Source organism: Gracilinanus agilis, chromosome 1 (genome assembly GCF_016433145.1).
Source record: "Gracilinanus agilis isolate LMUSP501 chromosome 1, AgileGrace, whole genome shotgun sequence".
In the NCBI taxonomy this organism is placed as follows: domain Eukaryota; kingdom Metazoa; phylum Chordata; class Mammalia; order Didelphimorphia; family Didelphidae; genus Gracilinanus; species Gracilinanus agilis.
Window position 1 is genome coordinate 165,606,856 of NC_058130.1, and position 67,790 is coordinate 165,674,645.

The 67,790-nt window shown below is 40.9% G+C and overlaps 2 protein-coding genes across 7 annotated transcripts; both read right to left on the reverse strand.

Annotated features, from left to right (window-relative positions):
- Positions 1-20,102: 20,102 nt before the first annotated feature.
- RPP25L (ribonuclease P/MRP subunit p25 like) lies at positions 20,103-24,142 on the reverse strand. Of its 4 annotated transcripts, none has more exons than XM_044657252.1 (3): positions 24,067-24,117; positions 22,211-22,372; positions 20,103-21,083 (listed from the first exon to the last, which is right to left on the reverse strand). In XM_044657252.1, exon 3 carries the CDS (start codon positions 21,055-21,057, stop codon positions 20,509-20,511), a length of 549 nt encoding a protein of 182 aa, XP_044513187.1. In that variant the 5' UTR covers positions 21,058-21,083; positions 22,211-22,372; positions 24,067-24,117; the 3' UTR covers positions 20,103-20,508. The 4 variants fall into 4 exon arrangements, with proteins under 4 accessions (XP_044513187.1, XP_044513185.1, XP_044513186.1 ...); XM_044657250.1 differs by lacking the exon at positions 24,067-24,117 and adding an exon at positions 23,466-23,626; XM_044657251.1 differs by lacking the exon at positions 22,211-22,372 and having other exon boundaries at positions 24,067-24,142.
- Positions 24,143-34,778: 10,636 nt separating this feature from the next.
- On the reverse strand, positions 34,779-58,650 carry DCTN3 (dynactin subunit 3). Of its 3 annotated transcripts, XM_044658689.1 has the most exons (7): positions 58,543-58,650; positions 54,165-54,249; positions 40,642-40,728; positions 38,740-38,823; positions 36,951-37,009; positions 36,003-36,062; positions 34,779-35,290 (listed from the first exon to the last, which is right to left on the reverse strand). In XM_044658689.1, the coding sequence occupies exons 1-7, from the start codon at positions 58,636-58,638 to the stop codon at positions 35,201-35,203; spliced, it is 561 nt and encodes a 186-aa protein (XP_044514624.1). In that variant the 5' UTR covers positions 58,639-58,650; the 3' UTR covers positions 34,779-35,200. The 3 variants fall into 3 exon arrangements, with proteins under 3 accessions (XP_044514624.1, XP_044514640.1, XP_044514632.1); XM_044658705.1 differs by lacking the exon at positions 38,740-38,823; XM_044658697.1 differs by lacking the exon at positions 36,003-36,062 and having other exon boundaries at positions 34,779-35,272.
- Positions 58,651-67,790: the final 9,140 nt, after the last annotated feature.

Sequence of the window (67,790 nt, forward strand, 5' to 3'; positions counted from 1 at the left end):
TCTAACAATTAGGGCTCTCCATCAATGACTATGAAAAACTTCTCCAAATCTTTAATAATTAGAGAAATGCAAATTAAAGCAACTCTCAGATTCTACCCCATAACTATCAGATTGGTAAAGATGACAAAAAAAAGGAAAATGAAAATTGTGACAAAATGGCCACTGTGGAAAGACAGACACCTTAATGAACTATTGGTGGAGGTTATAAATTGGCACAACTATTCTGAAACACAATTTGGAACTATGTGCAAAAAAGCCACTAAACTGTGCAACTCCTTTGAGCTGCAATCTCCCTATTAGGTAGGACTATATCCCAAAGAGATCAAAGAGGAAAAGGACCCAAGGTAATTTACATTTTTCTATATATTTCAGATAAAGCTGAAAACTAAAGGGATGCTCATCAACTGGGGAATGGTTGAACAAATTATAATTTATGGATGCAATGAAATATTATTGAATTCTAAGGAACAACAGGAAAGGCCATTTTAGAGAACGTAGGGTAGATTTATATAAACTGATATAGAGTTAAGTACCCAGAACTGAGAGAACAATTTATACAATATTATACAACAAATTATACAATAATGCCAATGGGAAAAATTACTCTGTAAATTTAAGGTCAATGCAATGACCAATCTGCATCCCAGAGAATTAATAACAAAATGTGATACCCATCTTCTGACAGAGAAGTGATAGGGAAGAGATACAGAGTGGACACAACTCAATGTGAGAATTTGTTTTGCTTGACTGCGCATATTTATTACAAAAGCTTTGTTTTTGTTTTTATTTTTCATTTGGGGGAAAGGAAGATAAGAAGAGAGACTAGTGATAGGGCTGCCAAAATAAGAAAAGAAAATGAAAAGAAAAGGTCATCGAAGCATTTTTTAATGTACAGAGAACCATAAGAAAACCAGATGGAAACAGACAACTTTGAAAGTTACATGTTGAATTTATTATATACTTAAAAGAAAAAACTAGCTGTATGTAATAGAGATTCACAGTTTCTTCTGTGATCTTCTTTTTTCTGTCCTGTTTTGTATATGAAATGTTCATTTTGCTTAAGTGGTGTTTAAGTTTGGAATAAAACAACATTTTTAAACAATTAGAGCTATTCCCAAGTGGAATAGGCTGCCACAGGAGGTGGTGGGTATGTATGTGCCTGACTCAGAGTCTGAGCCTAAATTCAAGCCTTAGCATAAATCAAAACCTGGGACTGAATAAAACCCTGAGGCTCTGCCTGAACCACAATTGGAATCCAAGCTTGACTTCTAGCCATCAGCTGAGTGTTTTCTCAGTCTAAGGCTGAACCTCAGTTTGTTGAGGGATAAATTGGAATCTGAGTTTGGATCTGCTTATACATCTGATCCTGGGCCCTTAATCTAAGCCTCAACCTGAGTTGGAGTTCAAATTTCCACTAAGGCTGACCCTGAGCCAAACTGAGTCTAGGCTTGGTCTGAGACTGAGCCTGGGTACGAGACTAAGCCTAAGCCTGGCTTTATTTGAGCCTGACCCTGAACATAAGCCCTGATCTGTGACTGAGTCTGTGCCCAGGTCTAGGCCTGAGTCTAAACCTGTATCTGGGCCTAAATCTAAGCCTGAATTTCAGCCTCTGCCAAGACCTAAGTCTACACCTATGTGAAGGGAGGTAGTTGGTCTTTGACTAAGTGATTCCTTGCCCACCCCTCTAAGTTGGTAGAGTCACAAAAGGCAAAGGACAGATACTAGAGGTAATAAGATATCAATGTGTTAATGATATATTTAATTTTAAAACATGTTTAAGCCCTATGGTCCCCTTAGAAAACCTGAAAAAATTTCTTAGTCAACAAGTACCTATTAAGCTCCTACTATGTGTCAGGGATTGTGCTAAGGGCTAGAAATCTAAAGAAAGGCAAAAAAGCAAACAAAAACTCTTCCATCAGTCCATGCCCTCAAACAGCTTATATTCTTTTTTTTTTAAGTTTAATTAATTAATTAATTTTGACCATTTTCCCATAGTTACATGAATCATGTTCTTTCCCTCCCATCCTGCTCCCCCCCCCCAATAGCTGATACACAATTCCACTGGGTTTTACATATGTCATTGATCAAGACCTATTTCTATATTATTGATGTTTGCACTAGGGTGATTGCTTAGAGTCTACATCCCCAATCACATCCCCACTGACCCATGTGATCAAGCAGTTGTTTTTCTTCTGCATTTCTACTCCCACAGTTCTTTCTCTGGATGTGGATAGCATTCTTTCTTGTAAGTCCTTCAGAAATGTCCTGGATCATTGTATTGCTGCTAGTAGAGAAGTGCATTACATTTGATTGAAGCCGCTTACATTCTAATGGAAGATACAACATATAAATAACCAGGTATATACAAGGTACCTACAGAGCAGATAAAGTTAGTCTGAAAAGGAAAGGCATTAAAAACTGAGAAAGGCTTTTTTCCTGAAGGTGAGTTTTGAGCTGAGTCTTAAAGAAAGTAAGGGAAACTCAAGAGTGAAAGTGAAGAGGGAAAGCATTCCAGATCTGGGGAAAATCAGTGGAGATGGAAGATGGCATGTAGTATTCAAAGACTAACAAGGAGGTTATAAGCTATCAGAATAAGCTAAATTTTAGAGTTTGTGGAAAGGAGTAATGTGAGATATAATAAGACAGGTGATATAGCCAGAGGTCAAGCTATGATAAAATTTTAAATTCCATTTTAAAAAGCCAAACAGAAGACTTTATCCTGGAAGTAAAAGGGAACCACTGGGGTTCATGGAAGTAGTGAGGGGGGAAGTTCGCATGGTCAGATCTATATTTCAGAAGGATAACTTTGATAGCTGATTGGAAGATGAATTAGAGTAAGTGAAGATTTGAAGCAGGTAGACCAGGGGAAGGGTATTATAGTATTCCAGACAAGAGGTAATAGAGGTCTAACTAGAGTTATAGCTGTATGGGTGAAGAGGAGAGGACATATCCATGAGACATTACAAAGGCAGAAATGACAAGATGATTCAAGATGATGCTGAGGTTGGGAAGATGGGTGACTGGGAAGACAGTGATGCCTTCAAAATTAATAGGAAATTTTGGAAGAGAAAAGGATATGTGAAGGAAGGTAACTGTTTTGTTGAATTGGAAAGGAAATTTGGGATAGCTGAAGATTGACCACATTCCTGGAGTCCTCTAGATAGCTAAGCTGACTAGTCCTGCAGTCAGTAGACTCAGTTGAAAAGCTGGAGAGAATCCAGTCCAGGACTATTTCTGTAGAGTTAGACCCATGTACATATATCAGAAGGCAACAGGGAGAAAGGGGGTTTTGTTCTTCCTATCCCAGTGGGCTATGGAGTCCAGCAGCAAAGCTATTTGCCCAGTTAAAGACATCTCACTTATAACAACAGTTCAAGGCAAAGTAAAAGTAAGAAATGGTTTCAATCAGACACAGAGAGGCACTGGCAGCAGAGATGAGAGCTAATCATAGATTGAAGGAAGAGCTAGTTGAATCAAGTTGCAGAAAAAAGTAGACCCTAGGAGCCCAGTGGAGCAACTCACCCAACAAAGACAAATTGCTCTAAAGCATTGTAAGGATTCCATAAGGAGAAAAAGGGCTTTAATCCTGAAGCCTTGCAGCAATTCACCTTGGCCACATATTCCCTACATGTCTACTCACCCCTACATGTATTCAAAGTTTATACACACTCTTCTCACATGGATGCGGTGTGTATTCGTGGGATAATGAGTCCCAGGTTTGAAGGTGGGGATGTTTTATAGCTACTGTTTTTAAGATGCCACTATTACTAAATTCTTTTGCTATATCTACGTGAAGACTATTAAGGGGAAACACATTAATGGGAGCTCTGGATTTACAGCATAAGGATCCCAGACCAATAATACACCCTCAAACCTGGGAAAAGTAACCATTGTCTACTCTAGGGCAAGCAAACTATTGCCAGTGAGCCAGATGCGGCCCCCTGAAATGTTCTATCCAGCTGCGACATTATTCCTAATCTGACAAATACAATGAGTAGGACACTATACAATGAAACTTCAAAAGAGTTGCCTTAGAAACAGACTGACAGATGAGCATTTCCTTTCCTTTGGCCCCCTCTTTAAAAAGTTTGCCCATCAACAACTGCTTGAACGCATGGGTCGGGGTGGACATGATTGAGGGTGTGGACTCGAAACTACCACACCAATGCAACTACCAACAATTTGGAAATAGGTCTTGATCAAGGACACATGACAAAACTAGTGGAAATGTACATCGGCCATGGTTGGGGGGAGTGTGGGGGGGGGTGAAGGGGAAAGGTGGAGCATGAATCAGGTAACCATGTTAAAAATGTATATTAATAAATGTTAAAAAAAAATTAAAAAAAAAGTTTACCCATCACTGATCTAGGGAAGTGCTAAAGAAGCTTGGCTCTAAACCTGCATCTTTATATAAGTCTAGGCCTAATTTTGAGTCTAAATTTGAGTATGAGTCCTCAATGTAGTGCATATCCAGGTTTCTGTTAAAGGATTTTGCTTTCCCTGCCCTCCAATCTAGGATTCTGGGATCACAAAACCAGGACCACAAACTACATGTTTATGTCCAGGATGCAAAGGCACAGGGACCAAAGATGAAGGTCAAGATGGGAGCCTGAGTGGTTGGGAATCAAAGAAGAACGTTTCTTAGACAATATGAAATATTTGGGAATCTGTCTGCCCAGACAAACACAGGTCTTTCCAGCTCATACAGAATCAAGCAGCTTATTGTTCTTTATAGCACAATAGTAGTCCATCGCCATCCATATGCCACAATTTGTTCAGCCATTCCCCAATTGAGGGACATCCCTCATTTTCCAACTTTTGCCACTATAAAGTACAGCTATGAATATTTTTGTACAAGTATTTTTCCTTATGATCTCTTTGGGATATAAACCTAGTAGTGGTATAGCTGGATTAAAGAGTATGTGTTCTTTTAAAGCCCTCTAAACATAATTTCAAATGGCCTTCCAGAATGGTTGGATCAATTCACAACTCCACCAGCACTGTATTAATGCCCCAATTTTGCCACATCTCCTATTTGACTTAGTTCTTTATATATTTGGGAAATTGGACCCTAGTCAGAGAGTTTTGTTATAAAAAAATTTTCCCAGTTGTTGCTTCCCTTCTAATTTTAGTTGCACTGGGGTTTTTTTGTACAAAAACATTTTAATTTAATATAATAAAAATTCTTCATTTTACATTTTGTAATGAAGAACCCACTGTTTGACAAAAACTGCTGGGAAAATTGGAAAACAGTATGACAAAAATTAGGTTTAGATCAATATCTCATGCCTTATAACAGATAAGTTCAAAATGGGCATATGATTTAAACATAAATAGTGATATTATAAATAAATAAATTAGGTGAATGTAGAATAGTATGACTGTAAGATTTAGGGGGAAGGAAAGAATTTAAGACCAAGCAAGAAATAGAGAACATTACAAGATATAAAATGAATAATTTTGATTATATTAAATCAAAAAGGTTTTATACAAACAAAACCAATGCAACCAAAATTAGAAGGGAAGGAACAAACTGGGGGAAATTTTTATAACAAAATCCTCTGACAAAGGTCTAATTTCTCAAATATACAAAGAACTAAGTTAAATTTATAAGAAATCAAATCATCCCCCAATTGACAAATGGTCAAAGGATATGAAAAGTCAATCTTCAGATGAAGAAATCAAAACTATCAGTAATCACATGAAGAAATGTTCTAAATCCTTCCTGATTAGAGAAAAATACAAATGAAAACAACTCTGTGGTACCACCTCACACCTAGAAGATTGGCCAATATGAAAGTAAAGGAAAATAATGAATGTTGGAGGGAATATGGCAAAATTGGGGCGTTAATACACTGTTGGTAGAGTTGTGAATTGATCCAACCATTCTGGAAGGCAATTTGGAATTATGTTCAGAGGGCTTTAAAAGAACGCATACCCTTTGATTCAACCATACCACTGCTAGGTTTGTACCCCAAAGAGATAATAAGGGAAATACTTGCACAAAAATATTCATAGCCACGCTCTTTGTAGTAGCAAAAACTTGGAAAATGAGGAGATGTCCCTCAATTTGGGAATGGCTGAACAAATTGGAGTATATTATGGTGATGGAATACTATTGTGCTATAAGGAATGATGAACTTCTTGATTTCTATATGAACTGGAAAGACCTACACGAACTGATGCAAAGTGAAGTAAGCAGAACCAGGAGAACATTATACACAGGGACTGAAACATTGTGGGATGATCAAATGTAATGAACTTTGCTACTAAAAGTAATGCAATGATCCAGGACAACTCTGAGGGACTTATGAGAAAGAATACTATCCATATCCAGAGAAAGAACTGTGGAAGTAGAAACACAGAAGGAAAATGTATTAATTATCCTTTGTTTATATGACTATATGATTTGGGGTTTTGGTTTTAAAAGATTACTCTCTTACAAAAAGGAATAATAATATGGAAATAGATTTTGAGTGATAATACAGGTACAGTATAATCCAGTGGAATTGCTTGTCAACTTTGGGAGGTGGAAGGGAAGAGGGGAGGGAGACAACAAGAATCATGTAACCATGAAAAAATTTTTTAAAAAGAAAGAAAGAAAAATTTCTTCCTTGGAAGATTCTGTTGATCCTCCCCCCAAAAATACAAATGGCCTGGGAACTTTTCATCTCCTTCATCAAGCCTGAGAATTTTTCATATCCAACTTAAGGAAGTCTGATAGTGTCAACTCTATCCTGCATTACTTCAAGGATAAAACATAAACATTTCTGTTTGGCATTTAAAGCCCTTCACATTTGCCTTCAGCAGGCTTTATTACACTTCACTCTGCCTCACAAACTCTACTGTTCAACCAAACTGCTCTACATGTTCATCCCTATCATAGGACATTTCATCTCCTGATTCTGCCTTTGAATAAGCTATGCAATAGGGGGAAATCTAGGTGGCTAAGTGGATAGAGTGCCAGGCCTGGAATCAGGAGGACCTGAGTTCAAATCTGTCCTCAGATACTTCCTAGCTGTATGACCCTAGGTAAGTCACTTCACCCCAATTGCCTAGTCCTTACCTCTCTTCTGCCTTGGAACCAATACTCAGTATTGATTCTCAGACAGAAGATAAGAGCTTTTTAAAAGTTAAAAAACAAGCTGTCCAGCAGGCCTGGAACTCAATTCTTCCTCATCTCTGCCTTATAAAGAAAAAGACTAGGAGAGCATAACTTGCTAGTAAGCCAAAATAGTCTGCAGAAACACCCAGTTTGATCTGAGACTCTGAGCATTGGCATCAACACAATTATTATAATAGGAAAAGAGGAACAAATCTGGAGTTTTCATTAAAAACACTTTTAACAAGGGAATGAAGGGTAAAAACCAATCTTAGGAGTGAGTGTTCAAGGAAGATTCCCACCCCCCCCCCCCAGGTAGAACATTTTAGAGGGCTGTATCTGGCCCATGGGCTATAGTTTGCCCATCACTGTCCTAGATGATGTTCTCTGTCTCCACAAGTAATTTATGACTTTTCAGTCCTTGTCCTGAATCAACTGAGGAATGGCGGAAGAAATTGTGCTATATATTGTGGTGGAATGCTATTGTTCTATGAGAAATGAATGAGCAGGATGATTTCAGAAAAAGCTGAAAGATCTGTGGGAACTGATGCAGAATGAAATGAGCAGAACTTGGAGAACACTGTACACAGTAACAATGATCAAAGACTTCGCTCCTCTCAGTAATGCAATGATCTGGGACAATTCTGAAGGACTTACAAGAAAGAATGCTTTTCACCTCAAGAGAAAGAACTGTTGGAGACAGATGAAGATCAAAGCATACCATCTTTCACATAAGTTTATTTACAGTCTTATTTTGGGGTTTGGGTTCTATATGAATATTCTCTTACAACAATGATGATATGAAAATATATTTTGCACAATAATACATGTATAAATTGCTTACCAGATCAAATTGCTTGCCACCATTGAGAAGGCAGATGTGAAGGACCAATATGGAAATATATTTTGCATAATAATACATGTATAAATTGCTTACCAGATCAAATTGCTTACCATCATCATGAGGGAAGAGAGGGAGGGAGACAATTTGAATCTTATAATTTCAGAAAATATATGCTGAAAATTGTTTTTACATGAAATTGGGAAAATAAAATATCTTTATATAATAAATAAATAAAATAACTTTTCAATCCTAAGCATTAGGGAAATGGATTGAAGTGTGTCTAAGGTGGGACTATTGACAATTCTAGCATTTGATTAAATCAGAGCATGTGTCTAGCATGTGATTATCCTATTTTGGATGAGTTTGACAGTCTCCCTGAAAAGAGGATCCAGAACCCCCAGGAGGCAGGATATCTCTATTCTCTTGGCTAGTTTGTCCTTGGCCTGTGTCAAACAAATTTCAGAAGGGCAGGGGAAGGGGATTTTGACAGATTGCCACTCATATACATTCTTATATCTAAATGATTCGCATGATTCTCTTCTTCTATGATTATAGCTAAATGATTAGCTTACCATTAATCCTACATTTTAAAGATGACAACTCAGCTATTAAGTCTACTAAAAGCTGGGACCACTTCTTAATACAAAATCAGAGCAATCAATGACAGCTCTTTATCAATATTCAATCACTCATCCTAAATTGAATTTATCAGCCTCTTAGAATTCTTAGCTTCTCCAAGGCTCCCATTCAAATAGCAACTCCTACCGGGAGTTTATCCTAAGCTTCAAAATTCTTCTGCCCTTTCCAAAATTACTTTGTGTTTGTTTTGTAAATACATTCAGTAATACTCAGCTATATATATTGTTCTCCATCCTATTCCCACCTCCACCCACCAACAGAATGAAAGCTCCTTGAGGACAGCACCTGTTTTTTTTGTCTTTACAACTCTAGTGCTGAAGATAGTGCCAGGCACAAATCACTGCTGGTTGAATGAATGAATCTGTAAAATGAAGAGATTGAACAAGATCTCTAAAGTCCCTTCCAGCTAGACAAGTGATGGGCAAATTTTTTAAAGAGGGAGTCAAAGGAAAGGAAATGCTTATCTGTCAGTCTGTTTCTAAGACAACTCTTTCAAAGTTTCATTGTATTGAATCCTACTCATTGTATTTGTCAGATTAGGAATAATGTCCCACCCCCCACCCCCAGGTAGAACATTTTAGAGGGCTGTATCTGGCCCATGGGCTATAGTTTGCCCATCACTGTCCTAGATGATGTTCTCTGTCTCCACAACCTTTCTAGATCCTACCACCTCACAAAAGGTGGTTCCCTCATGCTTCAATTTTTTCCTGGCTTCATGTCTGTAAAGACAAGTCCCAGAGAATTCTTGGAGTAAAAAAGAGGGTCCCCTGAAGTTCTGGAATCCCTTTCCATCCCATTCCATCCCACAGTTATTAAATACTTACAATGTGCAATACACTATAGATGCTGCTATAAATATTAGAATATTTGGGGACTTTCTCCTTATCAATGGTTTCCTTGTGGTTTAAACCTAATAATGGAGTCTGATTCAAAGGGTATGTACATTTTAGTCACATTATTTGCATAATTCAAAATTGCTTTCCAAATTATTGTACCACTTTACAGTAAAACCAATAATGTGTTCATGTGTCTATCTTTTTTCCATAAGCCCTGCAACATTGATGGTTTGCCATTTTTTGTCATTTTTGCCAGTTTGCAGGGCATGAGGTAAAACCTCAGGGTTGTTTTGATTTCTATTTCTTTTATCTGAATCATTCTAGATCTGGAGCATTCTTTCATGTGTCTGTGAATTCTTTGTACTTCTTTGGAGAACTATTTTTTGAATCATTTATCTGTTGGAAAATGGCTATTAGTCATATAAGCATATATGAACATATATGTTTATTGCTTATATATCTTTAGATACCAAACCCTTACCAGAGAAATTTGACACAAATTTGAATCAAAGATTTTTTTCTCCCATTCAATCACTTCCCTTTTTGTACTACATACATTAGCAGAAGCTTTTCCATTCCAAGTAATCAAAGTTGTCTGTTTTATCTTTTGTAATTGCTTTTGACTCTTGTTTGGTTAAGAAGGTATTATGGATGCAAAGGTAGATATAGACCCTCTTCTCAAGGGGTAATTTAATTAATGGGGTAAGGATGTGTGTACCAATAATTATGATACATAGAAGGGAGCTATATAACAGATCTAGGGAAAGAGCTATAAAGATCTGAAGAGGGAGAAATCACTTTTAACTGTTATTATCATGGTGGTTCAGAAAACACAGTACCTATGCCTTGATCATTATGGTCTGAAGTTCCTTGTCTCCAAGGGTATCTACACTAATATGATGAGCTCTCAGAAGAGGACAGCAAGCAGGCTGCCTGTGGAGGGGCCAACTGGCTCAGATCACAAAAACAAAGCATGATAAAACTTCTGTAATGCTCAGGATTGGGAATAAGTCCATGAGTGACTCTTGCACTTCTAGCCTATATGGGATTGGAAGATGAGTAAACATAAGGGAAGGGAAGATAACAGGGAGAGGAGAGGGGAAGGAAAAGGGAGAATGAGACCAGACAAGGGGAAGAAGGTAAAAAGAAAAATAAAAGTGTTTTTTTAATTATTATGTGGGGAGGGGAAAGCTAGATGATTCAATGGAGAGAGAGTCAGAGCTGGGGATGGGAAGTCCTGGGTTCAAATATGATCTCGGATACTTCCTAGCTGTGTGACCCTGGCCAAGTCACTTTACCTCCAGTTGCCTAGCCCTTTCAGCTCTTCTGCCTTGGAATCAATACCTAGTATTGATTGTAAGATGGAAGATAAGGGTTTTGTTTTGATTTGTTTTTTAATTATATGGGGACTCTGACCCTTCCTAGTTGTGTGACCTTGGGTAAGTCATATAACCCCCATTGCCTAGCCTTTACCACTATTCTGCCTTGGAACCAATATACAGTACTGAGGGAAAAGAGCACCAAAGAACAGATAGGGCTGCTTCTGAAAGGGCCTAGGATGATAACAGTGATGGAGAAAAGGTAGAGCTGCTCAATTCTTGTTTTGCATCTGTTTTCTCTGCCAAGCACAGTCTTTGGTCTGGAAAGGAAGGACAAGAATGGTTAATACCTACAATACATAGCTGAGATTCAGAGAGAAAGGAAACATCTATATTTTCCCTTTCTTGACATAAGTGAAGGCCAATTTAAAATAAGCTTCCTTTTCAATTTAGATGACAGTAATAAACAAACCTTTCCTTTTTTCATTTTCTGGTACTCCAGTAATTATGCAAGGCTAGCCAGAAGACAAACACAGTCCACCCTGTCTTGGAACATGAGCCAACTATAGAGCAGATTAAGAAATCTCTGTCCCCTCTCTTAGAAAACAACAAACTGCTCCCAAAACTAGTGGCAGAGCATTTGAGAGTCCAGCATAACCATGTGCCTGCTATGTACCACAAGTGTACAGCAGGCATATGAGAAATGAATGAAAAATCCAAGTGAGAAATGAATTATACTCAGAATCCCACTTGTTCCATACAAACTTCCCTTCTGGGTAGGTCAGTCAATGTTTCCCCATGCCATGACTTGCAACTATGGACAAGATTAAGTGTTTTACTGATTTGTACCCTAAATTGTTTTCCATAACAAAATCCAAGACAAGGAGTGAGATAATAAGAAAGAACCCTGCTACACTTGATAAGCTCAAGTCACCAAGCCCAGATGTACTACATTTCAGGGTACTGAGTCAGGATCCAAAAATATCTTGACAGGCTAGAATGTTGGGCTGGATCTAATAAGATGAAATTTAATCAGGACAAATGCAAAGCCTTACACTTGAGTTTAGAAAAACTGACTTCTCAAAAGGGGAAGGTATAGCTAGAAAGAATTTGGTCTGAAAAAAACTCTGGGGGGTTTAGTGGACAAAAGTGGGTTAAGCTCACTATGAGTCAAGACTCATATTGCAGCCAAGAAAGTTAATTCCATTTTAGTCTGCATTAAGAAGTGTTTTGTGGACTGAGGAGATCATAATTGCTCTGTAATCTACCTTAGTGGCCCCACACTTGGAATATTGTGATAGATTTTGGCCAATGCATTTTTAGGAAGAGGCATTGATAGGCTGGGCAGTATTTAGAGAAGGGCAAGGATGGTAAAAGGCTGAGCACATGCCCTATGAATATTGTGTAAAGAAACTGCTAATGCTTAGACTAGAAAAAACTAATGAGGGCCATGGTAACTGACTTCAAAAATATGAAGTCCCATTGCTTAGAAGAGGGATGAGACTTGCTTTCTTGGACCCTGGGAGCAGAACTAGAACTATTAAGTGCAGGGTGAACAAAAGCAGATTTAGATTTATTTGAGGACATCTTCCTGACAATTAGAGCTTTCCCAAAGTGGAATGGACTACTTATAGAGATAATGGGGTCTTCAAGCAAAGCCTAATGACCACTTTTGAGGATGTGGTAAAAGGGATTCATGTCCAGGACTGGGCTGGACAAGATGGCATCCAAGATTCTATGACTTGGTGTTGCCTAGTTACTTCAAATTTGACAGTCATCTTAGCAACAAAGAGATGACTTGTTTGAATTAAACTGCTATCCCTTCTAATCTCTCATCCTTATGCACCTTGGACCTAACTCTTCCCAGTTCTTGTGCTCCCTGGATCCCCCTTTCTACCCTTAACAAAATGATCTCTAGGTATCTCAGTGGGTAAAGATCCAGGGGGTAGAATCAGGGGACCTGGGTTCAAATCTGACCTCAGACACTTCCTAACTTTGTATCTTGGGCAAGTCACTTAACCTCAATTGCTTAGCTCTCTGCCTTAGAATAGATATTTAGTACTGATTCTATGACAGAAGATAAAGGTTTTAAAAAATGATCTCTTCCCACCTCCTTGTATTCACTGACATCTGGTTCCACCTGGAAGACATTGCATCCTTGCATCCCTGACCATCATTTCCCACAGAAGATACACCTAATGAGAAGTGGCCTGTCATCCTGACTCAAAGGCTGGTCTTACAGACAGGAAGACTTATGTTCAGGTCCTGCCTTTAATACACAAAGGTTGTGGCACCATGAGCAAATAAATCACTTATTCTCTCAGTTCCCTGGGCAATTTCCTAAGATTCTTTATAGAAATGTTGCTTCACAGGGCATTTCCACATTGGGAGTGACCTATGAAATAACAGTTTTTGGACACTCCCTCCAAAAAAAATAAATATGTAGCATTTTAAGGTTTGCAACATGCTTTACATGTGTTGCAATGTAAATAGGAGAACCACTAAAGATTTTTGAGAAAAGGAGTGACATAACCAGCTATTGCATAAGGAAAGGTCTGGCAACGCTATAAGGACTAGATTACTAGAGGTAGGAAAGAGTGAAGGTGAGTAGCAGAAATAGAAAAAGGATGGATACTCCATTTAACTTGGGAAGGTAGATATCATCTACTCTGGTACTGGATAGGTTTCCTTTATACACATTTCTTTCTTTCTTTTTTGAAACACTTTCTGTTTTAGTAACACCTCTAAGACAGAAGAACAAGGGCTAAGCAACTGGGATCAAGATTAAGATTAGATTTGAACCCAGGTCCACTTGACTCCAGGTTTGGGTTTCTTATCTACTGAGCCACCTAGATACCCCAACCCCATATTTCTAATGACCTTAATCTGTTGAATTTGTAACTTCTGTAGCAGGGGTCGGCAATGTATGGCTCTCGAGCCATATCTGGCTCTTTTGAGGGCCAGATATGGCTCTTTCTGCAGGAGCCATAAAGTCAATTTTTTTTCAGGCGCTGTTAACAGGAGCGCGCACTGTGAGCACTGTACGGCTCTCAAGAAATTACGTTTTAAAAAATGTGGCATTTATGGCTCTCACGGCCAAAAAGGTTGCCGACCCCTGTTCTGTAGTGTTTGCTAAACCCAAAGATCCCAGCTTTTGGGATAAGAATTCACTATTTAACAAAAACTGCTGGGAAAATTGGGAAACAGTATGACAGAAAGTAGGTACAGATCAATATCTCACGCCCTGTACAAGATAAGGTCAAAATGGATATAAGATTTAGATATAAAGAGTGATACCATAGCTAAATTAGAGGAACACAAAATAGTTTACCTGGAAGATCTTTGGAGAAGGGAAGAATTTATGACCAAACAAGAGAGAGAATTATAAGATATAAAATGAATAATTTTGATTATATTAAATTTTAAAACTTTTGTACAAACAAAGCTAATGTAACCAAGATTAGAAGAAAAACAACAAACCTGGGTAGAAATATATAACCAATGTCTCTGATAAAGGTCTAGTTTCTCAAATTCATAGAGAACTAAGTCAATTTTATAAGAATACAAGTCATTCCCCAGTTGACAATCAAAGGGTATGACTAAACAATTTTCAGATGAAGAAATCAAAGCCATCAATAATCATATGAAAAAATGTTCTAAATCACTCTTGATTAGAAAAATGCAAATTAAAAGAACCCTGAGGTACCACCTCATACCTGTCAAGTAGTCAATATGGCAGTAAAGGAAAGTGATAAATGTTGGAGGGGATGTGACAAATTTGGGACTCATGCATTGTTGGTGGAGTTGTGAACTGAACCATTCTGAAGGGTGATTTCAAACTATTGACCTAGTGATACCACTACTGGGTCCATATCCCAAAGAGATCATTAAAAAGGGGAAAGGACCTACCTGTACAAAAATATTTAAATCAGCTCTTTCTTTTTAACCCTTACCTTCCTTCTTAGAATCAATACGGTATATTGGTTCCAAGGCAGAAGAGTGATAAGGGTTAGGCAATGGGGGTTAAGTGATTTGTCCAGGGTCACACATCTAGGAGTGTCTGAGGTCAGACCTGAACCTAGGATCTCCCATCTCTAGGTCTGACTCTCAATCCACTGAGCCTCCCAGCTGCCCCCCTAACACAGCTCTTTTTATAGTGGCAAAGAACTGAAAATGTTCATCATTTCAGTTGGAAAATGGGGAATGACTGAACAGATTGGGTACATGTTGGTGGTGAAATACTATTGTGCTATAAGAAATGGTAAGATGATTTCAGAAAAAGCTGGAAAGATCCCAATGAACTGATGAAAATCAAAATAAGCAGAAATGGGAAAACATTGTACACAGTAACCGCAATATTAGATGAGATTATCTGTGAAAACTTGGCTACTCTCAGCAATACAATGACCTGGGACTATCCTGAAAGACTTATGACCAGAAATATTATCCACCTCCAGAGAAAGAACTGTTGGAGTCATCTTTTGCATCTGTGTACTTATGGTTTTATTTTGGGGTTTTAGTTATGTATGAGTTTGTTCTTACAACAGTGACCAATATGGAAGTGTGTTTTGTATAATGATAACAATAAAATTAAAGAAAAAAAAAGAATTTGTATTTTCTCCTTTCCCCTATTCATAGGTAGATAGTAAAGAGGGAAGTTGGTGAAAGAAATAGGTGAATTTCCCAATAATTTATTAGGAGCCAATAAGTTCTCAAGGCATTCTACTGTGCACTATGTTACAGCATCTACTCACAGAGTTATGAGAATCAAATGACAATATTTGTAAAGCTGCTTCAGTTCAATGACCAGGTAAGTTTGGGAAAGAATGAAAGGTCTTAGAGTTGAATATAAAGTTCTCAGGTTTAGTGAGAAGAGCTGGAAGCTCTGAAGCAGATTCAGTTGATGGAGGCCCAAGGCATAGGGCTGTGTCCTTCCTCCTCCCCACTCCTCCTACCCCCAACCAATAAAAGAATTCCCCTTTCATGGAGTATGGGCTTTCTGATGAGGGCAAAGTTGGAAAATGGGGAAGGGTTATTGGAGGATTACAGAGATAGAGAATAGGATAAAAATGAGAGAGCAAGGAAGCTGGTTATCCTCTCCTCTTTACTGAGAATGCCCCTGAGTAAAGAATAGCCAGAGAACATAGATGTCCCAACAGCCCAGAGGCCATTGAGTCATATTAGCCTCTTTAACTGAAGACTCTTAGAAGAGATTAATATTGAAAGGCAAGACATCCGAAGGGACTTCCCAATTGTGAAAAGGCATACAGCATATCTCCATTATGGGAACATCTCCATTCCCAGGAACAAGCTTTTTCTCCTGAGGGAGTTAGAGGAGTAGGAGGAAGATGGGAGGGAGACCTGCCCTAACTGGCTACATACGCCCCCACTCCCTGGGTCTGGGCCAGACCCCCCACAGCCCAGGCTTCCCCAAGTCTGAAGGGGAGGGGCTAGACAACTTGGAGGCAGCTTTGTGGGATGATCTATGAAGTGTCACCACCTTCTTACTCCCTCTCTCTCTCTCTCTCTCTCTCTCTCTCAACCCATGGTCCCTCCAGAGCTCAACTCCGAATAGCAGGATCTCTTGTCAGGATTGACCAAGGACTATTTGGTGGGGAATTGGGAATTAGAGCCTGCTTTTCTGACTCCCAGATTGAGAAAGGGGAGAGGCAGCCCCCTGTTTTGCTAAAACAGCTCTTCTCACACAAACCTTTCACTCCTGATACTGACATAACACATGAGGAATGGGGTAGACACCTTGAAGTCCAGAGCGTTCTTTTGACCTTTTCCCTATAAGACAAAAATGGGAGTGTCTGTGCAAATACAACTTACAACCAGAGCAACCAAGGTTAGAAAGAGGAAAGACTTCCTTGTCAATAAAAAGAGAACAGGATAGCCTTGTGGCATCTCCCTTCCTGGAAGACCTCAAAAGCAAAGGGGAAAGATCTTCATATGGGGCAAGGAGAAAAGAAGAAAGATTCAATTCAGTTTCACTCAAAAAAAAAAAAAAACTCCTTTGGGGGCAGCTGGGTAGCTCAGTGGATTGAGAGTCAGGCCTAGAGATGGGAAGTTCTAGATTCAAATCTGGCCTCTGGCACTTCCTAACTATGTGACCCTGGGCAAGTCACTTAACCCCAATGCCTAGCCCTTACCACTCTACTGCCTTGAAACCAATACACAGTATTGATTGGTTCTGAGATAGAAGGTAAGGGTTTAAAATAAATAAATAAAATGACAGAAGTAATTAGAGTGGTTTAGAAGGAATTCAGAAGAACTTTTCTAAGGGATCATAAGGGGGCACAGTTGGATAGAGGGCTGGGCCTGGAATCAGAAAGACCCAAGTTCAAATCCAGTCCCAGACACTTAATAGCTCGGTGAACCTGGATAAATCCTTAACCCCTGCTTCAGGTTCCTCATCTGCAAAATGAGGCTAACAATAGCACCTACTACTTCCCAGGAATGTGAAGATAAAATATTTGTAAAGCACTTTGCACATCTTAAGGCACTATATACATTCTGAATACTATGATAGAAATGGTTGTAGGAATACATGAGCCTGGGATGTGTGATTTAGAGGAGTCCAGGAATTGCCTAGTTAGGAGACATCTTTCAAAGGTGTTGGGCAAGAAGGGCTCTTCTTACTAAAATTCAGACCATTTATAACTCACATTTCCATTTCTGAGTAACTAACAAGTGGAGATTCCTGGAAATTCCACCACATACCCACTGAGGATCCCACAGTTATCCAGCACTTTCCCTTGTCCACACCCTTCCCCGAAGACACATACTGAAGGTCTAGAACAGGCTGAAACCTGTGGAGGAAAAGTCCCCCTCTGGTTTCTTCCTCTCCTCACACTTCAGCATGACCCTGACAGCTAGCCAAATCGCCTCCTCCAAAGAGGGGCTCAGAAACAGAGACACGATCCCACGGCCAGGATTGGGAGTGGGCAGTCTGGTAGCCCGGTGGGTGTCCCCCGAAGGAATTCCACAGCACAACGAGGGCCAAGAGTTAAACAGTATTGTGTGGGAGGGCCTGGGAATTCTGGAACATGTGGGCAGCTGTGGAGGAGGTCGGGCTTCCCAGCAGGCAATGACAGATGGGAGACTTCCGTCCTTCCCATTAGCTAGAGCCCGATGCAAGAACACATCCCCTCCGCCCCTCGGCCCCAGCCCCTGCCGGTCACCGCTGGTCTCTCAAGGTCTGCCGGCCAGATGACCAGGGGGGTCTGTTTTCGGTCTCACAACCCCCAAGCGCCTCGGCTGGGAGTTTCTAAGGCAGCTTCCCCCAGGGATGGGGGGGTAGGAAGGGAAGGAGGAGCTGCTTGCTGCTCCAGTTGCCATGGGAACGGAGAAGGCAGAGCTTGATTTGCATGTATTTATATCTGCACAATTTCCCGGGCCCAGTCCCATCCCCAGGAATGTAAATGATTAGGTCCCTACTGGTAGAGCTGCTCCTCGGGCTCAGCGCCACCCCCAGGCCCGGACCGAGCCTTCTTTCCCTCTTTAGTCCCAAAGACTAAGTCTGTCGGGCCCAACAGGTTCCCTTGAATTCCATCTTCCTGCCCCAAGGCTTGGGGGAAGAATATCCCCGGAGTGGGCCGCGGATTTCAGCACCACGGAAAGCAATGGGGAAGGTTGGCGGAGAGCCCAGGCCACCCCACACCTCAAGGTGGTCCAGAGTGGGGGAGGGAGGAGGGAGTAAAGGAAGAGAGGCTTGTGGGTGGGACACTGGCAGAAAACAACCTTGAGGAAAGATCAGGAGTGCCGCGGGGCAGGAAAGGAATTTAGTCTTCCCTAGGTTCCCTTTCTGCCAAGGCCCAGATCAAGGTCCCCCTCCTCCAAGAAGCCCTCCAGGACTGCAGCGACCCGCCCCCCCACCCCATCTCAGCTATTTCGGCCCTGGTCACGGGGTACGCTGTCATTCGGACATGCACCATCGTCTCCCAGGGTCGTTACTTTAGACGCCATTCTCACCGCTCCTAGAACCCTTGGCTCCCTCGCCCGGGGCCTCAGAGCACAGGAAGGCCGTCTTTTCAGTCCCCCCACCCCCTCAATCCCACAGGGTTTCCCGAGGACCCGGGAATGGGCGAATGGTAGGTAAGGGCTTAACAGCCGAGTAATTAGGTGGAGGCTGCCCGACACCGAGACAGCGCCGCCACCGTGTGGCCGAATCCGGAAGTGCAGGCCAAGCTTTGGCGGTGGCGGCGGCGGCCGCCCTAAGCCGGGGTCCGCAGTAGGGAGCTGGTCAGAGCTTCTGGCTCGGGGCCAGACGTGGAAATCCCAATCGCCAATCAGAGAAGAGGCTCTGGGCTGGAAGGCCTCCCAGGCCAGGCTGTCCAAGCCTCTTCGTTTTACAAACGAGGCCCAGGAGAGCTAAAGGAGACACCCAAGGTCATACAGGTAATAAGCATGGGAAGTAGGACTCGCCTCGGCCCTCGGAAGGATGCTTTTTACACTCTACCCTCCTGCCCACTGCCCCACTTTGGGAAGAGCCTCCACCTCGGACCCTTGCCAAGAAGCCGGGTCCCAGCTTCCTTCTTTCAATCTGCTGCCTACCTGTTAGAGTTCAAACCCCAATGCAGCATTCGAAGTCCTCCGCCATCTAGGCCCCACCCACATTTTTTTCCTCATTTCCCAGCTACTCTTTGCTCCAGACGTACCCTTTTCTAAGCTGGACAGCCCCAGCCCAGTACTAGACCCTACGCCCCCACTTTTTAAAAAATCCCTTGCCTTTCATCTTAGAATCAATACTTTGTGTCGGTTCTGAGGCCAAAGGGAGGTAAGGGCTAAGGATGGGGGTTAAGGGACTTACCCAGGGCCGCACATCTAGGAAGTGTCTGGGTTCACATTTGAACCCAGGATTTCCCACCTCTATCCATGGAGCCACTGCCTGCCTTCTGGTTCCATTTATTTTTTTTTTTTAACCCTTGTACTTTGGTGTATTGTCTCATAGGTGGAAGATTGGTAAGGGTAGGCAATGGGGGTCAAGTGACTTGCCCAGGGTCACACAGCTGGGAAGTGGCTGAGGCCGGGTTTGAACCTAGGACCTCCTGTCTCTAGGCCTGACTCTCACTCCACTGAGCTACCCAGCTGCCCCTGGTTCCATTTATTTTTATCTGTGCATCTCTGACTCACCTAAAATGCCTCCTGAAGCTCTCCTACCCAGTCTCCAAGGTTCAACTCAAGCCTTGCTTCCTCCGTCAAGTCCTAACCACCTGGCCACTATTCAGAGTTCTAGCCCAGCTAACTCTCATCACACCATTCCAAAGGGGTTCCTGTGTGACTTTTGTCTCCTTAAGGGGTAAGAAATAAAGGCAGCACCTTGTGGTATACCCACAGACACAGACACACACAGAGCTGGGCACAGAGAAGGGCTTCATAAATGGAGTAAGTAGAACTTTTATTCCCAATTCTTCACTTGCTTTCCTGGAGAAAACAACCTTCTATTCCCAGTCTAAGGGATCTAATAGCTGCAAGCAGTTGATAAAAGATAAAACCAGTGGTAATACTTTTCAGGGAGGGGAAGGGGGAGAGGGAGAAAAGGCTGAGAACTTCTTTGATCAAGCAAACACAAAGAGCCTCAGAGCAGTCACCAACATGTCTATTCCTGAGTCCTGTGTTCATTTCCATCTGTGACTTGAGAGGGAATAGCCATGTGACAGATCAGAGCCACTGGACCAAAAAAAAAGCATCGATGGGGACTTCAATATTGTCCAACCTTCCTGGGGAGCACCTTGGAATCTGCTCCTGACCCTTTCCACTCAGGGGTCAGGGTCTCCTGGGGGTCTCTCCTCGGCCCCCACCTCCACTTCCTTGCCAATGCCCTGAGGCCCGGGGGCCTCGCCTCTTGGGCTGAGGGGTATGTGGAGGGGTTCGGGGCAAAGGCTGTCCCAGACCAGGAGGTGCACCTGGAGGCTGGTAGCCACCCTCATTGGGGTCCAGAGGGTCCTTGCTGAGCAGAAGCCACACAGCTGGCACATGTCGTCGTACAGTAAGTGGGTCCAGACCGGCCTCAGGCACTACAGGGACCCAGGCATCCTCTGTCTGCTGGAAGTGCAGTTTGGTGAGCTGGTGCAGGCCAGGCAGCCGGCGCTTCAGAATCTCTGCACAGGTCACAGCTTTGCCTGTGGCACGTCCTGCACCAGTGAACACTATTCGCCGGGTGGATTCACTTTCCAGCCGCCCCAATGCAAAGCCCAGGAGGTTTCGGATCTTGCTGCCATCCCGGACCCGCATTTCTAAGGTGTCTGGAGGCAGTCCTGGCACTGGAGGGGCCAGTGGTTTCTCTACAGAACTCGCCTTCTGGTAATTCTCCATAACTGGTCCAGGAATCTTCACTGTGCCTAAAGAGGAAGAAGTGAGTTCATAGGACCCAACAGCCAAACCCAAAGCACTCCTGTATCACAAGAGGCAGAGTACCCTCAGATTAGGAGCCTTCAAGAACTGGGTATCCTTGAAGAAAGGGACAATGTCTCCCCCAATTCTGATATCTTCCTAAAGGAAAAGTCAACTGACTTTAAGACAAAGCTCTTAAGATCTTAAGATGAAGGGCTGGGGGCAGTTAGGTGGCTCAATGGATTAAGAGCCAGGCCCATAGATCTTGGGTTCAAATATACCCTCAGACATTTTCTAGCTGTGTGACCCTGGGCAACTCACTTAACCCCCACTGCCGAACTCTTACCATTCTTCTGCTTTGGAACCAATACACAGTACTAAATAAGGGCTTAAAAAAAATCAAAATAAAAAATTTTTAAATGAAGGGCTCACAAAGAGTGACATTGCCTTCTCTATAGCTTGAAATGGATGATTCCCCCAGTGCCTAAAGAATTACAAGCAGGAGTCCTTAAAACTCACTGTAGAGGCATCATGGTTCAAAAGAATATTGGACTTGGGAGTCGTGGAGTCTAGGATTCAAATCCTGGCTAACTAATTGTATGTAACTCAACATGTCTGGGTCTTAGTTTCCTCATCTGTAAAATGATAATAATAGCATCTATCTCAGAAGACAATTGTAAGGATCAACTAGGATAATATGTGTAAAACACTTTGCAAACCTTACAACATTATATAAATTCTAGCTATTATTAAACAAAACCAGAGAAAAATACTTTATTTTTTAAAAAACCTTACTTTCTGTCTTACAACTGATACTAAGTATTGGTTCCAAGGCAGAAAAGTAGTAAGGACTAGGCAATTGGGGCTAAGTGACTTGCCCAAGGTCACAGAGCTAGTAAGTGTCTAAAGCTAGGTCCTCTTGACTCCAGGCCTCGATCTCCATCCACTATGCCACTTAGCTGTCCCTCCCCAACATAATTTTATGAGGAAGCCACTAGGTATGTGACCATGAATCTGCCTTAGCCTCAGTTTCCTCATCTGTAAAATTAGGATAACACAACCAATCTCACAGGGCTGAAGTAAGCATAGTACTTTTTGGAAACTTGAAAGCCAATTGGCTACTGACCCAGCTTACCTCCACATGGCACCTTTCCCTTTGTGAAGATCTCAGGAAAGATGGAAGTATAATATTGAACACAATGTCAATTTTCTTTTTAACATGTGAGTTGGTTTTGTGAGCCTTCCTTCCTTTTTTTATTTTTTTGTTGTAAAAGGTTGCTTTCTTTGAGAGGGAATACTGGGAATGTTGGTGATATAAAAACAAAATAAGAAAGGTGGACTATTACCAAAACAATCATTTCTAAATTAACAAAGTGCCTTTGCTTCTGTAAAAGCTACTAAAATACTTATGTATATTTTGACAACCCTTTCCCTTTTTTAAGCCCTTACTTTCTGACTTAGTAACACTCTAGGGTAGTGATGGGCAAACTATGGCCAGATTCAGCCCTTCTTCTTCATAATCTTTCAGTCATTAATAGGGCTTAGTATCACAAAAAACAAGAAGTTCATAAAATGTATCATCGTTATTTTTTAATAAATTATATTGGCCTGCCTAAAGTTTTTTTCCTTTCCTTGGCCCCGCTCTTTAAAAAGTTTGCCCATCACTGCTCTAGGGTATGGGGTAAGGGAGGCGCACAAATGTTACATAGCTAGGAAGTCTCTGAGACCACATTTGAATCCAGGTCCTCCTGACCCCAGGTGTGGCACTCTATCTAATGAACCACTTAGCTTGCCTCAATTTCCCTCCCTTTTCAATTTATTTTCTGCCCCTACCTATAAAAAAAAAAGATAGTTTCCCATTGATCAGAATGTCTATCTCTCTACATAATTGACTATTAAAGCCGTCATTCCCAAGCCTACTTTCTAGCCTCATTCGACCTCCTCAAGTCCAACACAAAATGGATCTGGATTCAGAAGGCCTAGGTTAGAAACAGAGCCATGTCACCTGTCATCGTGGTGACCCTAGGAAAGTCACTTAACCTCTTTATATATCCTTAGTTTCTTCATCTGTAAAATGAGGGAAGGAAATGAAGCACTTATTAAACATCCTACTATGTGCCAGGAGCTTTATAAATTACTTTATTTGATTTCATCTTCAGAACAACCCCATAAAGTGAGTGCTATTATTATCCCCATTTTACAGATGAGAAAAAAAAGGCAAAGGAGAAATGACCTGCTCAGAGTCATAGTCATGTAAGTGCCTCAGGCCAAGATTTGAGCTCAGGACTTCCTGACTCATGAGGCACCACCATGCTAGACAATGAAGCTGTGGCTGGGGTCCTTTCCAGCTCTCTAAACCTATGATCCCAGATTCCCAGCAAGTTCTGTACCTCCCTCGCTCTCAGCCAAGCCTTTGCGGACGCCGTTTCCCCCTTACTGCTGGTGCCGACCTCCAAACCTTATCCTTTCACTCGTTCTCTGCTCACTTCCTAAGTCTTTCCCATCGGTCAAGGCCGGTCTCAAGTGCCACTTCGCGTTGAGAGCCTTCAACAACGAAACCCGTAGTCAGGATCTCCTGCCTGACTGGCTGTCGACGCCTCCACGTGTCTGAAGAGACGGAGACGGCCGGGGTGGGGGCAGGGAGGCATGACTTCACGACCCCTGCTCCTACCCCGTACCTATCTGCGGATTAGCCGCGCTCTTCCCTTCTCCAGCGCCGCTACCCATTAACAGTACGAGGGGTGCTGCCAGCTCTTTCAACCTATCCCCCTGGGATTTCGAAACGACCTTTCTCCCCGCCCACCCCGGGGATCTCTAAGAGTCTCCGAGTCTGAGGCCACTTTCACCGGCCTGGAATGTTTAAGCGCTTCTGGCCAGGTGCCGTTCCTGGCCACATTCTCCAAGAATTCATGGGAGCCTCCCGCTGAAGGGAAGGGGGCTCTAAAAGTGCCCGCCCTCTCCGGTACCCCCCACCCCTAGTCCAACCCTCACCTCCGCCTCCTCCCGCCGCCAGGGACCTCTCACGATGGGGAATCAAGATGGCTGAGTGACGAGGCAGGCGCGCGCACGGCAGAGCGGCGGCGCTGTCGCGGAGCCACGCCCACCAGCGGGAAGCCACGTCGGGAAAGGCCGGGAGCGGCAACGGTGATGAGGTGGAAGATAATTTCATCTTCTCCGACTCCACTCTAGGTATCCTCCCTGCATTGAGAAGAGCAAACTGAGGTCCCAGCGTGGGCGTGGCGTGGACCCAAGGGAGGAGCTCGGAGGCGGGAGGGGGTCCTAGCCCGTTCTGCCCTCCCTCCCCCGCCTCTCCGGCCGGCGTTCTCCCTTTCGGCGTCAGCAGCGGAATTCCTCCCCGAAGGCACCAGGTGGCGACAAAGTACCAGCCATCGAACTGGGGGCGTCGCAACTCCTGCAGCCAGCCATTCAGCACCCCAGAACTGAACCTGACCCCGGACACATTGCCTCAGAGACCACCTGAGGATGGCACTATAGGCTTTTTGTTTGTTTGTTCGTGGGGCTAGTTAATGCCATCAGTGCTGAGCACACAATAAGCACTTAGTAAATGGTTATTGAATTGCATTAAATCCGGGAGGGTGGTGAACTCCCGGAGAAGGGAACCCACCCTAGTTCAGCCCCTTTCTATACTTTATAGAGCTCGGAGAAATTGTGACTCGGCCAGAAAGAGGAAGTCTTGGTTCTTCCCCCTCTCTAGGGCTAGCTCTATACTCTTTTTTTTTTTTTTTTTTTAACCCTTACTTTTTACTTTGGAGCGTGGTAAGGGCTAGACAATGAGGGTTAAGTGACTTGCCCAGGTTCACACAGCTAGGAAGTGTCTGAGGCCACATTTGAACCCAGGACCTAGGCCTGGCTGTCAATCCACTGAGCTACCTAGCTGCCTCCTAGCTCTATACCACTGATGGCAAACTGAGTGCTGGGACTCCCCCATCTCCCCTTTTCACCCCACACAGGGGAAGGAGGAAGTGCTCCCATTGGGCTGCTCTGGCAGAGAGGCAGGTAATGGGGAGGAGATTAGCTCCCCACCACCACCACCTCCAGTCCCTCCTCCTTTCTAGTAATGAACTGGGGGGGGGGAGGCCCAAGTGCACACAAAGAGTGCTCTGTGTACCATCTTTGGCACTCCATAGGTTTGTCATGGATCCCTTTAGCAGGCTGAACAACTTGGACAAGGACATGGACAAAAGCCATGGACACTTCAGAAAAATGTTATTTTAAATGCATAAAATGAAAAACAGGATTACAAAGGAAAACCATCCAGTTATCAAAATAGTAAGAAAAAAGTCAAAGAATACTCTGTATCTACACCACAATTATGTCCACTTTACAGATAAGGGAACTGAAGGTTAGAGAAGGGAAGTCCCTAGCTCAGGGTGTCACAGCTAGTGTTTGGAGCTGGGATTAGTTGCATGCTGGGAGTTAAGATGTCAGAGTAAAGGATGCTGTGCTCCCCCATCCTTCCAAGGAATAAAAAAGAAAATAAATGGCTTCAAAACAAAGGAAAGCTAGAGGAGAACCTCACTGGAGTAAGGAGAGAGAGTAGCCCAGGCAGCACAGCATTTTCCAGAACCAAGCAGATCTTGGAGCAGCCCACAACTCTGCCATGAGGTAAAGAAGCTGCAAAACAGGAAGAATTCAGCAGGAGCCACCCAACACAGGTAGAGAAGGGAGGAAAGCTACAAACTCTCAGGCAGTAAGCCTTGGGACTGCAAGGAAGCACAGAGGGAGAACTGGAACTGCTGTGAAGGAACCTACAAGTGCCCATTTGTCTGAGGCCAAAGAACCTAAAGCAGGAAACCTGCCCAGCCTAGGCCACTTGGCAAGGGCAGGGAAACAGCAGAGTTCCAAAAGGACTCTGGAAAGGACCAGGGGAACTGGTAGCACAGGGTTTGGTTTTATTGTTGTTGTTGTTGTTGTTGTTGTTGTTGTTTTTACAGATATTCCTTTTTAATGTATTTGAAGCTCAGGGGGCTACAGATTAATAAATAGGGGTGGTAATGAGAGGCTGTGGGATGATGGGTGGGCCATTCCAATTAGATACTACCCGATTCCTGAGGGTATAGCTTGGTAACTGGGTGAGAATGAAAGCAGGTCCTTGCAACTAAGGTGTAGCCACAATGGTACAAATTCAAACTGCTGCCTATGAAATGTGGTCTCTCTCTCTCTCTCTTCCTCCAAGTTCATTGCTACATCCCAGGGCCCTGGGGTGTAACTCCTCCCTACCCCACCCTACACACCTTTCCCAGATCCCAAGACTGCAGGCTAATTAGGGATACAAGGTCCATTAATCATGTGGGCCATCCTGAATGTAGCAGGAAGAAGTAGCTGCAAACCTCCTTAGAGTAAGCCAGCAGAGCCACCTCCTTAACAGACATACATTAAGGAACAAGGGCAGCCTGTCCTACTCCAAGCATCAGAGAAGATTACTCTGCAAGCTTGGAGCAGTATATTTTTCTACCGAAGGCAAAAAGAAGAACTTCAACAGTTAGATAAGGTAATGGAAAAATAAACAACTAGAAAAGTGAGCAAAAGGACAAAAAAAAAAAAAAAACAACTTCTGACTGTAGACACTTTAGTGTCAGAGAAGACCAAAATAAGAACTCAGGAGGGGATAACAATGTCAAAAAAGGAAACGAAGCTTCAAAAGAAAGAATGAAAGGATGTCAAGCCTCAATAGAGCTGGGATTGATTGGATATGGGAAGTTAGGGAAGAAGAGTCTAGGATAACTCTGAGGTGAACCTGGTGACTAGAAGGATACTAATCTCCCTCTCACCCCTATCACTTTGTACCACAGTACCCAGTACTCCCCACACCACCACCATTGCCATCCCCACCAATCCCAGATTCTTTGTACCACACCCAGTTGTCTTTGAAGTGATGACACCTTGAAAACAATGTCCAACCTAGGAGGCTCTACCCAAAGTAAGACACCCTGAGAATGGAGGATGGATCCTTCAGTGATTCTCAAACCCACCTTATGGGCTACTTTAGCTATTATACCTAGATAAGCCCAACCTGGGTAGTGGAAGGGAGCAGTACCCAACCTTAGGCTACTGTAAAGGGCTTTTTTCTCTCCTAGAACATTCACACATCAAAGATTTATAGCTAAAGAGATGTTGGAATTCAATGAATTCAACCCTCGAACTTTACTGAAGAGGAAACTGAGGACCAGAGAATTTAATTTGCTCAAGGTTACACAGATAACAAATGATAGTCATGATTTATACCTAGGTTCTCTGACTCTCAAATCCAGGGTTCTTTCTAGTGTCCCAATTCAGCCAGTTTAAAACTACTCACTCCATACCCATCAAACTGTAAAAGAATAAAAGGATAAAATTCAAGGTTGGTGGGTCAGAGGGGAAGCACCCTTATATCCTTTGGATACTAAAATATCCTCAGTCCCTTCCCCTTGCCTCTCTGAGACTGTAATCAAATGACTGTTACCACCTGTCTCTGGGAGAGGTGTTTTATTATACTATTATCCTCACTATGTTTTGGATTTCCAAGCCAAACTCCCTTTCCTATCTACCACTCTTTCCCATTAGAATATAAACTTCTTAAGGGCAAGGGCCATCTCACATTTATATTTGTGTCTCAGCACTGATCACAGTGCTCTGCATGTAGGAAGCACCAAAATGTTTTTCATTCTTTCTTGGAACATAGTGATTTGTCCATAGCATTTAAATGCTTTTCATTCATTCATGGAACACAGGACTTGGCACATAGCACTTAATAAATGCTTTTCATTCATTCTTGGAACACAGGAGTTGACACATAGCACTTAAATGCTTTTCATTCATTCATTTACTCATTCTTGGAACATAGCGTTTAGCACGTTTTGTTGTTTAGTCATTCTGTCATGTCCAGCTCTTTGCTGCCCCATGGACCACAGCACACCAATACCTTCTGGCATGTTTTCTTGGCAAAAATACCAGAATGGTTTGCCATTTCTTTCTCCAGTGGATTAAGGCAAACAAAAGTTAAGTGACTTGCCCAGTGTCACACAACTAGTATCTGAGGTCAAATTTGAACTCAGGTCTTCCTGGCTTCAGGCCTGGCATTCTATCCACTAAGCCATCTAGTGGCACTACTATTTTTAACACATAGTAGTACTTAATCAGAGGCAACTTGGTGGTTCAGTGGTTTGTGTTCCTGACCTGAGGTCAAGAAAACTCATCTTCCTGAGTCCAAATCAGGCCTCAGACACTTAATAAGCTGTGTGACCCTGGGCAAGTCACTTAACCTTGTTTGCCTCAGTTTCCTCATCTACAAAATGAGCTGCAAAAGGAAATGGCAAACCACTCAGCTATCTTTGCCAAGAAAACCCCACCAAAGTATTTGACACCTCTCAAAAACAAAAGTACTAAATAAATGCTTTTCATTCATTTAGTCATTCTTGAAAATATGAGCTGATCCCATGGATTCAAGCATTATTTCTCTAGGGGAGAAAATCTACAAATCCACTCCCAAATCTATAAATCCAGTCCTTATCTCTTTTTTTTGTATCACCAACTCCCAGCTGGATATTGACATCTGAATGTTCCATAGATCCCTAAAATTCAACATGACAATGGAATCAGCCTCCCCTGGCCCAAGCCCATCCTCTTCCAGACTTTCCTTTTGTCATTAATGGCACCAGCATCCTTCTGGTAACCCAGGTTTGCATCCATCAATCATCTTCCCTTCCTTCCCTTATACTCAATCAGTGGTCACCTCCACAACATCTCTCACATCCATTCTCTTCTCTCCATTCAAATAACCATCACTTAAGTTTAAGTTGTTGTCACTTCTCTATTGTTCAGTCACATTGTAACCCTATTTGGAGTTTTCTTGGCCAAGATACTGGAGTGGCTTACAGATGAGGAAACTGGGGCAAGTGACTTGCCCAGGATCACACAACCATTAAGTATCTAAGGTCAGACTTGAACTTGTCTTCCTGACTCTAGGCCCAGCGTTTCATCCACTGTGCCACCTAGCTGCCTCAGTTTCCAGTATCTCTCATCTCCAATCCATCTTCCTCACTGTCACCAACTTGTTTTCCCTGAAGCACAAGGCTGGTCACTTCATTGCCTTGCTCAAGAAGCTTCAATGGCTCTCTACTGTCTCTAAGATAATGAAAAGTTGGAACCCTGTGAAAATAAAGACACAAGGAAGTTAAGGAATTCGAGGATGGCAGAGCTACTTGGTTTGGGCTTTAAAGGTGTCCTTCATCTCTGCTCCTTAGTATTCCTAGATTCTTTCAAGGTTCAAGTGCCACCACCACCTTCCCAGAGCCTTTCCCCTTTCCACCAGTGCTAAATGTTCTGTCCCTTAAACTAGTGTGAGTGCAATAATCTGTGAATATGCTGTGTGCTGCCCTGCCCCCCACATCTCCCCAAAAGGATTTACTTTCCTTGACAGTTCCAGTTTTATTTTTGTCTTTGTGTTGCCAGGATGTCCCACTGTGCATAGTAGGTGCTTAGTAAACAATACTAAATTGAAATTATGGTGTTATTCCATGTTTTCATTGTTTTTGTTGGGATTGCTATTGTTTTGCTATTGCTACTGTAAAATAAAATTAATAGTAGTGTATATTTCCACTCTAGTACCAGCTTGTCTAGTCCTGTTGTACTAAGATCACTCTTCCCCTATCTGGAGGAAGGAAGTTTTTCCATTAATTCTAGTAGCCTCTTGGCTTGCCTTTATCTGGCTTTACTACCATCCTATTCATGCTAGGTACATAGAAGTAGGATAGTGAATAGAGTGCCAGGGCTAGAGTCAAGAAAACAAATCCAACCTCAGATATGTTTGACATTGGACAAGTCACTTAACCCTGTTTGCCTCCGTTTTCTCATCTATAAAATGAGCTGGAGAAGGAAATGGCTAATCACTTCAGTATCTATGCCAAGAAAAACCCCAAAATGGGTCTCAAAGAGTTGGATACAACTGAAATGACTGAACAACAAAAAATAGTATTATTAGTAAACTCAGTTTAATAGTCTTTTGTCATTCCTTACTGCTCCCCCCCACCCCTTAATTTAGAGCTGAATTATCCTTCCTTCCAGACAAGGCAGGCTTTATCTCCCAGCACTTAAGAGTGGGAGCTTCCCGAGGGTGAGGAGCAGATCAGTCACTCTACAGTGACCTGGACAGAGGTGGTAGACAGTAGCTTTATTCCAAAATGAAAGGTAAGGGTTAAAAAAAAAAAAGGTTTTTGAAGTAATATAATCCTTGCCCTTAGGGAGCTTATTTTTAGAAAAGACAATTGCACCAATGAGCACAATGCAATGTCTTATAAGAGAGGAGACCATCAGGAGTGGAAGGAGAAACTTTTTTTTTTTTAAACCCTTAACTTCTGTGTATTTGCTCCTAGGTGGAAGATTGGTAAGGGTAGGCAATGGGGGTCAAGTGACTTGCCCAGGGTCACACAGCTGGGAAGTGTCTGAGGCCCAATTTGAACCTAGGACCTCCCGTCTCTAGGCCTGGCTCTCAATCCACTGAGCTACCCAGCTGCCCCTGAGAAACTATTTCTTGAGTGATGGGTGAGGTCTCGAAGAGTAGCTAGTACTGGAAGGATGGAGACAGATGAGGAAAGAGGACACGTTAGAACATAGAAAATGAAGTAAGAGAAAGAACCGAGGGAGAAACCATGAAATATGTTCAGGGAACAGTTAGCGATCAAGCTTCGCCAGCACAGAGAACACGGAGGTGGACAGTGAGAGATGAAGCTGGCCCGGCGGCTTGGAGCCATCGTTCAGAGAGCCTCAAACACTGGGCCAACGGTTCTGAAAAGCCTCATGCGCACAGTGGGGTGATACTAAAGGTTCCAGATTGGAGAGGTGGCTTGATTTTTCAGGCCAACCTCGCTGGAGAGGACAAGGCTGGTGAATTTTTCACCCTCCTTATCGCCAAAGCACGAATGTGAGATCGGTGTATTCAGACGCAGGACTGCCCTATGATTTCATTAGTGGGTCATGGTCTGGCCAAAATTCAAATAAATGAAAATGAATTTTGGTTTGAGATTCCAAGGCCCTACTGGGAGCTCCTCCTTGGGCATCGCACACCCTCACGCTGGCAGCTGATCTCCAATGCAATTCCAGTCTCTAGCCAGACTGAGCTCCCAGGCAGTCCATGTTCCTTGGATGCCTCCCCCAGGCCCCAGCCCCTCGCTAGGCACCCAGCGTGAAGCCACAGAGGAGCCATCGCTTTTTGTGTGGATTGTTGGAGTCGTTTTGTTTCTTAGTCACCGTGTCAATAAAGTCACATTGTCAATAAGTCCCGACATCGATAAAGGCGTGTTGTCTGACTGGGGCACCAGGGAATGCAGCACATCACCGCCAGGGCTCTCTCCCCTCTTGTTCATTTGCCTTTGTCCTTTTTATTCCACCAGCACGCCGGTGAATGGCCTGGGGCGTCCCCAAGCTGAGAACCCCATTTCCTCTCCCATTCACAGCCATCCAGGAGACCCTGTTAGATTCACGAGGTGCCACCTCTCCCCCATTCCTGGCCTTTGGAGAGCCTGAACAGATTAGATGTCCCTTTGTCCCCTCACAATCTCCAAATGTAGGCCCCCAAGAAAGTAGGGGATACTGGGTCTCTTGCCTTCCTCTGACCTCTCACAATACCAGGGTGCCTCAGACTTTCAAGCCCTTGTCAAAGGATGGTACAGAGCAAGAAAAGGGAGTTAGAAGACCTGAGGTCCAGGCATTTCTGACACAACTCCATGTGACCTTGGACAAGTCAATTCTCTTCTAGGATATTCAATTTCCTCATCTGTAAAATGGGCAAATGAAGAATACAAATAATAATAATAATAATAATAATGGCCCTTATGTAGAACTCTTATGATTTACAAAGCTTTTTACATACATTTTTTTCACCCGATTCTCATAACAACCCTGTGAATGGAATGCTGGTTGTGAGGATCAAAGGAGAAGTGTGTAGGCCAGGCCCAGCTGGAGCTAGAGGATGACCAGTATGTACTGGTTCTGCCCATGTTTGCTTCCCCTTATAGGAAAGTGACCAGATCTCAAGGAATACACCCAGGGCTGCTGACTGAAACACTAACAAGGCCAGCTTTAAATTGTACAATGAATAAGAGTCAGAAAGACCAGAGTGTTCAAATCCATATTCAGACATTTGCTAGCAGCGTGACCCTTGACAAGTCACTGCACCTTCTGTCTGCTTTCCTTTCCTGATCTAAAACGGGGATAACACTAGCACTTACCTGCCAGGGTAGCTGTAAGGATCCAGTGAGATCACTGCAGCTAAGTGCTGAGCACAGTTCTCTGGCATGGAGCAGCAGCTTTAGAAATACTAGCTGCTGTTGTTGTTAGACTGGGTAATGGTAGTGGAGCCAACATGCTTCTCAGTTCAATTATTCCTCTCCTAAATAAATATCAATCGGCTGCTTTTCTGACATTCAGGTCAAAGGGCAAAAAAACAAATAATGGGTCCTCCCAGGAGGATTTCCAGCTAGGGGCATCTCCACATGAAATCTTCCAGGCTCCTCCTCCATCTCAGCCTGCAGTGTTGAGAGGACTCGTCCGCCAAGTGCACCCACCTGGGTCTCAGTTGCCCCCTACTCACACCAGAGCAATCCGGCCACCTCCCGGTTCCTAACCTTCGGAGAACTCCAAGCCCACCTGTCTATTCCCATGACTATTCCCCTATTGCAGGGCCTCATTACCATCTGCTTGGACTCAAGCAATGTTGGTGAACCTTTTCGAGATCATGTGCCCAAACTGCCCCTTCAAGCTGCCAGTGAGCCCCCAGCATCACCCCAGACAGCAGAGGGCAGGTGGAGCATGTGAAAAATGTCCCTGGGCGCTGTGGAGAGGGGGAATGGAGCAGCTTCCCAGTGCTGCCCCAGCACCTGCACCCCGGCTTCGCCAACCCAGGACTAAGGAAATATGGGGCAGTTAGGTAGGACAGTGGATTGAGAGCCAGGTCTGGAGTTGGGAGGTCCTGGGCTTAAATCTGGACTTAGATACTTGCTAGCTGTGTGACCCTGAGCAAGTCACCTAACCCTTTTACCTGGCCCTTGCTGTTCTTTTCTTTGAACTGATACTAAGACAAAAGGTGCAATTAAAAAAAAAAGACAATAATCTAAGAGTCTTTTATAGTATCAACTCTGTCCTAATTCTAATCCATCTTTTGTATCATTGCCAGAAAATTTTATATAGAAATTATTCCTCTCCTCGTCTACCAAGTACATTTTGAATGTCATACATTCAAGGCCTTTATCTTATTGCCCTCTCCTCTTTGACTCTGATCCAGACCACCCCATCTCTGCCCACCTTCCCACTTAACAGATCAGACTCTTGTATTGTCATAAAATTCTAGATTTATAAAATTTTTTCTTGTTTGAGAGTAATTTTAGGGTAAGAAATTTGCTACCTCCCCAAATCAAGAAAGTGAACTGTTTGGAGAAGGCGCCATGAAGATGCCTGCAGAAACCACACCCTACACCAAAAGATCCAGAATGAACTTTGGGATGTAGTGAAATTTAACTGTGGGGGCTTGAATGCATTTATTTTTAATATATACTCTTATGCCAAAGAGGACTGCCCCCTTAATTGGCTTTTTGTCAGTGTATCTAGCATTAGTTTTGTTCTCTTTCTCTTTTATTTCTCTCTTATCCCCAAATTATTGTAATTTCCCCTTAGAAAGTACAATACTGTATGTACCTCTAGTTAAAGATCTTTAGAGATATAAGTTGGCTATGTGTACTGATTCATTGGGGAAACTAGGCATGGAAATCTGGGAGATTTCTACATTCTCATTTTCCAATGGAATCACAGAGGGAATTGTGTAATTAGGATTTGCTCCCCAGGACTCTAAATCCCAACTTCCCATGTTCCTTCTTACATTATGTGCTAAGGCAGGGAGGATAGAAGTTCTGTGTTGTTCCGCCCTCTCCATCTCTTTTTCCCTGATTGCAGCTGGGAAAGCTGGCTTTTATTCAGGCTTTTACTTTTGTCCTTTTATTTCTAATATTTCAAGTGATTATTAATTTTATAAAATATAATACTTGGAGTTATTGGATATTAATTTAATTTTACACTCTCCAGGCTGCCTCAGCACCTTTAACTCATGCTGTTCCCTGTGTCTGAAATACAATACCACCATTTATATATCTTTTGAATTCTTACCCATCCCTTACAGCCCTACTCAAATACTCTTCATCTTTTCCTTATCCTATGGTCAGTAATCCCTTAGACTTCCCATAGATATTTGCTTTGTGCCTCTCAAAAACCCTCATGCAACGGAATACTGATTGTCTGTAGATGTAGCACACAATAGATGCTTAATAAATAATTTTAGTTGATTTTTTTTATTTTTTAAGAATTTAAGTTTATTTAATTTGATTGTTTTTTATTTTATTTTTTAAGAATTTAAGTTTATTTAATTTAGAATATTTTTCCATGGTTACATGAATCATATTCTTTCCCTCACCTCCTCCACCCCACCTCCCGTAGCCAACAAGCAATTCCACTGGGTTTTACATGTGTCATTGATCAAGAACTATTTCCATATTATTAATATTTGCACTAGGGTGATTGCTTAGAGTTGTAGTTGATTGTTGAAGCATTTCAAGAGATAGCTCTGAATTGGTAGACCTGAGCACAAACTCCATCTATCTCTCTTCCAATCCTATTTCCATCCCTGACCCCCTTCCCCCAACATTAGTCATTCACAGTTGTTTTTTTTAATGTGTCATTTCTTTATTATTACAGTAATAAGGACAACAGAGTTCCATTTTCCTCGTGTGGTATTGGTTATGCGAGAGTGGGGAGTTAACAGAAGGATCATGATATAGCCGGGAATAAAAAGGATCCCAGGGCCAAGGCCTACATCTCTACAAGTCACCCTGACTTTTCCCTTTCCCCCCACCTTCAAATTGGGGCTGCCTAGAGAACAGTAGTCCCTCAAACCCCTTCCCCCAAACTCTAATAAATACATGGCCAATCCCCATCCCAAGTACAAGAGGAAGATATCAATCTGGGGGGCACAGGCAGCTCACACCCACCTGGAGTGGTGACTCGGATATCCAATACAGGGAAATGGAGGACCCTGAGGGGTGAACATGTTCTAAGAGGGGGGTCGACCTACAAATGCCTTCCCTCACTCTGTTGCAGGTTTAACTTGTTTTGCTGCCTCCAGATGAGACAGTAGCTCATCCCACTGGACAAATTGCTTGGAGAGGAGAATCGTCTTGGAAGAGGGTCAAGGATGGGAATAACCATGGTGCCCAAGAGGGCTACAGTCAATGGACATTTTACATATCTATTTGCAGGAAAGTTTGTTGTTGTTGTTTTTTAAACCATTACCTTCTGTCTTGGAATTGATACTAAATATCAGTTCCAAGGCAGAAGAGTGGTAAGGGCTAGGTAGTTGGGGTCAAGTGACTTGTGCAGAGTCACACAGAGTATCAGGCAAAATTTGAACCCAGGATCTCCCACCTCCATCTGAGCCACTTCGTTGCTCCTTGCAGGGAAATTCTAAATAAACAGATGGACAGGCAGGGGGCACCTAGGCATATACTTTGTAGCTGTGTGACCCTGGGCAAATCACTTAATCTGTTCTCTGTTCTCTGAACATACCCTCATCTTTTGGGTTTGGCACTTTTATTGACATAATTCCCTAAAACTGGAATGTCCTTCCCAATTTCTGCCTGTTGAAATGCCACCCACCGTTCAAGGTTTAATTCATATGTTCTCAACTCCTCTGAAACTTTCCCTGACCATCCCAAAGTGTAAAGACCTGCAACACTCAAGAAGAGCCAAGAAGGGGCACCGACCTCGACTACTTCCAGGGAGACACAGGATGGGGGCAGAAGGTACAGGGACAGTCTAGTGAAGGGAGAAACAAGGAGACAAGGGACCAGGCTGAGCAGCAGGGGAACCCCACTAAGGTGAAAGGATACCATCTTGTTGTACTCTTCTAGGAGTGCCTTAGTCGCTTCAGTGACTTCCTCACACTGATCCTGAAATGAGAGAATATAACTGGAAGCTATCGAGTGACAGGCGGCTGGAGTTCCCTAACAGAATCTTTGGTGCCTCAAGCTCCCTTGGCTTCCTCCTGCATGCCACTGTGGTGCTGCTGCTCAGCCCAACAGGCTGGGAACAGAATGTGCTTCTCAGTGGGGGAGGTGGGGAGGACATTTTTGGAAGAGGCCAGAAAGCCTATGCTAATGCTTAACCCAAGAGGATGATGAATCACTAATGCAGAACATCAGGTCCTGGCAGGCGGATGAGGGAGATAGGTTGGAGGGGATTCCTTGGAGCCTTTAGTTACTTTAGCCATAACTCTATCAGGGAAGGACAGGTTGAATATGCCCAGGGGCTCCCACTTCAGTCATGCTCTCACTTATGTTCTATCCCCACCTCCCCAAAGAAGAAGCATGATTCAGGGAAATGAAGACAGATACAGGCCTAGATAACCAGTTGAGATATCTGAGGGCAAAGAAATCAAAGCAGGCTCAGTAGTTCTCCTGCTCAGAAGGTCAAAGAGTTAAACAATTCTTTTTACCTTCATTCCTGCTCCCTACCTCCACCCCACCAAGTCACTGGGAGGAAGGGTAGACCGAGTCCTGAGACTAGGGTTCTGGTTTCATTTCTGTTACTGACTCATTGTGACTTTAGGCAAACTACATAACCACTCTAAGCGTGCCTCCTCAATTGTGGAAAATTCTTTAAGCCAATCTTCTCCCTAGATCTCTGGGAAAAAGGGAAAGAGGCCAGACCAAGAGGGACTGAAGGAGAGACACATATTCCTGATTCATCTTTACATAAATATGGAGAAGAGGGGGACTACCTCTTCCCTTCCACCTCCCAGCCATCCCATCACCAAGTTCCAGATACCACACCCCTACCTGCTGCTGGATGTGGATCTGGGACAGAGCCTGCAGTCTGGTAGCATGCTTGGGAACAGCTGAAAATCACACAAGCACAAGCCTGTTATTTGATGGTTTGTTGTTTTTTGTGGTTTTTTTTTTTTCTCAGATCCTCTGGGGAATACTCAATAGTCTATTAGGTCTTCGGCTGGGATTAAAGTATTGAGTCTCTAAACTAAACAAACGATAGTCTCTATCGATTGCCTGGCAACTGTGGATGGAGGAAGGGCTCCGTGGGAGTGTGGGGCAGGGGGGCTAGTGCTGAAGGTTCCAGGGCAAGCAAGCTGCCTGGACACCTTCTATCTTCCTTTCACCCTTGGAGGGGCTGGTTCAAAAAAGGAGGTTAGGTCTGGAATCATGGAATTACGGCTTCCTGGAGTGCAGAAGGAAAGAATAAAGGAGGCGAGCAAAGCTTCAGAGGAGTCCCATGCTGGCTTCCCTACACTTCCCAGAGGCTGGTTATTCCTGGGGCCTGGGTGCAGAGCAAGGGCAAAGAGCTTTATAGAGATGTTGGCACGTCACTATGATCTATCCCTTTCTTCCCTTCCCTGGCGGGGTCCAGTCTGCCCAGGGGACAAACAGCTCACTTCCTGAGCCCAGAGCCGGGCTGCTAATATGCACTAAGTCCCTAAGCAAACCTCCCAGAAATTCATCACTCTAAGCATCGGCAGCAGCTTAAGGCAGCGAGACAAGGACTTCCAGTAGCCAGCATAGAGGAGATGTAGAGAAAACTCCTCCAGAAGGGCAAGATGGATATCTGGATTCAATTAAAGCCTCAGTCTGTCACTTGCACCTGCCCCCTCTACCCAACTCTGCAGAAGCAGAGGCTGCTCTCAGTCAGTATGCAGAAGGAATTCTGTAGTATCTGAGGCCTGAGAGAGGGCAGGGAGGACCCTTCTGATTGACACCTCATCCCTGGAGCCTTGGCCCTACCAAAATCAAGCAGTAAAGACTAGAATGAAAAGCAGGAAGATTCAGCCCCTCTTGAGAGAAACTCAAGCTCTCCATATCTTTTAGATGACAGGTAGCAATACCACTGCAGAGCCAGTTGGCATCTAGTGCTAAGGACAATAGAAGACAGCTTTATATATGTATAAACCACCCCTTCTCCTCCAGTCAGATTCTGCCCTGTTTTCCCCAGACAAGGGAAGTTGAATTATGTAAGTGAAAAGATTTCTCCACAAGGAATGCTAAGACCAACAGTTAGTAAAGGGGGAGATTACAGCATCTATTTTCCTCATTAAGAATGGGGCAGAGACAACAGTGAAGTTGGACAATAGCCTCCAGAGCTAGCTTTCAGGAATTCAAATCTCCTTTTTACAGATGGGGAAAGTGACATCTAAAGAAAGGGATATGGATTAATCTAAGTGACTCAGGGAGAAAAAGGCAGTAAAAGGAACTGTGGCTCCATATGAGCTTCTCATCCTAGAACCTCCGGAGATAGACTCAGAAAAGGGATCAGAAGCACCTCCAGATTCTCAAGGACAGCTCCACACCAGGAGGGAATGTGCTAGGTCTATCCCAGTACTGATAAGGCAGTGGCAGGGACTCTATCGGGACTCAAGTGCGGAGGCTGTAAGTTTTAGAAGCTGAGTCACCGATGCTAGCTGAGTCAGATCTAGGGCCCTTCCCATATCTATGCCACCCCACCACTCCCAACCTTGGCAGAATGCAAATACTAGTCAGTATGACTATTTCTGAAGCTATCCTGAGGACATGATCAGCAGTTGCAGGCAATTTTCCCAGGGGATGAAGTCTTAAGAGTTACCTTTGATGTGAGAGCTGTCCAGGAGCGGAGCCAGAGTCTCTACCTGTTCCAGGAGCGCCACTTGGGAGAGAATAAACTGTTCCTCTGAGAGGAAAGGAAGCAGACAGTGAAGTACAGTCCTCTGCCTGTAACCATAATGTGTGTGTGTGTGTGTGTGTGTGTGTGTGTGTAATAGTTGTTGTCATGCAAAGAAGATTAAGAACAACTACTCTAATTTCTAACTTGCCCCTAGTGTTACACAGATTCTCATGATCCCCAATTTGCCACCCAAGGCCTATTAGCTTTTGTTCATATTGTTTCCTTTTTCCTCTAATTGGAAAATACTCTCTTATCTCTGCCTACCAATCCAAATCTTATCCATCCTGCAAGATCCAACTCAACTACCTTCTCCATCCATCCAATCAATCAACAACTATTTATTAAATACTACTATATGCAAGGCATTGACTAGATGTATCATGGTACTGATCACGGCAGTGGCAGAACTCCAGTAGGACTATCACTGATGTGATAGAAAGCTATATTATTAATGGTAATTAGCATTTATTTGATCCTTTAAGGCTTGCAAAGTGTTTTATGATTATTATCTCATTTGATTCTCACAACAATCCTGAAAGTTAGGTGCTATTGTTATCCCTATATTTTACAGATAAGGAAACTAAGGCAAGCAGAGGTTATGTGACTTGCCCAGGGGTATAGAACTAATAAATGTCAGAAGTTGCATTTGAACTCAGGTCTTCTTGACTCCAGGTCCACCATTCTATGCACCATATCAGGTCTATTTTGGGACATAAAGACACATGCAATCTGTTGAATACTAAAAGGGAATATGTGCTAAGTGCTAAATGTATGGTCAAGAAAGACTTCATGGAAAAAGAAGCCTTGAGCTGTACCCTGAAGAGAATGAGTAGGATTTAAATAGGTGAAGAGGACCAAGAACATTCTAGAATGGCAGGGTGTGACCCCATCACAGAGGATGAAGAACTCTAGGCTAAGTAGACTAATGAACCCCACTAAAGGTTTTTGAGCCACAGTTACCTTCTCCCTTTTCTGATCTCCTTTTATGTATATTTTATCTTCCCAATTATAATTTCTTGAAAGTTAAGGACCATCTTTTCTTTCTATCATATCTCCCATAATCATCAACACAAAGCATCAGCATAAGTATGTGTTCAAAAAAAACCTCGATTCACTTTGATCAAGTTGATAGTCCCCTATACCCCATTCCTTTTCACCTGTCAGATAAATAAGACCCATAGCAATTTCTGCAACAATTCTCTCAAATCACTCTATCTCCAAATCTAATTTCACTCCAACTCTGCCTCTTAAACTTTTTTCCTCACCTAAGTACCCATACCAGGGCTTCAATAGATTTGTCTTCTCTGAATTTGGCCCTGTTAGTCACAATGACTGCCACAGGATCAAGAATTCATAGACTAGATTTGCCCCTGAGAACTTGTAGTCCCTCCTCACCCCAAGGACCCACTGGGAATTCCAACTCACTAAGTAATGGCTGATGATCTAGATCAGTGATGGGCAAACTTTTTAAAGAGGGGGCCAAAGGAAAGGAAATGCTCATCTTTCAGTCTGTTTCTAAGGCAACTCTTTTGAAGTTTCATTGTATTATATCCTACTCATTGTATTCATCAAATTAAGAATAATGTTGCAGCTGGATAGAACATTTCAGGGGGCCACATCTGGCCCACGGGCCATAGTTTGCCCATCACTGGTCTAGATTGTGCTGGGATTCTCAATGCTAGCTCAGAGAAAATGAAAATTCAGCTGAGTTATCCTCTTCAGAAAAGAGGAACAACTCCAATGCTAAAGTGGTCCAGGTCCAGCAATTAGATGGTTATAAGATTCACTGTGATGTCTAGTGGGGAAAGCTCACTACTTGTTTACCTGCTAAGATGAATTGCAATTTGGCAGCATTAGGAACAGAGATTCGATCAATGTATTCAGGATCCAGGTATTTTATCAGGTCTTCAACTAAATTATCAAAAGAAAGAAAGGGAATAGAAAAAAGGTCAACAACTCAGGAAATGTTAAATTAGTTCTTTGTTACTTGGGAAGAGGGGGTAGCAATTTAACTTGTGGAGAGAGGGACATTTGAGCTGGTCACTGCCTTGGTCTAAGATCCCTAAGGTCCTGAACACAGAAACTTTAATATTATTTCTAGTTTCTAGCTTCCAGTTCCCAGTCCCAGATGCAGGGGCTCAGTAAATGACGGAGTCATTGCGATCACTACATATCAGAACTATTGAGATACTCTTGCTTCCCCTGGTTATAATGACCAAAGTGGGTGAGAAATTCCTTTTCATCTTTGTTTCAACTAAAACAAAGATGACGGTTATGGGGTGTTTAATAAATGTTTCTGGAATTATTTATTAATAAGCTCAATTTGAAAACAAAATCCTCCCAAAAAACACACATGGAAGATTTTTAAAAGCATAGCCTTTTAACTCAAGCTTAACTAAAGTCTTAACCACAAATTCACTGGATTTTAAACATTTATACTGATCTCAAAAAGCAAAAAATATAATTTCCATACACATATTAGAACATTAAAGAGGACTGTCATATGAAACTGTTAATCTCTATTTCATACTTGTTTTTAAAGAAAAAGTACATGAATTCTATGTGTTACTTTCAAAATTGACCTGCTTTCTTCTGAACTTCATTCTGTTCTTTTGTGCAGATTTTTAAAAAAACTTACAATAGCCTTTTTTTTAGCATCACTATTACTAACCACCTCCCTTCTTCAACCCAACTAAGTTAAAAAAAAAACCAACTTGTTACAAACAAGAGTAATCAAATAAAAGGAATCCATACAGTGATCATATTTCAAAAAATGCATGTCTCTGCACCTTATGTCTACCACCTCTTGGTTAGAAGGTAGGCAACATGCTTAATCATAGGTCTGGAGACATGGTTTGTACATTTTTTTTAAATCTCTACCTTTTTTTTTGTAAAATTTTATTTAATTGATTTAGAATATTTTTCCATGGTTACATGGTTCCATGATTCAGGTTCTTTCCCTCACCTCCTCCCAGTCCCCTCCCGTAGCCAATGAAGCAGTTCCACTGAAAACCCTTATCTTCTGCCTTACAATAAATATTATGTGTTATGTATTACCTAGCTGCTCCCTGAAAATTTTTAAATAAGAATTCTTATGTTTTTCAAAGTTCTTTTTATTTACAATGTTCCTGTATAAATTGTTCTACTGGTTCTGCCTATTTCATTCTGCATCAATTCATACTAAAACTGTCTCTTTAATATTTCTTATTAATAATAATATCCCATTATATTCATATACCACCATTTGTTTAGCCATTGTCCAACTGTCTAAAAGGCAATACAAGGCACCTCCTTAGAGTATACTTCATTGCTTTTCTAGTCCATCCTGTTTTTACTTTCCCCTTCAAAATCAGGAAGGTTGTTCTCTCTCTAGTATCATCCTCCTTTCTAGTCACCATCCCTCCCTAATATATATCCTGCCTTCTTTCCCTATTGAGTTTGAGGCATTTCTACACCAACTGGGTGTTAAACCCTCTTTTGTCGGTTTGGACATAAGTGAGATTCATCAGATGCCTTCTGCCATGACTTTTCCCTCCACATTAATGTATTCTCTTCTCATAAACATCAATTATGAGAAAGGACAAGTACCACCATCTTCTTCCTTCTTTGTATACTAATGCATTTCTTGTACCTTCTCTTTTAGCCCTCAAAAAAGAAATAATCCATAATTTCTTATTTATTTCCTAAATATCTTTTGAAGACCATAAGGTACTGAAGAGACACTTGTTTCTTATTAGAATGTTTGCCCTTCAGCTGTGTGGCTCAGCAGATTGAGAGCCAAGCCCAGAGATGGGAGGTCCTAGGTTCAAATCTGGCCTCAGACACTTCCCAGCTGTGTGACCCTGGGCAAGTCACTTGACCCCCATTGCCTACCCTTACCACTCTTCTGCCTTGGAGCCAATACACAGTATTGACTCCCAGACAGAAGGTAAGGTTTTAAAAAAATTATTTTTTTTTTTTGCCCTTCATCATTATATAGCTGCTTGAACTTGATCAAATATATTTATTTGCCTTTCTAGTTTTCTCAGGACTCTTGTGTCTGTGTTTCAAAGTTACCATTCAGCTCTGGTCTTTTCATTACCTAAGTCTAAAAGCCCTTTATTCCATTAATAGTGTGTTTTTTCCCTGCAGGATTTTCCTTAGCTTTGCAAGATAAATTAGTTTAGATTTTAAGCCTAGCTCTTGTGCCTTTTGGAATACCGTATTACAAGATCTCCTGCTCTTATAGTATAAGTTGCCATATCTTCTGTGATTCTGACTGTAGTGCCTAGTTATTTGAACTTTTTCTTTTTGGATGCTGTTATCATTAGGGATGAAGGAGAAGTGAATGTTGGCTATGACCTACTCTGGACCAGGCACCTTGATATAATTATAGATATCACACATTGTCTTTTATTTTTTCAATCTTTTTATTTTGTTTTAATGGCTCTTTCTGTCTCATAGTCATTGATTTCTTAGTAGTTTTCAGTAGTCCATTTCTTGGGTAATGTTTAGCACACTCTATTCTAAGCTATTTATTCTTCCAATTTCTTCCTCCAGATCTTTTTACTTCTCCTAGGTATTCATACAGACCTTATGAAAAATCCATTTTTTCTTTTTTTTTAAAGGAAAGTTCCACTTATTCCTATGTATTTAAAAAACATATTCTAGGGGTCAGCTGGGTAGCTCAGTGGAGTGAGAGTCAGGCCTAGAGACAGGAGGTCCTAGGTTCAAATCTGGCCTCAGCCACTTCCCAGCTGTGTGACCCTGGGCAGGTCACTTGACCCCCATTGCCCACCCTTACCACTCTTCCACCTATGAGACAATACACCGAAGTACAAGGGTTTAAAAAAAAACATATTCTATTTCATCAAATAATTATCAATGATATCTAATAAAAATTTTACTATTGGGGGGCAGCTGGGTAGCTCAGTGGATTGAGAGTCAGGCCTAGAGACAGGAGGTCCTAGGTTCAAATCTGGCCTCAGACAGCTATGTGACCCTGGGCAAGTCACTTGACCCCCATTGCCCACCTTACCACTCTTTCACCAAGGAGCCAATGCACAGAAGTTAAGGATATAAAAACATTTTTTTTTAATTTTACTATTTTTTTTAAATTTGAGTTCTAAATTCTCTCCCTTCCAATCTGTCCCCTAACCCCTGAGAAAAGCAACATGATATTGATTACACATATGAAATTTATTTCCATATGAGCCTTGTTGCAAAGAAAACACACACAAACAAGAAAAATAAAGTAAAATAAATATGCTCCAATCTGCCCTGAGTGTTTATCAGTTCTCTATCTGGGAGTGGATAGTAGTTCTCATTATGGGTCCTTTAGAATTATCTTGAATCATTGTCTTGCTCAAAGTAGCTAAATTTTTCATAGTTTATCATCCTTACAATATTGCTAACTGTGTATGATTTTCTCATTTCACTTTGAAATATCCATTTTCTTTTACTTTGAGTTTCTGCTTGTAGTTATTATGGACCACTAAGTAAGTCTAGCTGTAATGGACAGTTGATATGAAGTCCTTTTGAGAGATCTCTAGATTTTCAATAAATTGTGATATTGGTCAGTGCTCTCTCTGATTTACTCATCTTTCCAACTTCAGTTCTTGAACTGCAACTCTCTGACAGGGCCAGGATTTGTTGCACTTTTGGGTGAGATAATTGGCTCTACTTGATTATCCCCTGGGCTTTTATGCTGACCTCCATGCCTTGAAGTTAGGTCTCCTCTATGATTTTTGATGTTTAGAGAGGTGGACCTTCAGGACCCTCTCTGTGTCTCAGGACAATGTGCAAGGGACTTCAGAGCCTCTGGACTTGTTCTGGTCTGAATACTATAGCACCATAATGGGCAGCTACATTGGTCTCTAATCTATATTGGCCTATTATTGGGACTTTCTAACTGTTCTGGGATATTCTCAACTAGTGCGAACTCTGGACATGTAGACTTGCAAGAAGACTTCCCTCTCCTTCATCCTTTTTGAGGCAGTTGGTGATACATTGGACCAAGCATTCAGTCTGGAGTCAGAAAGTCCTGAATTCAAGTCCAGATTCAGACACTTACTAGTTGTGCAACTCTGGACAAATCACTTAATCTCAAGTTTCCTTGACTACAAAATAGGGATAATAATAGCATCTACTTCAGAGGGTTTGTTGTGAGGATAAAATGAGATAATATGTGAGGGGGGGAAAGGGACTTAGCACAATACCTGACATATAATAGATATTATCTAATTGTTTATTCCTGCTTTCCCTTTTCCCATCATCTATGGGTTGCTGACTGGCATTTGTTCTGAGGTGAAAATAGTTGTTTATTGTACTTTCTGATTGGATTCCTTGATCACTACTGGTCTAGTACAAACTTCTGGTTTTGCTGGAATAATGATATGGAAACTGAGCCATTTGCCTTCCTTCCAAGTGGCGATTTTGGCAGGAAATCCCACAAATTCACTTGACTGGTATGGCTTATGGGAGATGTTGGTTCCCTTCTCCTGCCAGGAAAAAACATCCCAAATCCCCATTTTAAAGTTCTTGGATGTCTTCCACTATTCCTTGAAAAATTCTAGTTACCTTTTTAGCTAGGAAGAATTGACAGACTTAATTGGCTAATTGTCACCCTGGCTAGGAGAAAGCAACCACTGAACTGAGAGAGCTACAGATTTGAGTAGCAGCTACACGGGTCTGCTGCACAAACTCAAAAGAGTAATTTACTGGGGCAGCTAAGTGGCTCAGTGGATAGAGTCAGGCCTAGAGACAGAAGGACTTGGGTTAAAAATCTGGCCTCTGATACTTCCTAGGTATGTAACCCTGGGCAAGTCACTAAACTCCAACTGCCTAATCCTTATTGCTCTTCTGTCTCAGAATTGATTTTTAGAATGGATTCGAAGAGAAAGATTTTAAAAATGTAACTTACTTCTCTCAGAAAAAAAGAGGTCATCTCCATACTAGTCTGCAGGTTTCTTTCCTCCCTCAGCTTAGCAAGGTGACTCCAACTTGTGCTCTGGAGCAAGAGTCAAAGGATTGTGGAAAAACAGAAATGGGGAAACTTCTGGCAAAACATATTGACTTAAATAACAGCAGAGGGCCCAGCTTTGATGAATCTATTTCAGCAAAAACCTAAAAATCTCACCAGACTGAATAATGGTCAATAAGTCCAATGAGAAACTACAGTAAGCAATTTTTTCTACCCCAAAACTCATAAAACATCAGCCAGAAGTCTGTAGGCAACAGGAAAGAAGGGAACCACCAGAAAAGCCAGTACTAACACAAGCAGACAAGACTACAAGTAGTCTCTCAATGTGAGCAGAGATGGGTTATATACATGTAATCTGCAAAATTCTGTCTGGAGACTGAGAGTGGAGGGCTCCTCCACAAAGCCCCAGGAGGGCCCCAAGGATCCAGTATTCTGAACCTCAAAGATCCAGAGAGGTTTAACTCCAGGAGGTGGAGGTCAGTGCAGGAACCCAGGTGACCCAGGCCACGCTTAACACTGAGAAAAGGCCATAGTTCAGAGGGGAAATGGGCTATATGAACACCTAGAATACACTTAAAAAGAAATAAAAGCTTTGGTGAAAGAAACAGAATGAGAATAAATAGTTTAGAATAGAAAGTGGTAAACATTATATGAGAAATGAACTCTCAGGAAAAGTATAATAGACTAAATAGAAATCAATTACTTTCAACATAGTAATAAATATTAGAAAAAAATCAAAAGGTTGAAAAAATTAAAGAAAATATAAGATATTTTTTATATTTTTAAAAAAATTGATCTGGAAAATAGATCATGGAGAGATAACTTAAAAATCACTGGAGGCAGTTAGGTGTCTCAGTGGATTGAGTCAGGCATAGAGATCAGACATCCTAGATTCAAATCTGACCTCAGAAACTTCCTAGATGTATGACACTGGGCAAGTCATTTAATCCCAATTGTCTAGCCCTTTCTTCTCTTCTGCCTTGTATCTGATACTTATCCATTCTAAAATAGAAGGTAAGGGTCAAAAAAAATTATTGGATTTCCTAAAGGGAAAAAAAAGATTAAAAATATTTTAAACCCTAGACATTATATTTCAAAAGATGATAAATCAAAACTGTCAATTCTACTAGATTATCTACTAGAATAAGAGGGCAAAGTAAAGATTGAAAGAATCCATTGATGATCTCATGAAAGAAACCTCAAAATGAAAAGTTCCAGGTATGTTATAGCTAAAATTCAAAGCTCCTCTGTAAAAAAAATAATAATGCAAGTATCCAGAAAAATTTTTAAATTGTTCAAGTATCAAAAAACTACAGCCAGAATAATCAAAGCTCTGATAACTTTTATTATAAACCAAGAGATCTTGGAATACAATATTCCAAAAGGGTTAGGTTATAAATAAGAATAATGTACTCTGTAGAGAAAAATCCTACAACGGGAAAAATAATGAAATAAAGGACTTTTCAAAATTGTTAATGAAAAGACAAGGAGAGCTAAGTAGAAACTTTGAAATGCAAACTCAAGGCTCAAGAGAAATCAAGAAAAATAAATATATTTGGTCAAGTTCAAGGAATTGTATGATGCTGCAGAGTTAACATTCTTATGGGGGGGGGGAACGTGTCCCTTTGAAAATTTAATAATTTAATGTCCTCAAAGGCCAATGAGCAGATGAAAACTGTTCAAAAAAACAAACATCCCAGAAGAGGAGTATTTCTGTTCTCAAGTTTTAAGAGAAGAAAGAAAAGAAGATAAAAGGAATGTAATAGTATAGAAAGAATAAAGGGGATAGAACTTTCTATATTCTCATCACTGCAGAGCAATATACAACATGGAAGAAAAGATAGGGGGGTGGAGTAGGTATCAGAGGAGCTCTCACTTTTATCTGAACTGGATGAAGGAAGGTTGAATACACCCACAAATTTGCATATACACAAGGAGTTTGTTATAAAAATAAATGCATCAAACTCAAATGGTCAAAGAATATGAACACATCGTTTTCAAAAGAAGTGCAAACTATTAAACATATAAAAGAATGCTCTAATCACTAATAAGAAAATGCAAATAAAAATAAACCTGATTATTTTACTTCATATTCAGTAAACTGGAAAAAATGACAATGATGACAACAGTCAATATTATAAGAGTTATATAAAGCTGGACACATGATTTTGATGGTGTTGATGGTGAAGCTATAAATTAGTAAAATCATTTTGGAAGGCAATTTTTAATTATGTAAATGAAGTAACTAAAATGTCCATAGTTTCTGATCCAGAATCACTAGTAAGCATATGTCCCAAAAAGGCCATTGATAAAGAGAATCTTCATATACTTGCTGGAAAGGAATTTCTCTCCCCATTATGTTACTTTGTTTGACACGTCATCAATCAGTGACCTGGAGGTCATTTACCACTGAGATGTGCAAGTATAGACAAACCCTCAAAAAAAGGAAGTTGAAACCAAAGAGACTGGAAACTGATGCCACAGGCACTACTGCCCTGCCCAGGCAGTGCCAGGCAAATTAAGGAACTATGGTTGGTTCCTGAGATATGACGTGGGAGAGCTAGTGGGTGGAGAAAAGTGCTTATAAGGTGAGACCAGGAGACTGTTCCCTCTCTTCTGACTGGAGTTTGGAAGCTGAAGGAAACCATGTTGGTGGTGAGCTTCAATCCATCATGGCTGCAAATAGAGTAGCAAGCTAAGCAACTCTCTACGTCTTTCCTACATTTCCCTCTCTTTACTATCACTACTTTGATGTATTAAAGCTATTTTAAAGCTACTAACAGCCTCATAATTTAATTTTAATTATTACATGCTTCAAAACACTTATAGCAATTTTTAACATATCAAAGAACTGGAAATAAAGTAAATGCTTGATTGATTGGAGAATGGTTAAACAAACTGTGGTATATGAACTAAAAATATTACTTTGCTATAAGAAACAACAAATATGACAAACACTTGAAAAGCATGGAAAGACTTATATGAAATGATTCAGAGTAAAGTAAACAGAGTTAAGAATACAATAAAAGCAATGACTAAAATTAAGTAAATGAAAAGAAAAACCACCACAAAACAATCAAAAACAACATTTAACAAGCATTGTCCCAAAAAAGAGATGAGAAAATACTTCCTTCTAATTACTTTGCAGAGGTAGGAGGCCTACTGATGTGGAACATTGCATATATTTTCAGCTGTTTTCAATGTATTAATTAATTTTGCTAACTATCTTTTCCATTCTCTTTCTTAAAATTTTTTTTCCATTTGTTATATGGGTTAGCTCTGTGACAATGGAGAACAGGAGGGATACTAGGACAAATGTAGATAATGTAAAAACAAAAGATATCAATAAATTTATTTTTTAAAAAGGAGACTAGTCAATTCCTGAAGACACAAAAATATAATATGTTTTTCCATAGACGGTAAAGTCTTCCAAACATTGTACATCCATGATTGATCTGCTTTAGTTCTCAGTTATACCATAATGAACTGAGGGGTGTAGAAAACCAAAATAAATTCATTATGAAGCCTAATTCAGCTTCTGATGAGTCTAGAGCAGTGATTCCCAAAGTGGACACCACCGCCCCCTGGTGGGTGCTGCAGTGATCCAGGAAAACGGTGATGGCCACAGGTGCATTTATCTTTCCTATTAATTGCTATTAAAATTTTAAAAAAATTAATTTCCAGGGGCGCTAAGTAATATTTTTTCTGGAAAGGGGGCAATAGGTCAAAAAAGTTTGGGAACCACTATCAAAGTTATATCTGGCTACTTTCTGTTCTCCAAGAAACTGCCTGGGACCCATTCTACAATTCTCATCACAACCAGATCCTATGTAATGAGATGTTTGGGCAGGAAGATGCTATTTTTTTTTTCCTTTTTTTTTTTTTTTTTAAATTTTAAACCCTTAACTTCTGTGTATTGACCCATAGGTGAAAGATTAGTAAGGGTAGGCAATGGGGGTCAAGTGACTTGCCCAGGGTCACACAGCTGGGAAGTGTCTGAGGCCGGATTTGAACCTAGGACCTCCTGTCTCTAGGCCTGGCTCTCAATCCACTGAGCTACCCAGCTGCCCCCAGGAAGATGCTATTTTAACCACAGTTGTTCCTAGTCCTACCTAAACTAGATCCCTACTTACTCTTTGTCCCAGCCCCATAGGTTCTACCTCTCCTCTGGAAGTGGTCTGGATGCTCACTGCCTTCCACTATCACACCTGAGCTTTAGAGGCAAAAAAATCCGCAATCTAAATTTTGAGCTGGAGAGAAATTCCACTTTCCCCTAATTCAACCTAAGCAAAGTTAGCAAAGTTAGAGTTTTTCAAAAGGAACTTACTAAGAAACTAATGGCAGCTATAACCATCAAACCCATCTGGTATTGGCTTTAAAAAAAAAAAAAAAAAACAACCCAGAGAAATCAATGGAACAGACAAGGGAGAATCAAAAACAAGGGAACTCAATAACTCAGTGTTTGATAAAGTGGAAAACATAAACTACCTAGGAAAAACCTCATTATTTGATAAAAACTGCTGGGAAAACTGGAAATCGATGTGGCAGATTTTAGGCTTAGATAAATACCTCATACCATATTAAAAAATGCATTCTAAATGGACACATGATTATAATGCTAAGGATAATATTATTTTAAAAAACAGAATATTTACTAAATAAGAGATAGAGGGAATTACAATAGATAAAATGTAACTTTGACTAAAACTGAAAAGTTTCTGCCCAGACAAAATTAATGTAACTAGGATAAAAAAGCAGTCAAATAGGAAAAAAAATTTTGTATAAAATTTCTTTGATAAGGGTTTAGTATCCAAGACATAAACAATTTATAAATAAACACATATATTATGTATATATGATCAGTAACCATTCTCCAATAAAAAAGTGACCAAAGAATATGAACAAACTTCTCAAAAGAAGAACTGAAAAATAATCAAAACCAGATGAAAGGATGCTCCAAATCACAAACAAGATAAATGAAGATCTAAATAATCCTGAAGTTTTATCTCCCACTTTAAATTGGCAAAGATTACCAAAAATGGCAATAATTGATGATGGAGGGGTTAAAGTATACTGCATATGCATATATTTGCATAGAATGATAGGAACACTAATATGCTGATATTGGAGTTGTGACATGGTGCGATCATTTTGGAAAGTAATTTGGAATTTTGCAAATAAAGTGACTAAAAAAATATATATCCTTTGAATCAGACACTCCATAACTAGGCTTATGCAAGAAGCTGTAAGAAAATACCCATAATCATCAAAATATTTATATCAACACTTTTGTAATTAGCTAAGATTTGGGGGGGGGGGGGAGAAGTTGCCTGTTTCTTGTGGAATGACTAAACAAATGGTGGTACATGAATATAATAGAATACTAATGTGCCAAGAAAACATACAAAATGAAGAGAATGAGAATCCCTCATCCCAACTCTTTTTATTTTTTCTAATAACCCTGACTTTCTGCCTTAGAATCAATACTATGTATTGGTTCCGCCCAGGGTCACACAGCTAGGAAGTATCTGAGGTCAGATTTAAAGCCAGGACCTTCCATCTCTAGGCCTTCCATCCACTGAGCTACCCAGCTGCCCCCTCATCTCTTTAAATAAGGCCCCCAAATATCATACTCAATCAGTAGAAACCTAGTAATTATATTTTATTTTAAAAAATAACTATGCAGTAAATCTAGCTACTTCCTCTTTTGACTGTAATTCACTATCAAACATATAAGGCATGTCAGGATGATGAGTGGTAGGGGCCTTGGAAATGGCCACATAGAGCACGTCTGGAGGAGTGAGGGTGTCTATAGGCCTCTCATGACTACGAAGTAATGACCTAGTATATCAGCTTGAAGACCATCTTAACCAAGATTCAATAAAAAGCAAACATCTCTTCAAAAAGATAGCACTCCATCATTGTTAGAAAATATATCTTCTGCCCATTGATCCTAATTGGCCCTCCAGCCCATTGTTCCTAAATGTATCTCCCATCCATTCATCCAAAATGAATCTCCTCATCCATTGTTCCTAAATGGACCTCCCTCTCATTGAAACTTAGGATAGGTGGTTGAATATTGGGGTGGGATCTTGAATGATATAATGTTTGGCTATAAAACAAGGAGAAAAACTGTCATTTAATTGTCTGAGATTATGAGGAACATCTAACGATGAAGCTTTATTTACTGAGAGACAACGATCTTTCTCAATAAACCAGTTATTGGCTTGGAGCTTTGCCTCTTTTATTTCAGATTGGCTGAAAAATATTCGCTACAACAATAACAATGTAAATGGAAAGAACCACATACACACAAAATCAAAAATGAATTAACAAAATTATAACGATAAAGCATAACTCAAAAAAGAGACATAAAGGAACTCCCCAATCCACTGGTTCATGGAGATAGAAGGTTCACAGGTGCTATGTATTGAGAGGGGAGAAGGGGATAAGCATTAATAGACAATTCTTGCTTTACATAATTGTGCAAATTTGACTTTATGTAAATAATCCTGAAATAAATTCAAATTAAAAAAAAAACAACTATGTTAACTATGTACTATACTGTGCCCTCTCTCTGCTCCTGCCCCTCATCCCCATGCTCCATGTTCTCCCACCCCCCTCAATTAAAAAAATTAAAAACCCTCCAAGTGAAAATATAACAGATGCCCCCAACACTGGATCAGGGGCTTAGCTTGAGACCTCTAAGTGCTGAGATGAGGGACCTTTGTCCCATTTTGTCTACCTGCCCAGCCCTGGCATGTCTGTCTTTGCTTGTATGTCTATCCCTAGTCCTTTTGTGTCACTCACATGCTTGTGCTATCCTAGTTCTTTCTCTCATTTCTAACCAGGCTGCATTATGGCTATCCCTGACTCCCATACATTCCTCCTCCTTCTCTTGCTTCTTTGTGCCTGGTCCCAGCATGTCCTTGAACCATGGATCAGCCTCCTCTCTCCAGAATCAAACTGCCCCCTTACTTCCTTTCTCCCTCCCTTCCCCATGTCCACAGGCAAATTCACATTATGTAAAAATTGCTTTAAGCTGAGGTCTACACCCTACATGATCAGTGAAATAAGCAGAACCAGGAGAATATTATACAAAGAGACTGTAACATTGTGGGAAGATCAAATGTACACAGAGACCAATACACTGTGGTAAAATAGAATGTAATTGATTTCTGTACTAGCAGCAATGCAATGACCCAGGACAACTCTGAGGGACTTATGAGAAAGAATGCTATCCGCATCTAGAGAAAGAACTGTGGGAGTAGAAATCCGGAAGGATTTTGGTTTTAAAGGACTGCTCTTTTACAAAAATGAATAATATAAAAATAGGTTCAAATGATAATATATATGTATTATCCAGGAGAATTGTGTGTCAACTCCGGGAGGGGGAGAGATGAGGGGAGGGAGGAAACATGAATCATGTAACCATGGAAAAAATTTTTAAATAAAAAAAATTAAATTAAATTTAAGTCTATACAGTCTTAAAAAAAAAGTTAAGGTTTACAGAATGAATCACTTACATGAAGTGAGAACTGTCTGTATATAGTACTGGCAAAGTGCCTGGCAACCTGCTAAATGCACCATAAATATTATCTCAGTTGATCTTCACGACAATCCTAAGAGGTAAGTGCTATTATTATCCCTATTTTATAGATAAGGAGACTGATACTGGCACTGAACCACCTAGCTGCCTCTAATATTGCTTATGTTTTTGGACTTTTTCAATGTATTGATCAGTTATGATGTTTTTTCACTTTTTTTCCTTTTTTTTGTCTTAAAAATACTTTTTTGATATGAGATAGCTCTCTGTGGGGGAGAAAGACATTGAGGATAACTATTATGATGCAAACAAAAACAAAGAGCATCAATAATATTTTCTTTAATAATTTAAAAAATAGAAAACAAAATAATCCACCAAAATGGATGAGTGTATAAAATACATATTTTTAATCCAAATTTAATTAATCTGGCCACAGATTGGCTCAAATGGCACAGTTTAAAGCCAATTTCTTTCTCTTCAACTCTACCTGAAGAATCCTAACTCAACATCCTCTTCCATAATGAAGTATTTCCTCTTTCATTTACAGCTTTCTCCCTTTTTCCCTCCCTCTTTTCCACTATTCGACCAAGTTTTAGTCATTCACAATTCATCTGGATTATCTCTTACCAGTAGAGGACTAACCAATTAATAATGAGTTACCTTCAGCTGGACTAAGAAACCACTGCATATTCATAGCTACACATCATATCAGGACAGCATCCAAATAGGCCAAGCCCACCCAAAAGTGATGTCCCACTCCAGTCTTGTAAAGAAGCAGGAATCACTCTTCCACATCTCCAGAAACTCTAGCATCTGAGAAGTACCAGTGGTAGAACTTACTCTTTTTATACAGGACTTTAACCCTCTCTCTTTTGCTGGAAATGTTCCCCAAAGCCACCTGCACCTTAACCAAGCCATCAGCTACCTAGGGAAGAAGAAGAAGAAGAAGAAGAAGAAGAAGAGAGAGAGAGAGAGAGAGAGAGAGAAACACCAATAAAGGCAGGTTATAACCAAAGCAGTTGACTGATGGAGCCAAGACTTGGCAAATATAAAAGTCCTTAAACTTTACTTGCTTACAATATACCTACCTGTCCCTCCCCCGACCATACCCCAAAATCCTTTACACATCTTCATTCTCCAATCATGTACACAGATTATCCTATAAAGATATGTAAAGAGATCTCTCCATGTCTGTGTGCTCATTTTAAACCTTTTAGTTTCCTGTATTTTATGTTGTCTTGTAACTGTTCTCTAATTGCTTCTCTTATGTTGAGCTAGTCTCTCCAAGCAGAATCTTTCTCTCCCTTACAGTGTAAATAATAAGCCCAGTGCTAGGCTCAGAGTTGATGCTCAGAAAATAAAGATTGCCTGGAACACATATAACCCAGTGGAATTGTTCATCAGCTCTGGGAAGGTGGGGGATGGAAAAAAACATGTAACCATGGAAAAATACTCTAAATTAATTAATTAATTGAAAGGGAAAAAAGAGTACTAGAGAACCCTAGGGATGGATCGAAATATAACATCTCTTGACTTTGGGGGTGGGGTAAAGTAATTATCATAACAAATGAATGAAAAATATTTTTGAAAAAAAAATACAAATTGTCCAGAAGAAAAGTCTGTAGGCAGTGGTAGGAAATAGAATGTAGGAATGGAAATTGATTTCTTTGGAAATTTTTACTGAAATCAAACTGAAGTCACAGTAAGTTTGTAAAAACTGTTTATCAATTCATATTCTTCTGCTTGAAATTTAATTAAATGATTGTAGGAGAGAAGAGATAAAAGTTGAAGCTGAAAGTTATGAAAACAGAATAGTTGTAGACAATTCTATTTCCTACCCACTAGCTCAGAACAAACAGGAAGCCTGCTGGTGAAATCTGATTCATGAAAAGTATGTAGAATCATATATGACTTGGGTAGCATTATACCCTAAGTCTATCCCCTGCAGTTTTCACCATCAAATTCAGGGAAAACAATGGCACCTGCTCAAGGGATAACACCTACATCAAAAAGTTTCAGCTTGGGAAGGGAAGGTGAATCTCACACATAGAAGATACAGTTCCATCTAATTAAAATGTTGATCCCAGGGGACAGCTAGGTGGCTCAGTAAATAGAGAGCCAAGACAGGAGTCCTGGGTTCAAATATAGTCTCAGATACTTCCTGTGTGCCCTGGGCAAGTAACTTAACCCCCCACTGCCTAGTCCTCACTGCTCTTCTGCCTTAAAACCAATACATAGTATTGGTTCTAAGATGGGAAGGAAAGATTTTAAAAAAGTTGATCCCCCTTTCCACCTTATTCCTGTCCCAAAATTTTGATTCTATTCATTTTTTTCAAAATCCAGTTTAAAATACCCCATCCAAAGAAATATCTCATCTCCTCTGGAAAGAGCACTCATAGTCAATACAATTTGTTTGACAATCATATTCTGCCTTCTGACTGTTTTTCTGTTGTAGTTTTGAATTTTTATTGAACATTTTCCTGGATCACCATAAAATAACATTTCTTTAATACCAATATCCTTCCCAGTTATGGTTAATGGAAAGAGCACTAAATGAGTCAGAGGATCTGCATATGAATCCAAGCTACTTACTATCTGTGTGAGTTTACACAAATCAGTTTACCTCTTTGGGCCTCTGTTTTCTAATATTTAAAATGTAACTTTGACCATATATTTTATGAAAGCCACATTGTACATTGGGAAAAGGTGATCTGGTCATACATGGAAAATGAGATACCAGAAACTCAAAAACTATGCTGAAATCCCAAGATATTAAAGAACCAAAGGAGGGACTCTAGCACATTAAGTGGTTCTTTCAAGGTGGATTTACAAAAAGATTTGAATTAAGAACAAGATAAACAGGTGTGCAAGGGTAAAGACCTATACCTGTGAAATCTCTGATCATAGTGATGAGAGATCACAAATACACCTAAGATCTAATATGTCTGTGCCATCCAACTATAAACTCCACCAGAGCTAGGAAAGTGTCTAATTCATCTTTGAACTCCCAGTGCCAAGCACAGTATCTGGTATATGGTGAGTGTTTAATGAATACTTGTTGATTTAAACCAAAAATCAAATATTTATCTAGAATTCTCCTGTCCTCTCATTCCCAATTTCTCATCTGATCTGTACAATTTGAGCTACTCCCCTAAAACAGATGAGATTTCCTTTGGTCAAAGGCCTCCTATGGGTTTTTGTTCAGTTTTTAAATTAGGGTTTTTCTCAGAGGAGAAGTGGAAGGAACAATTAGGAGATTGGGCTGAAAATGGCAAACTGTTTCCCAAAATAATCCTAGGGGATTATTTTATCCATTATCATCTTGCCATAGGTAGCCCTGTTCCTAATTCAACCTAAATTGAATGGGAATAAAATCTCATTGTTTTGATTTCCTAGGGAGAAAGATTACAGAATCAATGTCTATCATTCACTCTGATGTTTCACTCCTATTTATAGAGCACTCTTGTTTGTATATAAAGAAAATCCTTCCTGTTACAGTTCCAGATGATTTCACATGGCAAGAACTCAAGAGGCTATAAAGAATATAACAGGCAGGCTATGGAAAATACTGCTCTGCTGTTCTGTCCAAATCTGTCATCTAATTCAGACTCTTGCCTCAAGGAGATAACAGGGAGGATACAAAGCATAGGGAAAACTGAGGACTCAAAGGTAAAAAATAGTTTATAATGGAATTGGTTAATTAAATACAGGGCCAAGACTGTGCAAGAAAGAAAATGAGACCAGAAAAGAATTGATGGCCTGAGAAAACATTATGAGTGAGCATTGCAGCAAGGCAACCACTTCCTTGGAAGAACTGATGAAATATGTTGGGATGAGCTGTCAGGGATTCACATAGTAAAGGAAGAAAATCTTAAGACTCACTCTATTCAGGGGGGAGTGGGGTTCAGCTGGATGGCTCAGTGGATTTAAAGCCAGGCTTAAGAGACAGAAAGTCCTGGCTTCAAATCTGGCCTCAGACATTTCTTAGCTATGTGACCTGGGCAAGTCACTTAACCCTCATTGCCTAGCCCTTACCACTCTTCTGCCTTGAAACCAATATAGAGACCAATATAGAGTATGGATTCTAAGATGGAAGGGAAGGGTTTAAAAAAAAAAAAGACTCACATTATTGAGCAAAAGGAAATGGCAAGGAGGTATCATGTGATTCTGTGTCAGGATATTGGAGAAGAATCACATGATGACAATCATTTAGTGTGTACCTTTCAAGGAGAAGGTCATACACAGGTTGGTCATTCAGAAAAGGGAATCTTTAGGGAAGGATCAGAGGGAAGTAGTAGCTAGACAGATCAATCAGAAGGAATCGCTGGGGATGAAATTATGGGGGCTGTTACTAGGGGTTTACAAAGTGGAGAATCAGTGAGGAATTGTGGGGGAGCTTCAGTGGGAAGAATGGTCACAGGATCACACAATGAGGGACTGTCATTGTATGTTATTAAGTGAGGGAGAGGTGCATTGTATGGAGGTTACACTGTAGAGAATCAGTAAGAAGTAAATTTCAGAGTACCTAGGAGGTAGATCAGAAATTGGAAGATCAGTGCATAGTTGGGGTGTTATACTGTGGAAAATCATTAAGTTGGAGGTATGGGGAGGGGTGTCACAGAGAGGGAAGTCATTTGAGGTCACAATGAGGAATCAGGGGATATAATTGGAGAAAATTCATTGAAGACCACACAGTAAGAAATCAGTGAAGAATCATGGGGAATGTGAGGTATAGGGAGTTGCAATAAGAAGTCAAAGGCAGGGTATGACTAGAGATTGGCAGTCTGCAGAAATCATACAGTGTAATGTGAGGAATCACTAGGGTTGTTAGTGTAGCTGGAGTCATTGAGGGAGCAGTGAAGATATAGTATAGTAACAGAAAAGTGAAATGAGGGGCAGTCACTAGTGGTACCAACGGGGTCAGTGAGAAATCAAAGGGGTTGTCACACAAGTCCCAATCAAGGAGGAATCACAGGGAAGGGAGTGGTCAATTATCAAGTATAGAGCAAGTCATTGGGGAGGGGGTTAGGCATCAGGCAGTCACTTGGGAGGGAGTCACGATGGGGAGGGTGGTCACCAGGCAGTTATTGAGAGAGAGTATCAAAGTGGAGAAGGGGTGGGGTCGGTAGAGTCATTCCCCTGAGAGGAGGGCTCGAGACAGTCATGCAAAAGAGAATTGTGGGCATTTGGCCTGAGCGTCGAGTCTCAGCCTGCTCACCTTCCGAGAGCCGCGCGTCTCGCCTGTCCCATACACCCAGCGTTCCAGCTCTTCTAGCCTAGCCTGTAACCGCTGCACGTCTGTCAAAGCCGCCATCGCTTCGGCCAAAACCAGGAAAAGCTCCGGAGGCGGGACATCCGGCTGATTGGGAGAGGAAACCCAATCCAAGTGCACAGAAGCCTACCTGCGTAGGAAGTGACGGAACGAAATTTCCCCGCTGCAACTTTAGTCCCGCCCCTTCCGTACCGGAAATGGCATAGGAGAAACTCGGTGGACCAGCCAAACTCTCTAGTAACCTAGGCAACCAATTTTGGCCCAGGTCTAGGGGGTCCACACCCGCTCACTTTCAGCCTCTTCCTTTCTTTAAAAATGAGTACCTCTGTGGTTTCCATTCAAGGTCTGCCCCACCTAAAGCCTTGGCTTGCTTTTTCCTACCTAAGAACCCCGCAAGACAGCCCCTACAAATCTGAGAAGTCTCCACATTGGGTTGATTCTCCCAAGTTTTCCAGCTCCTCCAAGGCTCAGTCCCTTCCACACCCCCTACCCACCTCAACTCGGCCCCGCCCCTCCTCTCAGCCCTTCCCTCTCCTGTTTATCCACACCCCTTCGTTCGGTGTCTTCCACAAACTCTGCCCCGAAGTGCTCTAACCTAAGTCTCCAAAAATCTTTGGGGAGCCACCTTCTGTATCCATCATTTCTCCCATCCTTGCCCTTTCTTTGCCCAGGGAGTTTACCTGTGAACTTCTCCATGAAAATATAAGGTTCTTGAGAATAGGGACACATTTAATAAAATAATCCAAGTGCAGTGTGCTTGCCCTGACCCAATCTACCACCCCAACTACGTGGATCAAAGCCAACTCTACCAAAATTGCGAAGTGCAGACTCCTCCCCTTTGCCCCCAGAGTTTCTGGAATTGTATGTGAATCGGACAGCCTCCAGTATTATAAATGAGTCACTGTAGACACCTTCAAGGGAACCTTGTCAATGTAGACATAGTGTAGACAGTGTGAGCAACAGACACCCAGAAACTACATCACAGGATACTGCTTTTTTCATTCATTCATTTATTCCTAAAGAATTGGTAATAGGGCCTCAGAAACTTCTTACTTTGTGACCTTAGGCAAGTCAATTGCCTAGCCCTAGGCCATACTCCTCTTCTTTGGAACTGATATTTTTATCATTTCGAAGACAGAAGGTTAATGTTAAGAAAAGAAAATGAATTGATAGATGAGATTGTGGAGTTAACGACTGTAATCTTGGAAAACAGAAATGCTAAAAAACTTGGATGTGGTCCAAAAACATTAATTTTTTTGTATCAATTTAAAAAAATTTTTTAATTTAAAAATATTTTTCCATGGCTACTTGATTGATATTGTCTCCCTCCCCTCTCCAGGACTTGACAAGAAATTCTACTGGGTTATACATATATTATCACTTGACACTTATTTCCATATTATTCATTTCTGTAATAGAGTAATCTCTTAAAACCAAAACTCCAAATCATAACTCATACAAACAAGTGATAAATCATAAGTTTTTCTTCTGCATTTCTACTCCTACAGTTCTTTCTCTCTAAGTGCATAGCATTCTTTCTCATAAATTCCTCAGTATTATCCTGGATCATTACATTGCTACTAGTAGCAAAGTCAATTACATTTGATGGTCCCTCAATGTTTCACCTACTGTGTCTTTTCAATTCATACAGAAATCAAGCAGTTCATCATTCCTTATAATACAATAGTATTCCATCACCATCATATACTACAATTTGTTCAACCATACTCCAATAGAGGGACACCCCCTCATTTTCCAATTTTTTGCCATCACAAAGAGCATGGCTATGAATTTTTAACCATTTTTTATTATCTCTTTGGGATGTGAACCTAGTATCGGTATTGCTGGATCAAAGGGCAAGCATTCTTTGAACATAATTCCAAATTACCCTCCAGAATGGCTCACAACTCCACCAGCATTGCAAATTAGTGTCTCAACTTTGCTACATCCCCTCCAACATTTATTTTCCTCTACTGTCATACTGGCCTCTGCTAAGTGCGAAGTGGTACCTTGGAGTTGTTTTGATTTGCATTTCTCTAATCAGGAGGGATTTAGAACACTTTTTCATGTGATTATTGATAGTTTTTGTTTCTTCACCAGAAAACTGCCTATTAATATTCAACAAACATTTATTAAGCTCCACTATTCCAGGCACTTTTGCTAAGCACTGGGTATATAAAAGGAAAAGATAATTCCATCCCTCTAATGATGGAAAGTAATACACTAAAGGAAGCAGGGCTCTAGGGCAGTGATGGAGAACCTTTTAAAGACAGAGTGCCCCACCCCCATCCCAGATGGAGTGCTGAATTCTGCCTCCCCATCAGCCTTCCCCAGACAGGTGAAGAAGGAAGTGCTCCCATTGGCTGCTGGGAAGAGGGGCAGGGAAAGTGAAGAATGTCCTCAGGCACAGGGAAAGGGGGAGGAGAACAATTCTGAGTCTCTCTGGCTTTCTAGTAAGGAACTGTGGCAGGTGACTGCAGGTGTACCCACAGAGAGGGCTGTGCACGCCCTTTTTGGCACACATGCCATAGGTTCACCATGTAGAACAACTAACAGTAAATGAAATTACCTAAAAAGGTCTGAGCCCTCTATAAAAGAAGGCTTTTGGGAGGAGTTTATGCATCTGCCATTCAGCCCTCCAATCAGAGTGGATAGAGGCAACTCAGACTATTAAGAAAAAGCTGCATATTAAAACTGAGTCATTCAATTTTAAGGGATTTATGAGGAAGAATGCAACCCACACCCAGAGAAAGAACTGTGGGAGGAGAAACACAGAAGAAAAACATTTGTTTGATCACATGGTTCTATGGGGACATGACTGGGGTTATAGTCTAAATAATCACTCTGTTGCAAATATTAATAATATGGAAATAGGAGTTGATCAATGATACATGTAAAACCCAGTGGAATTGCTCATTGTATGTGGGAGGGGAGAGGGAGGAAGCAAGGGAAAGAACATGAATCATGTAACCATAGGAAAATATTCAAAATTAATTTAATTAATTAATTTTTTAAAAAGAAGAAAGGAAAAAGGAAAAGGAAAAGGAAAAGGAAAAAAACTGTCATTAAGCAGTATGCTTGTGGAGTGGAAACAGAGCTGAATAACTGGTGGGAAATGAAGTATGAAATGCATAAATATTCTGGTTTTTAAAAAGAAAAAGAAGGCAAATGGAGTCTTCAAACAAGTGGGCTCACAGAAATACCTGGCAAAAACATATTATATATCACAAAGGGGTGGTTTGCGAGAAATTGGAAAAAGCAGCAGTAATCACTAAGAGCCAGCAGGGCTTCGTCAAGAACTGTTCATGCATGCTAGAATAACATCATATTCTTTTTTGACAATCTCACTAGCCTGGTCAGAATAGGTGATACAGGACAATTTAGGAGGATTCTTAGACTGGTTTGAATGATGAAACCCAAAGAGTAGCTCTATCCTAGTAGATTGCCACAAAGAACTATATTTGGCCTGTGCCATTCAACCCTTTTTTTTTTCTTTTTTTTCATTTTTTTTTAAATTTAAACACTTATTAATATTCATTTTTAACATGGTTACATGATTCATGCTCCTACTTTCCCCTTCACCCCCCGCACTCCCCCCACCCATGGCCAATGCACATTTCCACTGGTTTTGTCATGTGTCCTTGATCAAGACCTATTTCCAAATTGTTGGTAGTTGCATTGGTGTGGTAGTTTCGAGTCCACACCCTCAATCATGTCCACCCCGACCCATGCATTCAAGTAGTTGTTTTTCTTATATGTTTCCTCTCCTGCGGGCCTTCCTCTGAATGTGGGTAGCGTTCTTTACCATAAATCCCTCAAAATTGTCCTGGGTCATTGCATTGCTGCTGGTACAGAAGCCCATTACATTCAATTTTACCACAGTATATCAGTCTCTGTGTACAATGTTCTTCTGGCTCTGCTCCTTTCGCTCTGCATCAGGTCCTGGAGGTCTCTCCAGTTCACCTGGAACTCCTCCAGTTTATTATTCCTTTTAGCACAATAGTATTCCATCACCAGCATATACCACAGTTTGTTCAGCCATTCCCCAATTGAAGGGCATACCCTCCTTTTCCAGTTTTTTGCCACCACAAAAAGCGCAGCTATAAATATTTTTGTACAAGTCTGTTTATCTATGATCTCTTTGGGGTACAAACCCAACAATGGTATGGCTGGATCAAAGGGCAGGCATTCTTTTATAGCCCTTTGAGCGTGATTCCAAATTGCCAGCCAGAATGGTTGGATCAGTTCACAACTCCACCAGCAATGCATTAATGTCCCAATTTTGCCACATCCCCTCCAGCATTCATTACTCTCCCCTTCTTTCATTTTAGCCAATCTGCTAGGTGTGAGGTGATACCTCAGAGTTGTTTTGATTTGCATTTCTCTGATTATTAGAGATTTGGAACACTTTCTCATGTGCTTATTGATACTTTTGATTTCTTTACCTGAAAATTGCCTATTCATGTCTCTTGCCCATTTATCAATTGGGGAATGGTTTGATTTTTTATACAATTGCTTTAACTCCTTGTATATTTGAGTGATTAGACCCCTGTCAGAGTTTTTCGTTATAAAGATTTTTTCCCAATTTGTTGTTTCCCTTCTGATTTTGACTACATTGTTTTTGTTTGTACAAAAACTTTTTAGTTTAATATAATCAAAACCATTTAATTTACATTTTGTAATTTTCTCTAACTCTTGCTTGGTTTTAAAGTCTTTCCTTTCCCAGAGATCTGACAAGTATACTATTCTGTGTTCACTTCCCATTCAACACTTTTAACCAATTCTGAATGAAATAATAGATGGTATGGGATAAAGTCACATGAGTATGATTCTCAAATTTTGTACATGACAAGAAACAGAGAGATAGCCTATAACATGTACATTGAATGACAGTGTCAGGATCCAAAATGAACTTGACTGGCTAAAAGAGTAGACTAAATAGAATAAGAAATTCAATAGAACTGAAAAGACAAAACTATAAGATCTAACTACTACACAAAGAAGGAGAAGATGTGACTCAAGAAATCATAAGAAATTCTGAGGTCTTTGTTGATCATTTATTTTCATTGGTGTCAAACTCTTCATGACCCCATTTGAGGTTTTCTTGGCAAATATACCAGAATGATTTGCCACTCCCTTCTCCAGCTCATTTTACGGCTAAGGATCTGAGGCAGAGTTAAATTATTTACCCAGGGTCACATAGCTAGTAAGTGTCTGAGGTGAAATTTGAATTGAGGAAGATGAGTCTTCATGATTCTAGGCCCAGCGCTCTAACCACTATACTACCTAATTTCCCCTCTGAGGGCTTTAGGGACCTACAAAATGAGTATGAGCCTCTAGTATGTCATTGGATTATATATCTAAAAGTGAGGGAAAACCTCAAAAAAAAAAAAAAACAACCACTAATTCAGTGGGGGAACTGAAAAATATGGCCTGCGGTCCAAATCCATCCCACTGCCTATTTGTGTAATAACCCTGAACTGAAAATAGTTTTTACATTTTAAAAATTATTTTAAATTTTTTAATTACTTTACACAAAAACTGAATTTGGACCTCAGCCCATGCTTCTGATTCTAGCCCAACGTCTCTCCTCCTTTTTGCAGATGAGGAAACAGAAACCCAGAGAAGGTAACTAAATATCACAAAGGGATAAATCATCAGAGGTAGGATTTGAACTCAATTCTTTTACATCAGAGCAAGTATTCCAAATGTCAGCCAAAAAAAACTTAATAGTCTTCAACTGTATTAAATAAAAACCATAGTATGTTGATTTTAAGTCCAATTGTAGTCTACACTGATCAGAACCCAATTAACAGTAATGTATTGAGTAACAGGCACCACTTTTTAAGGAGATTATTTTGATCTATATAAGGAAATTTTTGGAAACATTTAGGATTGTCCCAAATTAGAATAGGCTTCCTTGGGAAGGCAATTGGTTTCCCTTCACTGGATAGTTTCAAATGGAGCTGGATGACCACTTGTCAAAGATGTACTCTGGAGATTCCCTCAGTTGGGGAACGGCTGAACAAAATGGTGATAGAACTCTATTGTGCTATAAGGAATGATGAGCAATATGAATTCAGAAAGAACTGGAAAGACCTACATGAACTGGTGCAGAGTGAAATAAGCAGAACCAGGAGAACATTATAACACAGTAACTGAAATATTGTGGAAGGTGATAGATTTTGTTACTAATAGCAATACAATGATCCAGGACAATTCTAAGGGACTTATGAAAAAGAATGCTATCCAAACTGTAGAGAAAGAATTATTGGAGTATAAATGCAGATGAAAACATATGATTTATCATTTGTTTATTTGGGTATATGATTTGGGGTTTTCGTTTTATAAGATTATTCACTTATAAAATGAATAATATGGAAACAAGTTTTGCATGATAATATATGTATAACCCAAATTTAATTACTTGTCAACTCTGGGAGGGGGGAGGGAAAAGGGAAGGAGACAAATGAATCATATAACTTTGGAAAACTTACATGGAAATTTGTTATTAAAATTTTTTAAAAAGATGTCCTGGAGAGTCTAGATGACCTCTAAAATCTCTTCCAACTCTTTTTTAGGAGAAGGAGAAAAGAGGTCAGTCTTTGGTTTCTGCATTTTATGTACTTACAATAATTTATTATTTCATCCTCCTACTGAGCAATAGAATTTAAAAATAAAATCCTCACAATAATTATACGTAGTCCAATAAAACAAATTCTTACATTGGCTATGTTCAGAAATGGATGTCTCATTCTGCCTTTCAAGTCCTTAGCAGGAGATAGATTGCATGTTTCATCTTCAGTCTTCTGTCATTATAATTTATCATTGCTGATCAAAGATCTAAAATCTTTCAGTTATTTTTCTGATGTTACCATTGTATAAAATGTTCTAGTTTTGCTCACTTCACTCTATATCAGTTTACAGAGGTTTTCTCTGGTTCCTCTGATACTGTCCATTTCATCATTTCTTATGGTACTATAATATTCTATTCCTACCCTAATTGTTTAGCCATTTCCTCCCAATGGAGGGTGGGAACCTTCCAACTCTCTAGAGTATGATTCTGAGGTTCTGCTTGTGAAGATTATCTCTGTATAGCCATTTCCCCATAAGGTGGTGGAGTAGATAAGGTGGTGGAGTGGATAGAACACTGGTTTTGAAGTCAGAAACACCTGGGTTCAAATCCAGCTTCAGACACTTCCTAGCTGTGGGACCACAGGGCAAATCACTTAATTGTTTGCCTCAGTTTCCTCATCTTGCAAATGGGGATAATAGCAACTGCCTCCCAAGATTGCTGTGAGGATCAAATTAAGATATATTCGTAAAGTGCTTGACTCATAGTATGCATTATATAACTGTTAGTTATTATAATCACAGTGTTCAGTTTTGAGTGATGCATTTTAAGAGAGGTATAAATAAGCTATCCATATGGAAGATGGATAGAAAATTCAAAGAATGATTGAAAGAAGGATTAACTTTGGGACAATTTAGTGAGTAAGTGATCTAAATCTTTAAATTCATGAAAAGCTGCCCTGTAGAAGAGGAATTCAATTTATTATGCTTGGACCCAGAGAGTAGAATTAGAAATAATAGGTGTCTGGGTCAGTTAAGTGTCACAGTTCTCAGTGGATAAAGAGAGCACCAGACCTGGAGTCGGGAGGAGCTGGGTCCAAATCTGCCCTCAGACACTTCCTAGCTGTCCCTGGGCAAGTCACTTAACCCCAGTTGCCTAACCCTCACCAATCTTCCACCTTAGAATCAAAATAGAAAGTAAGGGTTAAAAAAAATAATAGGTGGAAGTTACAAGAAGATGTAGATTGTGATTCAATATAATGAAATGTCTAACAATTAGAACTTTTCCAATAATAGAATGGGTTGCTTCATTACAGATGTTTAAGCAGAGGCTGGGGGGGGGGGGTGGGTGGGAATAGAGCTTAGGGTAAAGATGTAATGGAAGATCTCTTAAATGTTTTATTTGTTCTGCTGATACTGGTGCCAGTTCATCAACTTGATGTGGGCAATGACCCTGCCTACTTATGTGCATACTTCTCCATTTTCTTTTTTTTATTAGACATTTATTAATATTCGTTTTTAATCTGTTTACATACTTTATGCCCCTACTTTCCCCTACTTCTCCATTTTCTTAACCCTGAGGCCTGAATCTACGCGAAGATGGAGGGGATGGTACAGCTGTCCTTTACATGTGTGTGTATGTATGTATGTATATATATGTATATACACATGTACCCCTTTGTTTTCCTTGCCTCCCCAACTTAGTTTCCTTTATCTTAATCTTCTACCTCTTCCCCTCCCCAAGGGACTGCCAATGTGTGTTGAGAGGCAGCCTACAGACGGAGATTCCAGTCCAGGGAAAGAGGGAAGTCTTAAGGAAATTCTCAAGAAGTCAAAAAGATCAGGACCTCTGAGTGCTGCTTGATGTCAGATAGATCCCTGTTATAACAGTCCCTAAAATCCAACCCATCCCTTTAAAAGTGCATCCCCAGGGGGCAGCTGGGTAGCTCAGTGGATTGAGAGTCAGGCCTAGAGATGGGAGGTCCTAGGTTCAAATCTGGCTTCAGACACTTCCCAGATGTGTGACCCTGGGCAAGTCACTTGACCCCCATTGCCTACCCTTACCACTCTTCTAACTAGGAGCCAATACATAGAAGTTAAAGGTTTAAAATAAAAATTTAAAAAAAAGTGCATCCCCAACCCAAAGGGCTATAAAACTGTGCCAACCCTTTGATCTGGTAATACCACTACTGGGTCTGGATCCCTAAGAGGTCATAAAAAAAAAGGAAAGGACCTACTTATAAAAAATATTTAAAGCAGCTCTTTTTGTAGTGGCAAAGAATTGGAAATTGAGGGGATGTCCATCAGTTAGGAAATGGTTGAACAAATTGTGGTACATGATGATGGAATACTATTGTGCTATAAGAAATAAGCAAGATGGTTTCAGAAAAATCTGGAAAGAACTATGGGAACTGATGCAGAGTGAAATAAGCAGAACTGGGAGAACAATGGGCACAGTAACAGCAATGTTCAAGGATGATTATCCGTGAAAACTTGGTTACTCAGCAATACAATGACCTGGGACAATCCTGAAAGACTTATGACCGAAAATATCATCCACCACCAGAGAAAGAACTGTTGGAGTCATCTTTCGCATCAGTGTATCTTTGGTTTTGTTTTGG

What these genes read in the sequence shown, in the direction of transcription:
- RPP25L (XM_044657251.1), bottom strand. Translation starts at nt 21,057, where the DNA reads ATGGAGAATTACCAGAAGGCGAGTTCTGTAGAGAAACCACTGGCCCCT.
- DCTN3 (XM_044658689.1), bottom strand. Translation starts at nt 58,638, where the DNA reads ATGGCGGCTTTGACAGACGTGCAGCGGTTACAGGCTAGGCTAGAAGAG. An exon ending in TAAAGTCCTGTATAAAAAGA is followed by an intron (nt 40,729 to 54,164) that starts GTAAGTTCTACC and finishes TTGATAATTTAG; the next exon opens with TTGAAGACCTGATAAAATAC. An exon ending in ATTGCAATTCATCTTAGCAG is followed by an intron (nt 38,824 to 40,641) that starts GTAAACAAGTAG and finishes CTTTCCTCTCAG; the next exon opens with AGGAACAGTTTATTCTCTCC.